The sequence below is a fragment of the Clavelina lepadiformis genome, chromosome 6 (genome assembly GCF_947623445.1).
Source record: "Clavelina lepadiformis chromosome 6, kaClaLepa1.1, whole genome shotgun sequence".
Classification (NCBI taxonomy): domain Eukaryota; kingdom Metazoa; phylum Chordata; class Ascidiacea; order Aplousobranchia; family Clavelinidae; genus Clavelina; species Clavelina lepadiformis.
Genome location: NC_135245.1, coordinates 12,121,066 through 12,193,154, shown reverse-complemented (window position 1 = coordinate 12,193,154; position 72,089 = coordinate 12,121,066).

Genomic DNA, 72,089 nt, shown 5'->3' with positions numbered 1-72,089 from the left:
GCATGTGTAGAATGACTTCAAACTAACTTGCTTTTGTTTTAAAGTCATCTTCAGTACTGACTTTGGCAAGTTTTACAGTTGACGACGGCACGGAGCTTAGAGGAAGGTATGGGAATTGATATCTAGGTGGCACGACACGAAAAGCAAAGCGCTGGCCGGAACAGTCAACGGCAGCAAAGCGACGAGCCGTCAAGGGGTCCATCGGACTGAAGGAGACATGCAGACGCGGATGATACTTACAATGGCATCGTTAACGACTGGGGTTCGATCCACGACGGGACTGCCGATGCATACGGGACGTAAATCGTTTCGCATTGATTTTTAGAAAAAAGAAGAGCAAAAGCTCAGATTGACTTACCTTATTCAAATAGAATACCGCCAAGGTGCTGCCGCAGTGTTTTATACCGCTCGTCCTTTTTTGCTCTTGTTTCATTCAGCATACCCGCTATAAAATGCTAGGTTTATTCAATAGCTCCGCCACTAAGGGGCAGCATTTTTGCTGGCTAATGGGTTTTAATAAGAATATTACCAACAAAGCTAATATTCCACATAAAGGTAAACCACGTATGAAAGGAAGAATCGTAAAATATTGTGCTCTTTTCCGACGTCTTGATAATTTTATTTATTGCGCTTTCCCAAGGGAACAAAACACTGCAGACTCCATCACTGTGTCAGCTACAGTTTAGTTACTGATTTTCGTTGAGAAAACATGAAGCCAGAGCCTCCTACTTTCAACTTACCTCGAGCATGTGTAGAATGACTTCAAACTAACTTGCTTTTGTTTTAAAGTCATCTTCAGTACTGACTTTGGCAAGTTTTACAGTTGACGACGGCACGGAGCTTAGAGGAAGGTATGGGAATTGATATCTAGGTGGCACGACACGAAAAGCAAAGCGCTGGCCGGAACAGTCAACGGCAGCAAAGCGACGAGCCGTCAAGGGGTCCATCGGACTGAAGGAGACATGCAGACGCGGATGATACTTACAATGGCATCGTTAACGACTGGGGTTCGATCCACGACGGGACTGCCGATGCATACGGGACGTAAATCGTTTCGCATTGATTTTTAGAAAAAAGAAGAGCAAATTGGTTTGTTTATTTGCACGCTAGTTCTTAACACGCAAATAATAAAAAAAAACAAACAAAAGGTACACGGAACAAAATATGAGAATACACGAAAAACAACTATTTACACAGTATAGTTTTTCGGTTCATGATTTTCAAATTGATACCAAAGGTGACCCACCTTCACTTCTAATAATCACACATAGCAACATAATCGCAATCAAATACGAAATACACCATTTGTTTATGTGCCATGCGGCAATGCTTGACAAGATATATACATAGTCGAAAAAACTTTAAAGGCACGAACATAGCGATGTAAAGACAATATACAATACAAATTACACTACGATTGAGTTTATACGATTACGGTGGCATTAAATCATTCAGTTTAAAAGCGGGGTCCAAACGCAATTCGAGCCTCCCACCTTCTACCATTTGATTGAATCTGTATTTAAATGCCCGGTCTATGCTTGTCACCAATTTGTCAAGGGTTGGAGGAGATTTGTTCTCATATATAGATTTGTTCCTAATTTTCCATATTTGGTGTTTAACCATGGTGATCAATGTGCTCAAAGTCTGGTCCATTATTTCGTTTTCGATCCGTTTAAAGTTAAAACTTTCCAAGTCCTCGATTTTTGTCATAGCCGGGTTGAGGTTGGCGAATTTTTGCGCAAACGTTTTTACTGTATCCCAAAGTCGCTTTATCTTGTCGCATTTTCGGAAAGTGTGGTAGTCGGTATCTGGACCAATGCCGCAAAATGCGCACGATGTATCTGAGTTTATTTGGAAAAAACCGCATTTTCCCCTAAAGGGTAGTAGATTCCACGCGCATCTGTAGTTGAAGGTTTTCAAATAATTTGGTAAAAACGGGTTATGAATCCTAGCCCATTTAACTCGGTTTTTTTCACTCGACTGCGTTTCTGGAGTGCTTTCTTTGATTATTCGTCTATACGTGTTTCCTAGTTTTGGACTGGCTAATTCAACTTTACTTAGTTTGTATTTTTCAACAATTTCCCGGATTTTCCAATAATAGGGACTTGGTTGTGCGATGTGCGGGATACTGTTTAGTTTCTGGACATCGAGTACATTAGCTAAAACGTGTCCTAATTGGTACTCCACATATCTATCGTGTGTTGACATTGGCTCGTTCATCACTCTGCCGAGGCAATACTTTTGTATCGATTTGACATAAGTCAGATCGGCGTAGACTTGGATGTTTGGCATTCGGTAGCCGCCTTCTAACTTATTGCGTTGTAAAATATCGATAGAAACAGTTGTTTCTTTGCCTTGCACGTACTGCAGAACATGATTATTTAATTTCCCAATTATGTCTTGGTCTGGGGGGTATGTTTTGGCAACCTGAGTAATTACTGGCAGGATTTTTGATTTTAATAAAACTGCTTTAGCTTCATAGGTGGCATAGTTTGTGCTCAAACTTTTTAGTTGCTCTTTTACCTTTGGAATTAAGTTTTCCCATTGTTGGCGTTCTATAACATTTCCGATTTCATATCCCAATAACTCTATACTTGTGTTTGTCCAGGATAGTTTGGGCAAGAGTGGGTTGTCTATCGGCTGATTCACAGCTAATCCTTTGGTTTTAGCTTCGTTTAAGGTTAAGCCAGATGCTTTTGAAAATCTGTCGACTAAATCGAGCGCGAGATGGATATCAGCAGGGTTTTTAAAACACAACGTTGTGTCATCAGCGTAATTTACGCATTTTACTTCTTTTCTGTCGCTTAACTGAGGACCTTTGATATGTGCAGTGTCATTGAGCTTAGACATTAAAGGCTCTACCGCTATTAAAAACAAGTGCAGGCTTAAGGGGTCTCCTTGTCTCACGCCTCGGTTCAATTTAAAATCTTTTGACAGGTGTCCGTTTAAAATTATTTTCGCGACGCTATCGCTATACAGATCTCTTATGCATGCACATAGTGTTTCTGGGAACCGCATTTCAGTCAACACTCTCATTAACCAATTATGTTCTATTGAATCGAAGGCTTTTTTAAAATCAAGGGATAAAAAATACAGGTTTTGCATTTTTCTTTTCGCATTATCATGTAAATCTCTTAAAAGGATCGTGGCTTCTGATAATTGTTTACCTTTTGTGGCGTACTGATGCTCATGTATCACTTCTTTGAGAGTTTCCCTTATTCTATTTGCCAGTATTTTTGTATATATTTTGTAGTCTAAGTTTAACAGGGTAATTGGTCGGTAGTTGTCTAGGTCTGCATCATCGCCTTTTTTATAAATTAGAGTTATGGCACCTTTCTTAATTTCTTTGGGGATTTTTTTCTCTTTAAACCAGTGTTTAAAGATTTCGCTCATTTTGTCACCTATTATATTCCAACAGGTTTTATAAAATTCACCGCTTAGTCCGTCCGGCCCAGGCGATTTCCCATTTGCAAGAGTCTTGACAACGTTTTGGATTTCGGCATTGCTTATTTCACAATCTAATTTTAGAGCACTTTCGTGCGAAATATGGCGCAGATTGCTCGAAATGAAAAAATCTTGTATTTCTACATCTGTTTTTCTTGACGAGTATAACTTGGTATAATAATTTTTTGTGGTTCGTAGCATTTCTCCCGGTACGCTGGTGGGCAAGCCGTTTTTGTCATATATTTCTTCGATATATGTTTGTGAACGTTTTTTATTAAAATGTGCAAAAAATTCCCGTGAGCCAATTTTTTCTTTACTTTCTCTGTTTTTTAAGATCGATTCATAAATTCGTTTCTTTCTATAATTTCTTAGTTCTCGTTTCGCTTCGACATATTTACAGTGGTTGGCCGGGTTGTCACCGAGTCGACTTTGTGCGGATTTCAAATTAGTCACTAAGTAATCTTCATACATTTTTCTTTCAGCGTGTCGGCCTTTTGTAAATTCCACAATTAATGCTTTTAACCTACGTTTGGTGTCCGTCCACCAATCACTGGGGGTTTTATATAAAAATTCTTGCAGCGTGCACCATTGTTTCCATTTGCATTCTAAAACTTCGAGAAATTCCTTATCTGCATAAGTTTGCGTATTATTCTTCCAGAGGCCGATACCTCTAGGAGGAGGGGCGGCGACATTTAAGTTTATTGTTATTTTTTCGTGGTCTGTCAAATGAGACGGTTGCTGGCTAATTTCTGTTGCGTGGAGATATTTTGACAGATAAAATCTGTCAAGGCGCGATTTGCTGATTCCGTTCTGCCACGTATAAATTTTCTTTTGGCCGTATATTTCCCGAAAATGATCTTTTAGATCATATGTTTCGCAGAGTTTCATTAGTTCGGTTTTTTTATATCGATTTCGAAGAGGGGGATGTTTGTCTAAAGTCAGGTCGTCGACAATATTAAAGTCGCCGGCTAGGACTGTGGGCAATTTTCCATCGACATACTGGTACATTTGTTTAAAAAATCTATCGTTTTCGCGAATATCTCCGGAATTTACGTTTGGTGCGTAAATATTTATTACTTTTAAAAGGTGACCATGTATTGATAAAACCGCACTGATTATTCTACCCTCTACGTCGTGATTTACTTCTTTGAATGTAATTGCAGGGTGATTGATTAGAATTGCGACTCCCTTGTCTTGGAATTTCTTTTTGGGTGCCGAATTAAAAAGCGCTTTTGACTCACCCCATTCCTTGCACCAATCATTTTCTTTATCAGGGGGACATTTGGTTTCTTGTAGTAGAAAAATGTGGGCCTTATCTTTCTTTAAGGTGCTAAAAAGCTCTGCACGTTTTGCCTTATCATTTAACCCGTGGCAGTTTAGGGTGCAAATTTTAAGGTAGCAAGTCATTGTTTTTGAAGTGATAAAAGTTGATTCCAGATAAAAAAACGTTCGTTCTACTGATATAAAAAATAACGGTGTAGGTTTTAACATAAAAAACAATGTCCAGATTACAAAAAAATTTACAAAAATACACATTTTTTAAATGGGCTATTGTTCTGATGTAGTTAAACATTAATAAATCGTCGTGTTTAGAAAAGTTGCGTCTGGTACGTATTGGTGATCGCAATTGTCACACTTTTTTTGTCTCAGGCTATTTGCGCATTTTTCGTTGTTTTCTATACAGTTACATCTGTAGTAGACCAACTTACACGAATGACAAAATGTTTTTTCACGTCCTACTGGTTTCGGTATTAAATTGTTACATTCGCAGAGTATTGTACCTTTTTCCTGTTCCTCTGGAATGCTGTATTCTGTCGGGTCTTCATCTGAGTTGTCGGTGGTGTCTTCATCGTCCTTGTGTTTCCTGCTGGGAGGTTTGTCCTTTGTCGAGTTTTGGGAGCTGCCAGAGTCCCTTTCCCTTCTTTTTAGACCTTTATTTGTTCTTTCAGCTGTGAGTTGGCTTCTGTTTTCTTTTGTTTCCCTGATTGAACCGTCAAAATGGTCAATTTCTTGGTTGATATTTTTGTTACCTGTTTTGGATTTGTCCTCGTTTGGCGTAGAGTGAATCATCGGGTTATCAAGTTTTGGAAATGTCTCTTCACATGGAATGTACGGTCGTTCGAGCATTGGCGAGCTTTCATCGGAAGACTGATCCGATGCTCTTGTGGTCTTTGAGTTTTCTGATTCCCACGCTTGCGAAGTCACAACTCTCCGTTGTTGCCTGTACGGGCAGTCTTTTGCGATGTGGTCGTCTTCGGCGCAGCGACTGCATGTTTTTTTTTGACCTTCATAATTCAGCATGAATCTGTAATGTCCGAAGTAAATGAAAGATGGTGGCTTGACTTCTCTTAATAGAACCTTCTTGACTGTAAAGATTCTCCTTCCGTCTTTTTTTTGTCTCGTTCTATCTCGACCGTAGGTGGCTGGTTTCGAGATTCCTAGGCTTGCAAGAGCTTCTCTAATACTTTCTTGGGGGAAGTTAGGCGGTACCCATGAGACAGTTAACTCCGCATGTTCGTCACCATGAGCTATTGCACTGTTGATCCCTTCTACTTGTTCTAGTGCATTTGCCAATTTTATTGCTCCTTTCTTGTTTTCAACAGTAAAATCGACGATGCTTCCAGGGCGTTGAACTATGCCTTCAATTGCGCTTAGTGGCATTTTAATAGAAGTGAGTAGCTGATATATCTCTCCTCGTTTCATTGGTTGGGCGAACTTTGCAGTCACTTCACATTCTCTGCTGTAGTTTTCTGGAACTTTGAAAACCCACTGACTTTTCTTTTTGACCTTGTCTGCGTAGGTCATATTGTCTTACTAGTCCTGAAAAGGACTTTTTGGTAAGTAAGACTGGTTCTTGTTTTAAAGTTTTCAAACAAAACACTAAATATTGCTGTCTATAGCTAGAATGATTCAACTTTCTAAAGATCCTATACAAGACCTTAACATGACATAATCGAACAACAAAACTAATAGCTCAGATTGAATTACCTTATTCAAATAGAATACCGCCAAGGTGCTGCCGCAGTGTTTTATACCGCTCGTCCTTTTTTGCTCTTGTTTCATTCAGCATACCCGCTATAAAATGCTAGGTTTATTCAATAGCTCCGCCACTAAGGGGCAGCATTTTTGCTGGCTAATGGGTTTTAATAAGAATATTACCAACAAAGCTAATATTCCACATAAAGGTAAACCACGTATGAAAGGAAGAATCGTAAAATATTGTGCTCTTTTCCGACGTCTTGATAATTTTATTTATTGCGCTTTCCCAAGGGAACAAAACACTGCAGACTCCATCACTGTGTCAGCTACAGTTTAGTTACTGATTTTCGTTGAGAAAACATGAAGCCAGAGCCTCCTACTTTCAACTTACCTCGAGCATGTGTAGAATGACTTCAAACTAACTTGCTTTTGTTTTAAAGTCATCTTCAGTACTGACTTTGGCAAGTTTTACAGTTGACGACGGCACGGAGCTTAGAGGAAGGTATGGGAATTGATATCTAGGTGGCACGACACGAAAAGCAAAGCGCTGGCCGGAACAGTCAACGGCAGCAAAGCGACGAGCCGTCAAGGGGTCCATCGGACTGAAGGAGACATGCAGACGCGGATGATACTTACAATGGCATCGTTAACGACTGGGGTTCGATCCACGACGGGACTGCCGATGCATACGGGACGTAAATCGTTTCGCATTGATTTTTAGAAAAAAGAAGAGCAAAAGCTCAGATTGACTTACCTTATTCAAATAGAATACCGCCAAGGTGCTGCCGCAGTGTTTTATACCGCTCGTCCTTTTTTGCTCTTGTTTCATTCAGCATACCCGCTATAAAATGCTAGGTTTATTCAATAGCTCCGCCACTAAGGGGCAGCATTTTTGCTGGCTAATGGGTTTTAATAAGAATATTACCAACAAAGCTAATATTCCACATAAAGGTAAACCACGTATGAAAGGAAGAATCGTAAAATATTGTGCTCTTTTCCGACGTCTTGATAATTTTATTTATTGCGCTTTCCCAAGGGAACAAAACACTGCAGACTCCATCACTGTGTCAGCTACAGTTTAGTTACTGATTTTCGTTGAGAAAACATGAAGCCAGAGCCTCCTACTTTCAACTTACCTCGAGCATGTGTAGAATGACTTCAAACTAACTTGCTTTTGTTTTAAAGTCATCTTCAGTACTGACTTTGGCAAGTTTTACAGTTGACGACGGCACGGAGCTTAGAGGAAGGTATGGGAATTGATATCTAGGTGGCACGACACGAAAAGCAAAGCGCTGGCCGGAACAGTCAACGGCAGCAAAGCGACGAGCCGTCAAGGGGTCCATCGGACTGAAGGAGACATGCAGACGCGGATGATACTTACAATGGCATCGTTAACGACTGGGGTTCGATCCACGACGGGACTGCCGATGCATACGGGACGTAAATCGTTTCGCATTGATTTTTAGAAAAAAGAAGAGCAAAAGCTCAGATTGACTTACCTTATTCAAATAGAATACCGCCAAGGTGCTGCCGCAGTGTTTTATACCGCTCGTCCTTTTTTGCTCTTGTTTCATTCAGCATACCAGCTATAAAATGCTAGGTTTATTCAATAGCTCCGCCACTAAGGGGCAGCATTTTTGCTGGCTAATGGGTTTTAATAAGAATATTACCAACAAAGCTAATATTCCACATAAAGGTAAACCACGTATGAAAGGAAGAATCGTAAAATATTGTGCTCTTTTCCGACGTCTTGATAATTTTATTTATTGCGCTTTCCCAAGGGAACAAAACACTGCAGACTCCATCACTGTGTCAGCTACAGTTTAGTTACTGATTTTCGTTGAGAAAACATGAAGCCAGAGCCTCCTACTTTCAACTTACCTCGAGCATGTGTAGAATGACTTCAAACTAACTTGCTTTTGTTTTAAAGTCATCTTCAGTACTGACTTTGGCAAGTTTTACAGTTGACGACGGCACGGAGCTTAGAGGAAGGTATGGGAATTGATATCTAGGTGGCACGACACGAAAAGCAAAGCGCTGGCCGGAACAGTCAACGGCAGCAAAGCGACGAGCCGTCAAGGGGTCCATCGGACTGAAGGAGACATGCAGACGCGGATGATACTTACAATGGCATCGTTAACGACTGGGGTTCGATCCACGACGGGACTGCCGATGCATACGGGACGTAAATCGTTTCGCATTGATTTTTAGAAAAAAGAAGAGCAAAAGCTCAGATTGACTTACCTTATTCAAATAGAATACCGCCAAGGTGCTGCCGCAGTGTTTTATACCGCTCGTCCTTTTTTGCTCTTGTTTCATTCAGCATACCCGCTATAAAATGCTAGGTTTATTCAATAGCTCCGCCACTAAGGGGCAGCATTTTTGCTGGCTAATGGGTTTTAATAAGAATATTACCAACAAAGCTAATATTCCACATAAAGGTAAACCACGTATGAAAGGAAGAATCGTAAAATATTGTGCTCTTTTCCGACGTCTTGATAATTTTATTTATTGCGCTTTCCCAAGGGAACAAAACACTGCAGACTCCATCACTGTGTCAGCTACAGTTTAGTTACTGATTTTCGTTGAGAAAACATGAAGCCAGAGCCTCCTACTTTCAACTTACCTCGAGCATGTGTAGAATGACTTCAAACTAACTTGCTTTTGTTTTAAAGTCATCTTCAGTACTGACTTTGGCAAGTTTTACAGTTGACGACGGCACGGAGCTTAGAGGAAGGTATGGGAATTGATATCTAGGTGGCACGACACGAAAAGCAAAGCGCTGGCCGGAACAGTCAACGGCAGCAAAGCGACGAGCCGTCAAGGGGTCCATCGGACTGAAGGAGACATGCAGACGCGGATGATACTTACAATGGCATCGTTAACGACTGGGGTTCGATCCACGACGGGACTGCCGATGCATACGGGACGTAAATCGTTTCGCATTGATTTTTAGAAAAAAGAAGAGCAAAAGCTCAGATTGACTTACCTTATTCAAATAGAATACCGCCAAGGTGCTGCCGCAGTGTTTTATACCGCTCGTCCTTTTTTGCTCTTGTTTCATTCAGCATACCCGCTATAAAATGCTAGGTTTATTCAATAGCTCCGCCACTAAGGGGCAGCATTTTTGCTGGCTAATGGGTTTTAATAAGAATATTACCAACAAAGCTAATATTCCACATAAAGGTAAACCACGTATGAAAGGAAGAATCGTAAAATATTGTGCTCTTTTCCGACGTCTTGATAATTTTATTTATTGCGCTTTCCCAAGGGAACAAAACACTGCAGACTCCATCACTGTGTCAGCTACAGTTTAGTTACTGATTTTCGTTGAGAAAACATGAAGCCAGAGCCTCCTACTTTCAACTTACCTCGAGCATGTGTAGAATGACTTCAAACTAACTTGCTTTTGTTTTAAAGTCATCTTCAGTACTGACTTTGGCAAGTTTTACAGTTGACGACGGCACGGAGCTTAGAGGAAGGTATGGGAATTGATATCTAGGTGGCACGACACGAAAAGCAAAGCGCTGGCCGGAACAGTCAACGGCAGCAAAGCGACGAGCCGTCAAGGGGTCCATCGGACTGAAGGAGACATGCAGACGCGGATGATACTTACAATGGCATCGTTAACGACTGGGGTTCGATCCACGACGGGACTGCCGATGCATACGGGACGTAAATCGTTTCGCATTGATTTTTAGAAAAAAGAAGAGCAAAAGCTCAGATTGACTTACCTTATTCAAATAGAATACCGCCAAGGTGCTGCCGCAGTGTTTTATACCGCTCGTCCTTTTTTGCTCTTGTTTCATTCAGCATACCCGCTATAAAATGCTAGGTTTATTCAATAGCTCCGCCACTAAGGGGCAGCATTTTTGCTGGCTAATGGGTTTTAATAAGAATATTACCAACAAAGCTAATATTCCACATAAAGGTAAACCACGTATGAAAGGAAGAATCGTAAAATATTGTGCTCTTTTCCGACGTCTTGATAATTTTATTTATTGCGCTTTCCCAAGGGAACAAAACACTGCAGACTCCATCACTGTGTCAGCTACAGTTCAGTTACTGATTTTCGTTGAGAAAACATGAAGCCAGAGCCTCCTACTTTCAACTTACCTCGAGCATGTGTAGAATGACTTCAAACTAACTTGCTTTTGTTTTAAAGTCATCTTCAGTACTGACTTTGGCAAGTTTTACAGTTGACGACGGCACGGAGCTTAGAGGAAGGTATGGGAATTGATATCTAGGTGGCACGACACGAAAAGCAAAGCGCTGGCCGGAACAGTCAACGGCAGCAAAGCGACGAGCCGTCAAGGGGTCCATCGGACTGAAGGAGACATGCAGACGCGGATGATACTTACAATGGCATCGTTAACGACTGGGGTTCGATCCACGACGGGACTGCCGATGCATACGGGACGTAAATCGTTTCGCATTGATTTTTAGAAAAAAGAAGAGCAAAAGCTCAGATTGACTTACCTTATTCAAATAGAATACCGCCAAGGTGCTGCCGCAGTGTTTTATACCGCTCGTCCTTTTTTGCTCTTGTTTCATTCAGCATACCCGCTATAAAATGCTAGGTTTATTCAATAGCTCCGCCACTAAGGGGCAGCATTTTTGCTGGCTAATGGGTTTTAATAAGAATATTACCAACAAAGCTAATATTCCACATAAAGGTAAACCACGTATGAAAGGAAGAATCGTAAAATATTGTGCTCTTTTCCGACGTCTTGATAATTTTATTTATTGCGCTTTCCCAAGGGAACAAAACACTGCAGACTCCATCACTGTGTCAGCTACAGTTTAGTTACTGATTTTCGTTGAGAAAACATGAAGCCAGAGCCTCCTACTTTCAACTTACCTCGAGCATGTGTAGAATGACTTCAAACTAACTTGCTTTTGTTTTAAAGTCATCTTCAGTACTGACTTTGGCAAGTTTTACAGTTGACGACGGCACGGAGCTTAGAGGAAGGTATGGGAATTGATATCTAGGTGGCACGACACGAAAAGCAAAGCGCTGGCCGGAACAGTCAACGGCAGCAAAGCGACGAGCCGTCAAGGGGTCCATCGGACTGAAGGAGACATGCAGACGCGGATGATACTTACAATGGCATCGTTAACGACTGGGGTTCGATCCACGACGGGACTGCCGATGCATACGGGACGTAAATCGTTTCGCATTGATTTTTAGAAAAAAGAAGAGCAAAAGCTCAGATTGACTTACCTTATTCAAATAGAATACCGCCAAGGTGCTGCCGCAGTGTTTTATACCGCTCGTCCTTTTTTGCTCTTGTTTCATTCAGCATACCCGCTATAAAATGCTAGGTTTATTCAATAGCTCCGCCACTAAGGGGCAGCATTTTTGCTGGCTAATGGGTTTTAATAAGAATATTACCAACAAAGCTAATATTCCACATAAAGGTAAACCACGTATGAAAGGAAGAATCGTAAAATATTGTGCTCTTTTCCGACGTCTTGATAATTTTATTTATTGCGCTTTCCCAAGGGAACAAAACACTGCAGACTCCATCACTGTGTCAGCTACAGTTTAGTTACTGATTTTCGTTGAGAAAACATGAAGCCAGAGCCTCCTACTTTCAACTTACCTCGAGCATGTGTAGAATGACTTCAAACTAACTTGCTTTTGTTTTAAAGTCATCTTCAGTACTGACTTTGGCAAGTTTTACAGTTGACGACGGCACGGAGCTTAGAGGAAGGTATGGGAATTGATATCTAGGTGGCACGACACGAAAAGCAAAGCGCTGGCCGGAACAGTCAACGGCAGCAAAGCGACGAGCCGTCAAGGGGTCCATCGGACTGAAGGAGACATGCAGACGCGGATGATACTTACAATGGCATCGTTAACGACTGGGGTTCGATCCACGACGGGACTGCCGATGCATACGGGACGTAAATCGTTTCGCATTGATTTTTAGAAAAAAGAAGAGCAAAAGCTCAGATTGACTTACCTTATTCAAATAGAATACCGCCAAGGTGCTGCCGCAGTGTTTTATACCGCTCGTCCTTTTTTGCTCTTGTTTCATTCAGCATACCCGCTATAAAATGCTAGGTTTATTCAATAGCTCCGCCACTAAGGGGCAGCATTTTTGCTGGCTAATGGGTTTTAATAAGAATATTACCAACAAAGCTAATATTCCACATAAAGGTAAACCACGTATGAAAGGAAGAATCGTAAAATATTGTGCTCTTTTCCGACGTCTTGATAATTTTATTTATTGCGCTTTCCCAAGGGAACAAAACACTGCAGACTCCATCACTGTGTCAGCTACAGTTTAGTTACTGATTTTCGTTGAGAAAACATGAAGCCAGAGCCTCCTACTTTCAACTTACCTCGAGCATGTGTAGAATGACTTCAAACTAACTTGCTTTTGTTTTAAAGTCATCTTCAGTACTGACTTTGGCAAGTTTTACAGTTGACGACGGCACGGAGCTTAGAGGAAGGTATGGGAATTGATATCTAGGTGGCACGACACGAAAAGCAAAGCGCTGGCCGGAACAGTCAACGGCAGCAAAGCGACGAGCCGTCAAGGGGTCCATCGGACTGAAGGAGACATGCAGACGCGGATGATACTTACAATGGCATCGTTAACGACTGGGGTTCGATCCACGACGGGACTGCCGATGCATACGGGACGTAAATCGTTTCGCATTGATTTTTAGAAAAAAGAAGAGCAAAAGCTCAGATTGACTTACCTTATTCAAATAGAATACCGCCAAGGTGCTGCCGCAGTGTTTTATACCGCTCGTCCTTTTTTGCTCTTGTTTCATTCAGCATACCCGCTATAAAATGCTAGGTTTATTCAATAGCTCCGCCACTAAGGGGCAGCATTTTTGCTGGCTAATGGGTTTTAATAAGAATATTACCAACAAAGCTAATATTCCACATAAAGGTAAACCACGTATGAAAGGAAGAATCGTAAAATATTGTGCTCTTTTCCGACGTCTTGATAATTTTATTTATTGCGCTTTCCCAAGGGAACAAAACACTGCAGACTCCATCACTGTGTCAGCTACAGTTTAGTTACTGATTTTCGTTGAGAAAACATGAAGCCAGAGCCTCCTACTTTCAACTTACCTCGAGCATGTGTAGAATGACTTCAAACTAACTTGCTTTTGTTTTAAAGTCATCTTCAGTACTGACTTTGGCAAGTTTTACAGTTGACGACGGCACGGAGCTTAGAGGAAGGTATGGGAATTGATATCTAGGTGGCACGACACGAAAAGCAAAGCGCTGGCCGGAACAGTCAACGGCAGCAAAGCGACGAGCCGTCAAGGGGTCCATCGGACTGAAGGAGACATGCAGACGCGGATGATACTTACAATGGCATCGTTAACGACTGGGGTTCGATCCACGACGGGACTGCCGATGCATACGGGACGTAAATCGTTTCGCATTGATTTTTAGAAAAAAGAAGAGCAAAAGCTCAGATTGACTTACCTTATTCAAATAGAATACCGCCAAGGTGCTGCCGCAGTGTTTTATACCGCTCGTCCTTTTTTGCTCTTGTTTCATTCAGCATACCCGCTATAAAATGCTAGGTTTATTCAATAGCTCCGCCACTAAGGGGCAGCATTTTTGCTGGCTAATGGGTTTTAATAAGAATATTACCAACAAAGCTAATATTCCACATAAAGGTAAACCACGTATGAAAGGAAGAATCGTAAAATATTGTGCTCTTTTCCGACGTCTTGATAATTTTATTTATTGCGCTTTCCCAAGGGAACAAAACACTGCAGACTCCATCACTGTGTCAGCTACAGTTTAGTTACTGATTTTCGTTGAGAAAACATGAAGCCAGAGCCTCCTACTTTCAACTTACCTCGAGCATGTGTAGAATGACTTCAAACTAACTTGCTTTTGTTTTAAAGTCATCTTCAGTACTGACTTTGGCAAGTTTTACAGTTGACGACGGCACGGAGCTTAGAGGAAGGTATGGGAATTGATATCTAGGTGGCACGACACGAAAAGCAAAGCGCTGGCCGGAACAGTCAACGGCAGCAAAGCGACGAGCCGTCAAGGGGTCCATCGGACTGAAGGAGACATGCAGACGCGGATGATACTTACAATGGCATCGTTAACGACTGGGGTTCGATCCACGACGGGACTGCCGATGCATACGGGACGTAAATCGTTTCGCATTGATTTTTAGAAAAAAGAAGAGCAAAAGCTCAGATTGACTTACCTTATTCAAATAGAATACCGCCAAGGTGCTGCCGCAGTGTTTTATACCGCTCGTCCTTTTTTGCTCTTGTTTCATTCAGCATACCCGCTATAAAATGCTAGGTTTATTCAATAGCTCCGCCACTAAGGGGCAGCATTTTTGCTGGCTAATGGGTTTTAATAAGAATATTACCAACAAAGCTAATATTCCACATAAAGGTAAACCACGTATGAAAGGAAGAATCGTAAAATATTGTGCTCTTTTCCGACGTCTTGATAATTTTATTTATTGCGCTTTCCCAAGGGAACAAAACACTGCAGACTCCATCACTGTGTCAGCTACAGTTTAGTTACTGATTTTCGTTGAGAAAACATGAAGCCAGAGCCTCCTACTTTCAACTTACCTCGAGCATGTGTAGAATGACTTCAAACTAACTTGCTTTTGTTTTAAAGTCATCTTCAGTACTGACTTTGGCAAGTTTTACAGTTGACGACGGCACGGAGCTTAGAGGAAGGTATGGGAATTGATATCTAGGTGGCACGACACGAAAAGCAAAGCGCTGGCCGGAACAGTCAACGGCAGCAAAGCGACGAGCCGTCAAGGGGTCCATCGGACTGAAGGAGACATGCAGACGCGGATGATACTTACAATGGCATCGTTAACGACTGGGGTTCGATCCACGACGGGACTGCCGATGCATACGGGACGTAAATCGTTTCGCATTGATTTTTAGAAAAAAGAAGAGCAAAAGCTCAGATTGACTTACCTTATTCAAATAGAATACCGCCAAGGTGCTGCCGCAGTGTTTTATACCGCTCGTCCTTTTTTGCTCTTGTTTCATTCAGCATACCCGCTATAAAATGCTAGGTTTATTCAATAGCTCCGCCACTAAGGGGCAGCATTTTTGCTGGCTAATGGGTTTTAATAAGAATATTACCAACAAAGCTAATATTCCACATAAAGGTAAACCACGTATGAAAGGAAGAATCGTAAAATATTGTGCTCTTTTCCGACGTCTTGATATTTTTATTTATTGCGCTTTCCCAAGGGAACAAAACACTGCAGACTCCATCACTGTGTCAGCTACAGTTTAGTTACTGATTTTCGTTGAGAAAACATGAAGCCAGAGCCTCCTACTTTCAACTTACCTCGAGCATGTGTAGAATGACTTCAAACTAACTTGCTTTTGTTTTAAAGTCATCTTCAGTACTGACTTTGGCAAGTTTTACAGTTGACGACGGCACGGAGCTTAGAGGAAGGTATGGGAATTGATATCTAGGTGGCACGACACGAAAAGCAAAGCGCTGGCCGGAACAGTCAACGGCAGCAAAGCGACGAGCCGTCAAGGGGTCCATCGGACTGAAGGAGACATGCAGACGCGGATGATACTTACAATGGCATCGTTAACGACTGGGGTTCGATCCACGACGGGACTGCCGATGCATACGGGACGTAAATCGTTTCGCATTGATTTTTAGAAAAAAGAAGAGCAAAAGCTCAGATTGACTTACCTTATTCAAATAGAATACCGCCAAGGTGCTGCCGCAGTGTTTTATACCGCTCGTCCTTTTTTGCTCTTGTTTCATTCAGCATACCCGCTATAAAATGCTAGGTTTATTCAATAGCTCCGCCACTAAGGGGCAGCATTTTTGCTGGCTAATGGGTTTTAATAAGAATATTACCAACAAAGCTAATATTCCACATAAAGGTAAACCACGTATGAAAGGAAGAATCGTAAAATATTGTGCTCTTTTCCGACGTCTTGATAATTTTATTTATTGCGCTTTCCCAAGGGAACAAAACACTGCAGACTCCATCACTGTGTCAGCTACAGTTTAGTTACTGATTTTCGTTGAGAAAACATGAAGCCAGAGCCTCCTACTTTCAACTTACCTCGAGCATGTGTAGAATGACTTCAAACTAACTTGCTTTTGTTTTAAAGTCATCTTCAGTACTGACTTTGGCAAGTTTTACAGTTGACGACGGCACGGAGCTTAGAGGAAGGTATGGGAATTGATATCTAGGTGGCACGACACGAAAAGCAAAGCGCTGGCCGGAACAGTCAACGGCAGCAAAGCGACGAGCCGTCAAGGGGTCCATCGGACTGAAGGAGACATGCAGACGCGGATGATACTTACAATGGCATCGTTAACGACTGGGGTTCGATCCACGACGGGACTGCCGATGCATACGGGACGTAAATCGTTTCGCATTGATTTTTAGAAAAAAGAAGAGCAAAAGCTCAGATTGACTTACCTTATTCAAATAGAATACCGCCAAGGTGCTGCCGCAGTGTTTTATACCGCTCGTCCTTTTTTGCTCTTGTTTCATTCAGCATACCCGCTATAAAATGCTAGGTTTATTCAATAGCTCCGCCACTAAGGGGCAGCATTTTTGCTGGCTAATGGGTTTTAATAAGAATATTACCAACAAAGCTAATATTCCACATAAAGGTAAACCACGTATGAAAGGAAGAATCGTAAAATATTGTGCTCTTTTCCGACGTCTTGATATTTTTATTTATTGCGCTTTCCCAAGGGAACAAAACACTGCAGACTCCATCACTGTGTCAGCTACAGTTTAGTTACTGATTTTCGTTGAGAAAACATGAAGCCAGAGCCTCCTACTTTCAACTTACCTCGAGCATGTGTAGAATGACTTCAAACTAACTTGCTTTTGTTTTAAAGTCATCTTCAGTACTGACTTTGGCAAGTTTTACAGTTGACGACGGCACGGAGCTTAGAGGAAGGTATGGGAATTGATATCTAGGTGGCACGACACGAAAAGCAAAGCGCTGGCCGGAACAGTCAACGGCAGCAAAGCGACGAGCCGTCAAGGGGTCCATCGGACTGAAGGAGACATGCAGACGCGGATGATACTTACAATGGCATCGTTAACGACTGGGGTTCGATCCACGACGGGACTGCCGATGCATACGGGACGTAAATCGTTTCGCATTGATTTTTAGAAAAAAGAAGAGCAAAAGCTCAGATTGACTTACCTTATTCAAATAGAATACCGCCAAGGTGCTGCCGCAGTGTTTTATACCGCTCGTCCTTTTTTGCTCTTGTTTCATTCAGCATACCCGCTATAAAATGCTAGGTTTATTCAATAGCTCCGCCACTAAGGGGCAGCATTTTTGCTGGCTAATGGGTTTTAATAAGAATATTACCAACAAAGCTAATATTCCACATAAAGGTAAACCACGTATGAAAGGAAGAATCGTAAAATATTGTGCTCTTTTCCGACGTCTTGATAATTTTATTTATTGCGCTTTCCCAAGGGAACAAAACACTGCAGACTCCATCACTGTGTCAGCTACAGTTTAGTTACTGATTTTCGTTGAGAAAACATGAAGCCAGAGCCTCCTACTTTCAACTTACCTCGAGCATGTGTAGAATGACTTCAAACTAACTTGCTTTTGTTTTAAAGTCATCTTCAGTACTGACTTTGGCAAGTTTTACAGTTGACGACGGCACGGAGCTTAGAGGAAGGTATGGGAATTGATATCTAGGTGGCACGACACGAAAAGCAAAGCGCTGGCCGGAACAGTCAACGGCAGCAAAGCGACGAGCCGTCAAGGGGTCCATCGGACTGAAGGAGACATGCAGACGCGGATGATACTTACAATGGCATCGTTAACGACTGGGGTTCGATCCACGACGGGACTGCCGATGCATACGGGACGTAAATCATTTCGCATTGATTTTTAGAAAAAAGAAGAGCAAAAGCTCAGATTGACTTACCTTATTCAAATAGAATACCGCCAAGGTGCTGCCGCAGTGTTTTATACCGCTCGTCCTTTTTTGCTCTTGTTTCATTCAGCATACCCGCTATAAAATGCTAGGTTTATTCAATAGCTCCGCCACTAAGGGGCAGCATTTTTGCTGGCTAATGGGTTTTAATAAGAATATTACCAACAAAGCTAATATTCCACATAAAGGTAAACCACGTATGAAAGGAAGAATCGTAAAATATTGTGCTCTTTTCCGACGTCTTGATAATTTTATTTATTGCGCTTTCCCAAGGGAACAAAACACTGCAGACTCCATCACTGTGTCAGCTACAGTTTAGTTACTGATTTTCGTTGAGAAAACATGAAGCCAGAGCCTCCTACTTTCAACTTACCTCGAGCATGTGTAGAATGACTTCAAACTAACTTGCTTTTGTTTTAAAGTCATCTTCAGTACTGACTTTGGCAAGTTTTACAGTTGACGACGGCACGGAGCTTAGAGGAAGGTATGGGAATTGATATCTAGGTGGCACGACACGAAAAGCAAAGCGCTGGCCGGAACAGTCAACGGCAGCAAAGCGACGAGCCGTCAAGGGGTCCATCGGACTGAAGGAGACATGCAGACGCGGATGATACTTACAATGGCATCGTTAACGACTGGGGTTCGATCCACGACGGGACTGCCGATGCATACGGGACGTAAATCGTTTCGCATTGATTTTTAGAAAAAAGAAGAGCAAAAGCTCAGATTGACTTACCTTATTCAAATAGAATACCGCCAAGGTGCTGCCGCAGTGTTTTATACCGCTCGTCCTTTTTTGCTCTTGTTTCATTCAGCATACCCGCTATAAAATGCTAGGTTTATTCAATAGCTCCGCCACTAAGGGGCAGCATTTTTGCTGGCTAATGGGTTTTAATAAGAATATTACCAACAAAGCTAATATTCCACATAAAGGTAAACCACGTATGAAAGGAAGAATCGTAAAATATTGTGCTCTTTTCCGACGTCTTGATAATTTTATTTATTGCGCTTTCCCAAGGGAACAAAACACTGCAGACTCCATCACTGTGTCAGCTACAGTTTAGTTACTGATTTTCGTTGAGAAAACATGAAGCCAGAGCCTCCTACTTTCAACTTACCTCGAGCATGTGTAGAATGACTTCAAACTAACTTGCTTTTGTTTTAAAGTCATCTTCAGTACTGACTTTGGCAAGTTTTACAGTTGACGACGGCACGGAGCTTAGAGGAAGGTATGGGAATTGATATCTAGGTGGCACGACACGAAAAGCAAAGCGCTGGCCGGAACAGTCAACGGCAGCAAAGCGACGAGCCGTCAAGGGGTCCATCGGACTGAAGGAGACATGCAGACGCGGATGATACTTACAATGGCATCGTTAACGACTGGGGTTCGATCCACGACGGGACTGCCGATGCATACGGGACGTAAATCGTTTCGCATTGATTTTTAGAAAAAAGAAGAGCAAAAGCTCAGATTGACTTACCTTATTCAAATAGAATACCGCCAAGGTGCTGCCGCAGTGTTTTATACCGCTCGTCCTTTTTTGCTCTTGTTTCATTCAGCATACCCGCTATAAAATGCTAGGTTTATTCAATAGCTCCGCCACTAAGGGGCAGCATTTTTGCTGGCTAATGGGTTTTAATAAGAATATTACCAACAAAGCTAATATTCCACATAAAGGTAAACCACGTATGAAAGGAAGAATCGTAAAATATTGTGCTCTTTTCCGACGTCTTGATAATTTTATTTATTGCGCTTTCCCAAGGGAACAAAACACTGCAGACTCCATCACTGTGTCAGCTACAGTTTAGTTACTGATTTTCGTTGAGAAAACATGAAGCCAGAGCCTCCTACTTTCAACTTACCTCGAGCATGTGTAGAATGACTTCAAACTAACTTGCTTTTGTTTTAAAGTCATCTTCAGTACTGACTTTGGCAAGTTTTACAGTTGACGACGGCACGGAGCTTAGAGGAAGGTATGGGAATTGATATCTAGGTGGCACGACACGAAAAGCAAAGCGCTGGCCGGAACAGTCAACGGCAGCAAAGCGACGAGCCGTCAAGGGGTCCATCGGACTGAAGGAGACATGCAGACGCGGATGATACTTACAATGGCATCGTTAACGACTGGGGTTCGATCCACGACGGGACTGCCGATGCATACGGGACGTAAATCGTTTCGCATTGATTTTTAGAAAAAAGAAGAGCAAAAGCTCAGATTGACTTACCTTATTCAAATAGAATACCGCCAAGGTGCTGCCGCAGTGTTTTATACCGCTCGTCCTTTTTTGCTCTTGTTTCATTCAGCATACCCGCTATAAAATGCTAGGTTTATTCAATAGCTCCGCCACTAAGGGGCAGCATTTTTGCTGGCTAATGGGTTTTAATAAGAATATTACCAACAAAGCTAATATTCCACATAAAGGTAAACCACGTATGAAAGGAAGAATCGTAAAATATTGTGCTCTTTTCCGACGTCTTGATAATTTTATTTATTGCGCTTTCCCAAGGGAACAAAACACTGCAGACTCCATCACTGTGTCAGCTACAGTTTAGTTACTGATTTTCGTTGAGAAAACATGAAGCCAGAGCCTCCTACTTTCAACTTACCTCGAGCATGTGTAGAATGACTTCAAACTAACTTGCTTTTGTTTTAAAGTCATCTTCAGTACTGACTTTGGCAAGTTTTACAGTTGACGACGGCACGGAGCTTAGAGGAAGGTATGGGAATTGATATCTAGGTGGCACGACACGAAAAGCAAAGCGCTGGCCGGAACAGTCAACGGCAGCAAAGCGACGAGCCGTCAAGGGGTCCATCGGACTGAAGGAGACATGCAGACGCGGATGATACTTACAATGGCATCGTTAACGACTGGGGTTCGATCCACGACGGGACTGCCGATGCATACGGGACGTAAATCGTTTCGCATTGATTTTTAGAAAAAAGAAGAGCAAAAGCTCAGATTGACTTACCTTATTCAAATAGAATACCGCCAAGGTGCTGCCGCAGTGTTTTATACCGCTCGTCCTTTTTTGCTCTTGTTTCATTCAGCATACCCGCTATAAAATGCTAGGTTTATTCAATAGCTCCGCCACTAAGGGGCAGCATTTTTGCTGGCTAATGGGTTTTAATAAGAATATTACCAACAAAGCTAATATTCCACATAAAGGTAAACCACGTATGAAAGGAAGAATCGTAAAATATTGTGCTCTTTTCCGACGTCTTGATAATTTTATTTATTGCGCTTTCCCAAGGGAACAAAACACTGCAGACTCCATCACTGTGTCAGCTACAGTTTAGTTACTGATTTTCGTTGAGAAAACATGAAGCCAGAGCCTCCTACTTTCAACTTACCTCGAGCATGTGTAGAATGACTTCAAACTAACTTGCTTTTGTTTTAAAGTCATCTTCAGTACTGACTTTGGCAAGTTTTACAGTTGACGACGGCACGGAGCTTAGAGGAAGGTATGGGAATTGATATCTAGGTGGCACGACACGAAAAGCAAAGCGCTGGCCGGAACAGTCAACGGCAGCAAAGCGACGAGCCGTCAAGGGGTCCATCGGACTGAAGGAGACATGCAGACGCGGATGATACTTACAATGGCATCGTTAACGACTGGGGTTCGATCCACGACGGGACTGCCGATGCATACGGGACGTAAATCGTTTCGCATTGATTTTTAGAAAAAAGAAGAGCAAAAGCTCAGATTGACTTACCTTATTCAAATAGAATACCGCCAAGGTGCTGCCGCAGTGTTTTATACCGCTCGTCCTTTTTTGCTCTTGTTTCATTCAGCATACCCGCTATAAAATGCTAGGTTTATTCAATAGCTCCGCCACTAAGGGGCAGCATTTTTGCTGGCTAATGGGTTTTAATAAGAATATTACCAACAAAGCTAATATTCCACATAAAGGTAAACCACGTATGAAAGGAAGAATCGTAAAATATTGTGCTCTTTTCCGACGTCTTGATAATTTTATTTATTGCGCTTTCCCAAGGGAACAAAACACTGCAGACTCCATCACTGTGTCAGCTACAGTTTAGTTACTGATTTTCGTTGAGAAAACATGAAGCCAGAGCCTCCTACTTTCAACTTACCTCGAGCATGTGTAGAATGACTTCAAACTAACTTGCTTTTGTTTTAAAGTCATCTTCAGTACTGACTTTGGCAAGTTTTACAGTTGACGACGGCACGGAGCTTAGAGGAAGGTATGGGAATTGATATCTAGGTGGCACGACACGAAAAGCAAAGCGCTGGCCGGAACAGTCAACGGCAGCAAAGCGACGAGCCGTCAAGGGGTCCATCGGACTGAAGGAGACATGCAGACGCGGATGATACTTACAATGGCATCGTTAACGACTGGGGTTCGATCCACGACGGGACTGCCGATGCATACGGGACGTAAATCGTTTCGCATTGATTTTTAGAAAAAAGAAGAGCAAAAGCTCAGATTGACTTACCTTATTCAAATAGAATACCGCCAAGGTGCTGCCGCAGTGTTTTATACCGCTCGTCCTTTTTTGCTCTTGTTTCATTCAGCATACCCGCTATAAAATGCTAGGTTTATTCAATAGCTCCGCCACTAAGGGGCAGCATTTTTGCTGGCTAATGGGTTTTAATAAGAATATTACCAACAAAGCTAATATTCCACATAAAGGTAAACCACGTATGAAAGGAAGAATCGTAAAATATTGTGCTCTTTTCCGACGTCTTGATAATTTTATTTATTGCGCTTTCCCAAGGGAACAAAACACTGCAGACTCCATCACTGTGTCAGCTACAGTTTAGTTACTGATTTTCGTTGAGAAAACATGAAGCCAGAGCCTCCTACTTTCAACTTACCTCGAGCATGTGTAGAATGACTTCAAACTAACTTGCTTTTGTTTTAAAGTCATCTTCAGTACTGACTTTGGCAAGTTTTACAGTTGACGACGGCATGGAGCTTAGAGGAAGGTATGGGAATTGATATCTAGGTGGCACGACACGAAAAGCAAAGCGCTGGCCGGAACAGTCAACGGCAGCAAAGCGACGAGCCGTCAAGGGGTCCATCGGACTGAAGGAGACATGCAGACGCGGATGATACTTACAATGGCATCGTTAACGACTGGGGTTCGATCCACGACGGGACTGCCGATGCATACGGGACGTAAATCGTTTCGCATTGATTTTTAGAAAAAAGAAGAGCAAAAGCTCAGATTGACTTACCTTATTCAAATAGAATACCGCCAAGGTGCTGCCGCAGTGTTTTATACCGCTCGTCCTTTTTTGCTCTTGTTTCATTCAGCATACCCGCTATAAAATGCTAGGTTTATTCAATAGCTCCGCCACTAAGGGGCAGCATTTTTGCTGGCTAATGGGTTTTAATAAGAATATTACCAACAAAGCTAATATTCCACATAAAGGTAAACCACGTATGAAAGGAAGAATCGTAAAATATTGTGCTCTTTTCCGACGTCTTGATAATTTTATTTATTGCGCTTTCCCAAGGGAACAAAACACTGCAGACTCCATCACTGTGTCAGCTACAGTTTAGTTACTGATTTTCGTTGAGAAAACATGAAGCCAGAGCCTCCTACTTTCAACTTACGTCGAGCATGTGTAGAATGACTTCAAACTAACTTGCTTTTGTTTTAAAGTCATCTTCAGTACTGACTTTGGCAAGTTTTACAGTTGACGACGGCATGGAGCTTAGAGGAAGGTATGGGAATTGATATCTAGGTGGCACGACACGAAAAGCAAAGCGCTGGCCGGAACAGTCAACGGCAGCAAAGCGACGAGCCGTCAAGGGGTCCATCGGACTGAAGGAGACATGCAGACGCGGATGATACTTACAATGGCATCGTTAACGACTGGGGTTCGATCCACGACGGGACTGCCGATGCATACGGGACGTAAATCGTTTCGCATTGATTTTTAGAAAAAAGAAGAGCAAAAGCTCAGATTGACTTACCTTATTCAAATAGAATACCGCCAAGGTGCTGCCGCAGTGTTTTATACCGCTCGTCCTTTTTTGCTCTTGTTTCATTCAGCATACCCGCTATAAAATGCTAGGTTTATTCAATAGCTCCGCCACTAAGGGGCAGCATTTTTGCTGGCTAATGGGTTTTAATAAGAATATTACCAACAAAGCTAATATTCCACATAAAGGTAAACCACGTATGAAAGGAAGAATCGTAAAATATTGTGCTCTTTTCCGACGTCTTGATAATTTTATTTATTGCGCTTTCCCAAGGGAACAAAACACTGCAGACTCCATCACTGTGTCAGCTACAGTTTAGTTACTGATTTTCGTTGAGAAAACATGAAGCCAGAGCCTCCTACTTTCAACTTACCTCGAGCATGTGTAGAATGACTTCAAACTAACTTGCTTTTGTTTTAAAGTCATCTTCAGTACTGACTTTGGCAAGTTTTACAGTTGACGACGGCACGGAGCTTAGAGGAAGGTATGGGAATTGATATCTAGGTGGCACGACACGAAAAGCAAAGCGCTGGCCGGAACAGTCAACGGCAGCAAAGCGACGAGCCGTCAAGGGGTCCATCGGACTGAAGGAGACATGCAGACGCGGATGATACTTACAATGGCATCGTTAACGACTGGGGTTCGATCCACGACGGGACTGCCGATGCATACGGGACGTAAATCGTTTCGCATTGATTTTTAGAAAAAAGAAGAGCAAAAGCTCAGATTGACTTACCTTATTCAAATAGAATACCGCCAAGGTGCTGCCGCAGTGTTTTATACCGCTCGTCCTTTTTTGCTCTTGTTTCATTCAGCATACCCGCTATAAAACGCTAGGTTTATTCAATAGCTCCGCCACTAAGGGGCAGCATTTTTGCTGGCTAATGGGTTTTAATAAGAATATTACCAACAAAGCTAATATTCCACATAAAGGTAAACCACGTATGAAAGGAAGAATCGTAAAATATTGTGCTCTTTTCCGACGTCTTGATAATTTTATTTATTGCGCTTTCCCAAGGGAACAAAACACTGCAGACTCCATCACTGTGTCAGCTACAGTTTAGTTACTGATTTTCGTTGAGAAAACATGAAGCCAGAGCCTCCTACTTTCAACTTACCTCGAGCATGTGTAGAATGACTTCAAACTAACTTGCTTTTGTTTTAAAGTCATCTTCAGTACTGACTTTGGCAAGTTTTACAGTTGACGACGGCACGGAGCTTAGAGGAAGGTATGGGAATTGATATCTAGGTGGCACGACACGAAAAGCAAAGCGCTGGCCGGAACAGTCAACGGCAGCAAAGCGACGAGCCGTCAAGGGGTCCATCGGACTGAAGGAGACATGCAGACGCGGATGATACTTACAATGGCATCGTTAACGACTGGGGTTCGATCCACGACGGGACTGCCGATGCATACGGGACGTAAATCGTTTCGCATTGATTTTTAGAAAAAAGAAGAGCAAAAGCTCAGATTGACTTACCTTATTCAAATAGAATACCGCCAAGGTGCTGCCGCAGTGTTTTATACCGCTCGTCCTTTTTTGCTCTTGTTTCATTCAGCATACCCGCTATAAAATGCTAGGTTTATTCAATAGCTCCGCCACTAAGGGGCAGCATTTTTGCTGGCTAATGGGTTTTAATAAGAATATTACCAACAAAGCTAATATTCCACATAAAGGTAAACCACGTATGAAAGGAAGAATCGTAAAATATTGTGCTCTTTTCCGACGTCTTGATAATTTTATTTATTGCGCTTTCCCAAGGGAACAAAACACTGCAGACTCCATCACTGTGTCAGCTACAGTTTAGTTACTGATTTTCGTTGAGAAAACATGAAGCCAGAGCCTCCTACTTTCAACTTACCTCGAGCATGTGTAGAATGACTTCAAACTAACTTGCTTTTGTTTTAAAGTCATCTTCAGTACTGACTTTGGCAAGTTTTACAGTTGACGACGGCACGGAGCTTAGAGGAAGGTATGGGAATTGATATCTAGGTGGCACGACACGAAAAGCAAAGCGCTGGCCGGAACAGTCAACGGCAGCAAAGCGACGAGCCGTCAAGGGGTCCATCGGACTGAAGGAGACATGCAGACGCGGATGATACTTACAATGGCATCGTTAACGACTGGGGTTCGATCCACGACGGGACTGCCGATGCATACGGGACGTAAATCGTTTCGCATTGATTTTTAGAAAAAAGAAGAGCAAAAGCTCAGATTGACTTACCTTATTCAAATAGAATACCGCCAAGGTGCTGCCGCAGTGTTTTATACCGCTCGTCCTTTTTTGCTCTTGTTTCATTCAGCATACCCGCTATAAAATGCTAGGTTTATTCAATAGCTCCGCCACTAAGGGGCAGCATTTTTGCTGGCTAATGGGTTTTAATAAGAATATTACCAACAAAGCTAATATTCAACATAAAGGTAAACCACGTATGAAAGGAAGAATCGTAAAATATTGTGCTCTTTTCCGACGTCTTGATAATTTTATTTATTGCGCTTTCCCAAGGGAACAAAACACTGCAGACTCCATCACTGTGTCAGCTACAGTTTAGTTACTGATTTTCGTTGAGAAAACATGAAGCCAGAGCCTCCTACTTTCAACTTACCTCGAGCATGTGTAGAATGACTTCAAACTAACTTGCTTTTGTTTTAAAGTCATCTTCAGTACTGACTTTGGCAAGTTTTGCAGTTGACGACGGCACGGAGCTTAGAGGAAGGTATGGGAATTGATATCTAGGTGGCACGACACGAAAAGCAAAGCGCTGGCCGGAACAGTCAACGGCAGCAAAGCGACGAGCCGTCAAGGGGTCCATCGGACTGAAGGAGACATGCAGACGCGGATGATACTTACAATGGCATCGTTAACGACTGGGGTTCGATCCACGACGGGACTGCCGATGCATACGGGACGTAAATCGTTTCGCATTGATTTTTAGAAAAAAGAAGAGCAAAAGCTCAGATTGACTTACCTTATTCAAATAGAATACCGCCAAGATGCTGCCGCAGTGTTTTATACCGCTCGTCCTTTTTTGCTCTTGTTTCATTCAGCATACCCGCTATAAAATGCTAGGTTTATTCAATAGCTCCGCCACTAAGGGGCAGCATTTTTGCTGGCTAATGGGTTTTAATAAGAATATTACCAACAAAGCTAATATTCCACATAAAGGTAAACCACGTATGAAAGGAAGAATCGTAAAATATTGTGCTCTTTTCCGACGTCTTGATAATTTTATTTATTGCGCTTTCCCAAGGGAACAAAACACTGCAGACTCCATCACTGTGTCAGCTACAGTTTAGTTACTGATTTTCGTTGAGAAAACATGAAGCCAGAGCCTCCTACTTTCAACTTACCTCGAGCATGTGTAGAATGACTTCAAACTAACTTGCTTTTGTTTTAAAGTCATCTTCAGTACTGACTTTGGCAAGTTTTACAGTTGACGACGGCACGGAGCTTAGAGGAAGGTATGGGAATTGATATCTAGGTGGCACGACACGAAAAGCAAAGCGCTGGCCGGAACAGTCAACGGCAGCAAAGCGACGAGCCGTCAAGGGGTCCATCGGACTGAAGGAGACATGCAGACGCGGATGATACTTACAATGGCATCGTTAACGACTGGGGTTCGATCCACGACGGGACTGCCGATGCATACGGGACGTAAATCGTTTCGCATTGATTTTTAGAAAAAAGAAGAGCAAAAGCTCAGATTGACTTACCTTATTCAAATAGAATACCGCCAAGGTGCTGCCGCAGTGTTTTATACCGCTCGTCCTTTTTTGCTCTTGTTTCATTCAGCATACCCGCTATAAAATGCTAGGTTTATTCAATAGCTCCGCCACTAAGGGGCAGCATTTTTGCTGGCTAATGGGTTTTAATAAGAATATTACCAACAAAGCTAATATTCCACATAAAGGTAAACCACGTATGAAAGGAAGAATCGTAAAATATTGTGCTCTTTTCCGACGTCTTGATAATTTTATTTATTGCGCTTTCCCAAGGGAACAAAACACTGCAGACTCCATCACTGTGTCAGCTACAGTTTAGTTACTGATTTTCGTTGAGAAAACATGAAGCCAGAGCCTCCTACTTTCAACTTACCTCGAGCATGTGTAGAATGACTTCAAACTAACTTGCTTTTGTTTTAAAGTCATCTTCAGTACTGACTTTGGCAAGTTTTACAGTTGACGACGGCACGGAGCTTAGAGGAAGGTATGGGAATTGATATCTAGGTGGCACGACACGAAAAGCAAAGCGCTGGCCGGAACAGTCAACGGCAGCAAAGCGACGAGCCGTCAAGGGGTCCATCGCACTGAAGGAGACATGCAGACGCGGATGATACTTACAATGGCATCGTTAACGACTGGGGTTCGATCCACGACGGGACTGCCGATGCATACGGGACGTAAATCGTTTCGCATTGATTTTTAGAAAAAAGAAGAGCAAAAGCTCAGATTGACTTACCTTATTCAAATAGAATACCGCCAAGGTGCTGCCGCAGTGTTTTATACCGCTCGTCCTTTTTTGCTCTTGTTTCATTCAGCATACCCGCTATAAAATGCTAGGTTTATTCAATAGCTCCGCCACTAAGGGGCAGCATTTTTGCTGGCTAATGGGTTTTAATAAGAATATTACCAACAAAGCTAATATTCCACATAAAGGTAAACCACGTATGAAAGGAAGAATCGTAAAATATTGTGCTCTTTTCCGACGTCTTGATAATTTTATTTATTGCGCTTTCCCAAGGGAACAAAACACTGCAGACTCCATCACTGTGTCAGCTACAGTTTAGTTACTGATTTTCGTTGAGAAAACATGAAGCCAGAGCCTCCTACTTTCAACTTACCTCGAGCATGTGTAGAATGACTTCAAACTAACTTGCTTTTGTTTTAAAGTCATCTTCAGTACTGACTTTGGCAAGTTTTACAGTTGACGACGGCACGGAGCTTAGAGGAAGGTATGGGAATTGATATCTAGGTGGCACGACACGAAAAGCAAAGCGCTGGCCGGAACAGTCAACGGCAGCAAAGCGACGAGCCGTCAAGGGGTCCATCGCACTGAAGGAGACATGCAGACGCGGATGATACTTACAATGGCATCGTTAACGACTGGGGTTCGATCCACGACGGGACTGCCGATGCATACGGGACGTAAATCGTTTCGCATTGATTTTTAGAAAAAAGAAGAGCAAAAGCTCAGATTGACTTACCTTATTCAAATAGAATACCGCCAAGGTGCTGCCGCAGTGTTTTATACCGCTCGTCCTTTTTTGCTCTTGTTTCATTCAGCATACCCGCTATAAAATGCTAGGTTTATTCAATAGCTCCGCCACTAAGGGGCAGCATTTTTGCTGGCTAATGGGTTTTAATAAGAATATTACCAACAAAGCTAATATTCCACATAAAGGTAAACCACGTATGAAAGGAAGAATCGTAAAATATTGTGCTCTTTTCCGACGTCTTGATAATTTTATTTATTGCGCTTTCCCAAGGGAACAAAACACTGCAGACTCCATCACTGTGTCAGCTACAGTTTAGTTACTGATTTTCGTTGAGAAAACATGAAGCCAGAGCCTCCTACTTTCAACTTACCTCGAGCATGTGTAGAATGACTTCAAACTAACTTGCTTTTGTTTTAAAGTCATCTTCAGTACTGACTTTGGCAAGTTTTACAGTTGACGACGGCACGGAGCTTAGAGGAAGGTATGGGAATTGATATCTAGGTGGCACGACACGAAAAGCAAAGCGCTGGCCGGAACAGTCAACGGCAGCAAAGCGACGAGCCGTCAAGGGGTCCATCGGACTGAAGGAGACATGCAGACGCGGATGATACTTACAATGGCATCGTTAACGACTGGGGTTCGATCCACGACGGGACTGCCGATGCATACGGGACGTAAATCGTTTCGCATTGATTTTTAGAAAAAAGAAGAGCAAAAGCTCAGATTGACTTACCTTATTCAAATAGAATACCGCCAAGGTGCTGCCGCAGTGTTTTATACCGCTCGTCCTTTTTTGCTCTTGTTTCATTCAGCATACCCGCTATAAAATGCTAGGTTTATTCAATAGCTCCGCCACTAAGGGGCAGCATTTTTGCTGGCTAATGGGTTTTAATAAGAATATTACCAACAAAGCTAATATTCCACATAAAGGTAAACCACGTATGAAAGGAAGAATCGTAAAATATTGTGCTCTTTTCCGACGTCTTGATAATTTTATTTATTGCGCTTTCCCAAGGGAACAAAACACTGCAGACTCCATCACTGTGTCAGCTACAGTTTAGTTACTGATTTTCGTTGAGAAAACATGAAGCCAGAGCCTCCTACTTTCAACTTACCTCGAGCATGTGTAGAATGACTTCAAACTAACTTGCTTTTGTTTTAAAGTCATCTTCAGTACTGACTTTGGCAAGTTTTACAGTTGACGACGGCACGGAGCTTAGAGGAAGGTATGGGAATTGATATCTAGGTGGCACGACACGAAAAGCAAAGCGCTGGCCGGAACAGTCAACGGCAGCAAAGCGACGAGCCGTCAAGGGGTCCATCGCACTGAAGGAGACATGCAGACGCGGATGATACTTACAATGGCATCGTTAACGACTGGGGTTCGATCCACGACGGGACTGCCGATGCATACGGGACGTAAATCGTTTCGCATTGATTTTTAGAAAAAAGAAGAGCAAAAGCTCAGATTGACTTACCTTATTCAAATAGAATACCGCCAAGGTGCTGCCGCAGTGTTTTATACCGCTCGTCCTTTTTTGCTCTTGTTTCATTCAGCATACCCGCTATAAAATGCTAGGTTTATTCAATAGCTCCGCCACTAAGGGGCAGCATTTTTGCTGGCTAATGGGTTTTAATAAGAATATTACCAACAAAGCTAATATTCCACATAAAGGTAAACCACGTATGAAAGGAAGAATCGTAAAATATTGTGCTCTTTTCCGACGTCTTGATAATTTTATTTATTGCGCTTTCCCAAGGGAACAAAACACTGCAGACTCCATCACTGTGTCAGCTACAGTTTAGTTACTGATTTTCGTTGAGAAAACATGAAGCCAGAGCCTCCTACTTTCAACTTACCTCGAGCATGTGTAGAATGACTTCAAACTAACTTGCTTTTGTTTTAAAGTCATCTTCAGTACTGACTTTGGCAAGTTTTACAGTTGACGACGGCACGGAGCTTAGAGGAAGGTATGGGAATTGATATCTAGGTGGCACGACACGAAAAGCAAAGCGCTGGCCGGAACAGTCAACGGCAGCAAAGCGACGAGCCGTCAAGGGGTCCATCGCACTGAAGGAGACATGCAGACGCGGATGATACTTACAATGGCATCGTTAACGACTGGGGTTCGATCCACGACGGGACTGCCGATGCATACGGGACGTAAATCGTTTCGCATTGATTTTTAGAAAAAAGAAGAGCAAAAGCTCAGATTGACTTACCTTATTCAAATAGAATACCGCCAAGGTGCTGCCGCAGTGTTTTATACCGCTCGTCCTTTTTTGCTCTTGTTTCATTCAGCATACCCGCTATAAAATGCTAGGTTTATTCAATAGCTCCGCCACTAAGGGGCAGCATTTTTGCTGGCTAATGGGTTTTAATAAGAATATTACCAACAAAGCTAATATTCCACATAAAGGTAAACCACGTATGAAAGGAAGAATCGTAAAATATTGTGCTCTTTTCCGACGTCTTGATAATTTTATTTATTGCGCTTTCCCAAGGGAACAAAACACTGCAGACTCCATCACTGTGTCAGCTACAGTTTAGTTACTGATTTTCGTTGAGAAAACATGAAGCCAGAGCCTCCTACTTTCAACTTACCTCGAGCATGTGTAGAATGACTTCAAACTAACTTGCTTTTGTTTTAAAGTCATCTTCAGTACTGACTTTGGCAAGTTTTACAGTTGACGACGGCACGGAGCTTAGAGGAAGGTATGGGAATTGATATCTAGGTGGCACGACACGAAAAGCAAAGCGCTGGCCGGAACAGTCAACGGCAGCAAAGCGACGAGCCGTCAAGGGGTCCATCGGACTGAAGGAGACATGCAGACGCGGATGATACTTACAATGGCATCGTTAACGACTGGGGTTCGATCCACGACGGGACTGCCGATGCATACGGGACGTAAATCGTTTCGCATTGATTTTTAGAAAAAAGAAGAGCAAAAGCTCAGATTGACTTACCTTATTCAAATAGAATACCGCCAAGGTGCTGCCGCAGTGTTTTATACCGCTCGTCCTTTTTTGCTCTTGTTTCATTCAGCATACCCGCTATAAAATGCTAGGTTTATTCAATAGCTCCGCCACTAAGGGGCAGCATTTTTGCTGGCTAATGGGTTTTAATAAGAATATTACCAACAAAGCTAATATTCCACATAAAGGTAAACCACGTATGAAAGGAAGAATCGTAAAATATTGTGCTCTTTTCCGACGTCTTGATAATTTTATTTATTGCGCTTTCCCAAGGGAACAAAACACTGCAGACTCCATCACTGTGTCAGCTACAGTTTAGTTACTGATTTTCGTTGAGAAAACATGAAGCCAGAGCCTCCTACTTTCAACTTACCTCGAGCATGTGTAAAATGACTTCAAACTAACTTGCTTTTGTTTTAAAGTCATCTTCAGTACTGACTTTGGCAAGTTTTACAGTTGACGACGGCACGGAGCTTAGAGGAAGGTATGGGAATTGATATTTAGGTGGCACGACACGAAAAGCAAAGCGCTGGCCGGAACAGTCAACGGCAGCAAAGCGACGAGCCGTCAAGGGGTCCATCGCACTGAAGGAGACATGCAGACGCGGATGATACTTACAATGGCATCGTTAACGACTGGGGTTCGATCCACGACGGGACTGCCGATGCATACGGGACGTAAATCGTTTCGCATTGATTTTTAGAAAAAAGAAGAGCAAAAGCTCAGATTGACTTACCTTATTCAAATAGAATACCGCCAAGGTGCTGCCGCAGTGTTTTATACCGCTCGTCCTTTTTTGCTCTTGTTTCATTCAGCATACCCGCTATAAAATGCTAGGTTTATTCAATAGCTCCGCCACTAAGGGGCAGCATTTTTGCTGGCTAATGGGTTTTAATAAGAATATTACCAACAAAGCTAATATTCCACATAAAGGTAAACCACGTATGAAAGGAAGAATCGTAAAATATTGTGCTCTTTTCCGACGTCTTGATAATTTTATTTATTGCGCTTTCCCAAGGGAACAAAACACTGCAGACTCCATCACTGTGTCAGCTACAGTTTAGTTACTGATTTTCGTTGAGAAAACATGAAGCCAGAGCCTCCTACTTTCAACTTACCTCGAGCATGTGTAGAATGACTTCAAACTAACTTGCTTTTGTTTTAAAGTCATCTTCAGTACTGACTTTGGCAAGTTTTACAGTTGACGACGGCACGGAGCTTAGAGGAAGGTATGGGAATTGATATCTAGGTGGCACGACACGAAAAGCAAAGCGCTGGCCGGAACAGTCAACGGCAGCAAAGCGACGAGCCGTCAAGGGGTCCATCGGACTGAAGGAGACATGCAGACGCGGATGATACTTACAATGGCATCGTTAACGACTGGGGTTCGATCCACGACGGGACTGCCGATGCATACGGGACGTAAATCGTTTCGCATTGATTTTTAGAAAAAAGAAGAGCAAAAGCTCAGATTGACTTACCTTATTCAAATAGAATATCGCCAAGGTGCTGCCGCAGTGTTTTATACCGCTCGTCCTTTTTTGCTCTTGTTTCATTTAGCATACCCGCTATAAAATGCTAGGTTTATTCAATAGCTCCGCCACTAAGGGGCAGCATTTTTGCTGGCTAATGGGTTTTAATAAGAATATTACCAACAAAGCTAATATTCCACATAAAGGTAAACCACGTATGAAAGGAAGAATCGTAAAATATTGTGCTCTTTTCCGACGTCTTGATAATTTTATTTATTGCGCTTTCCCAAGGGAACAAAACACTGCAGACTCCATCACTGTGTCAGCTACAGTTTAGTTACTGATTTTCGTTGAGAAAACATGAAGCCAGAGCCTCCTACTTTCAACTTACCTCGAGCATGTGTAAAATGACTTCAAACTAACTTGCTTTTGTTTTAAAGTCATCTTCAGTACTGACTTTGGCAAGTTTTACAGTTGACGACGGCACGGAGCTTAGAGGAAGGTATGGGAATTGATATTTAGGTGGCACGACACGAAAAGCAAAGCGCTGGCCGGAACAGTCAACGGCAGCAAAGCGACGAGCCGTCAAGGGGTCCATCGCACTGAAGGAGACATGCAGACGCGGATGATACTTACAATGGCATCGTTAACGACTGGGGTTCGATCCACGACGGGACTGCCGATGCATACGGGACGTAAATCGTTTCGCATTGATTTTTAGAAAAAAGAAGAGCAAAAGCTCAGATTGACTTACCTTATTCAAATAGAATACCGCCAAGGTGCTGCCGCAGTGTTTTATACCGCTCGTCCTTTTTTGCTCTTGTTTCATTCAGCATACCCGCTATAAAATGCTAGGTTTATTCAATAGCTCCGCCACTAAGGGGCAGCATTTTTGCTGGCTAATGGGTTTTAATAAGAATATTACCAACAAAGCTAATATTCCACATAAAGGTAAACCACGTATGAAAGGAAGAATCGTAAAATATTGTGCTCTTTTCCGACGTCTTGATAATTTTATTTATTGCGCTTTCCCAAGGGAACAAAACACTGCAGACTCCATCACTGTGTCAGCTACAGTTTAGTTACTGATTTTCGTTGAGAAAACATGAAGCCAGAGCCTCCTACTTTCAACTTACCTCGAGCATGTGTAGAATGACTTCAAACTAACTTGCTTTTGTTTTAAAGTCATCTTCAGTACTGACTTTGGCAAGTTTTACAGTTGACGACGGCACGGAGCTTAGAGGAAGGTATGGGAATTGATATCTAGGTGGCACGACACGAAAAGCAAAGCGCTGGCCGGAACAGTCAACGGCAGCAAAGCGACGAGCCGTCAAGGGGTCCATCGGACTGAAGGAGACATGCAGACGCGGATGATACTTACAATGGCATCGTTAACGACTGGGGTTCGATCCACGACGGGACTGCCGATGCATACGGGACGTAAATCGTTTCGCATTGATTTTTAGAAAAAAGAAGAACAAATGGTTTGTTTATTTGCACGCTAATTCTTAACACGCAAATAATAAAAAAAACAAACAAAAAATACACGGAACAAAATATGAAAACACACGAAAAACAACTATTTAAACAGTATAGTTTTTCGGTTCATGATTTTCAAATTGATACCAAAGGTGACCCACTTTCACTTCTAATAATCACACATAGCAACATGATCGCAATCAATTACGAAAAACACCATTTGTTTATGTGCCATGCGGCAATGCTTGACAAAATATATACATAGTCGAAAAAACTTTAAAGGCACGAACATAGCGATGTAAAGACAATATACAACACAAATTAAACTACGATTGAGTTTATAAGATTACGGTGGCATTAAATCATTCAATTTAAAAGCGGGGTCCAAACGCAATTCGAGCCTCCCACCTTCTACCATTTGATTGAATCTGTATTTAAATGCCCGGTCTATGCTTGTCACCAATTTGTCAAGGGTTGGAGGAGATTTGTTCTCATATATAAATTTGTTCCTAATTTTCCATATTTGGTGTTTAACCATGGTGATTAATGTGCTCAAAGTCTGGTCCATTATTTCGTTTTCGATCCGTTTAAAGTTAAAACTTTCTAAGTCTTCGATTTTTGTCATAGCCGGGTTGAGGTTGGCGAATTTTTGCGCAAACGTTTTTACTGTAACCCAAAGTCGCTTTATCTTGTCGCATTTTCGGAAAGTGTGGTAGTCGGTATCTGGACCAATGCCGCAAAATGCGCACGTTGTATCCGAGTTTATTTGGAAAAAACCGCATTTTCCCCTAAAGGGTAGTAGATTCCACGCGCATCTGTAGTTGAAGGTTTTCAGGTAATTTGGTAAAATTGGGTTATGAATCCTAGCCCATTTAACTCGGTTTTTTTCACTTGATTGCGTTTCTGGAGTGCTTTCTTTGATTATTCGGTTGTACGTGTTTCCTAGTTTTGGACTGGCTAAATCAATTTTACTTAGTTTGTATTTTTCAACAATTTCCCGGATTTTCCAATAGTAGGGACTTGGTTGTGCGATGTGCGGGATACTGTTTAGTTTCTGGACATCGAGTACATTAGCTAAAACGTGTCCTAATTGGTACTCCACATATCTATCGTGTGTTGACATTGGTTCGTTCATTACTCTGCCGAGGCAATACTTTTGTATCGATTTGACATAAGTCAGATCGGCGTAGACTTGGATGTTTGGCATTCGGTAGCCGCCTTCTAACTTATTGCGTTGTAAAATATCGATAGAAACAGTTGTTTCTTTGCCTTGCACGTATTGCAGAACATGATTATTTAATTTCCCAATTATGTCTTGGTCTGGGGGGTATGTTTTGGCAACCTGAGTAATTACTGGCAGGATTTTTGATTTTAATAAAACTGCTTTAGCTTCATAGGTGGCATAGTTTGTGCTCAAACTTTTTAGTTGCTCTTTTACCTTTGGAATTAAGTTTTCCCATTGTTGGCGTTCTATAACATTTCCGATTTCATATCCCAATAACTCTATACTTGTGTTTGTCCAGGATAGTTTGGGCAAGAGTGGGTTGTCTACCGGCTGATTCACAGCTAATCCTTTGGTTTTAGCTTCGTTTAAGGTTAAGCCAGATGCTTTTGAAAATCTGTCGACTAAATCGAGCGCGAGATGGATATCAGCAGGGTTTTTAAAACACAACGTTGTGTCATCAGCGTAATTTACGCATTTTACTTCTTTTCTGTCGCTTAACTGAGGACCTTTGATATGTGCAGTCTCATTGAGCTTAGACATTAAAGGCTCTACCGCTATTAAAAACAAGTGCAGGCTTAAGGGGTCTCCTTGTCTCACGCCTCGGTTCAATTTAAAATCTTTTGACAGGTGTCCGTTTAAAATTATTTTCGCGACGCTATCGCTATACAGATCTCTTATGCATGCACATAGTGTTTCTGGGAACCGCATTTCAGTCAACACTCTCATTAACCAATTATGTTCTATTGAATCGAAGGCTTTTTTAAAATCAAGGGATAAAAAATACAGGTTTTGCATTTTTCTTTTCGCATTATCATGTAAATCTCTTAAAAGGATCGTGGCTTCTGATAATTGTTTACCTTTTGTGGCGTACTGATGCTCATGTATCACTTCTTTGAGAGTTTCCCTTATTCTATTTGCCAGTATTTTTGTATATATTTTGTAGTCTAAATTTAACAGGGTAATTGGTCGGTAGTTGTCTAGGTCTGCATCATCGCCTTTTTTATAAATTAGGGTGATGGCACCTTTCTTAATTTCTTTGGGGATTTTTTTCTCTTTAAACCAGTGTTTAAAGATTTCGCTCATTTTGTCACCTATTATATTCCAACAGGATTTATAAAATTCACCGCTCAGTCCGTCCGGGCCAGGCGATTTCCCATTTGCAAGAGTCTTCACAACGTTTTGGATTTCGGCGTTGCTTATTTCACAATCTAATTTTAGGACACTTTCGTGCGAAATATGGCGCAGATTGCTCGAAATGAACAAATCTTGTATTTCTACATCTGTTTTTCTTGACGAGTATAACTTGGTATAATAATTTTTTGTGGTTCGTAGCATTTCTCCCGGTGCGCTGGTGGGCAAGCCGTTTTTGTCATATATTTCTTCGATATATGTTTGTGAACGTTTTTTATTAAAATGTGCAAAAAATTCCCGTGAGCCAATTTTTTCTTTACTTTCTCTGTTTTTTAAGATCGATTCATAAATTCGTTTCTTTCTATAATTTCTTAGTTCTCGTTTCGCTTCGACATATTTACAGTGGTTGGCCGGGTTGTCACCGAGTCGACTTTGTGCGGATTTCAAATTAGTCACTAAGTAATCTTCATACATTTTTCTTTCAGCGTGTCGGCCTTTTGTAAATTCCACAATTAATGCTTTTAACCTACGTTTGGTGTCCGTCCACCAATCACTGGGGGTTTTATATAAAAATTCTTGCAGCGTGCACCATTGTTTCCATTTGCATTCTAAAACTTCGAGAAATTCCTTATCTGCATAAGTTTGCGTATTATTCTTCCAGAGGCCGATACCTCTAGGAGGAGGGGCGGCGACATTTAAGTTTATTGTTATTTTATCGTGGTCTGTCAAATGAGACGGTTGCTGGCTAATTTCTGTTGCGTGGAGATATTTTGACAGATAAAATTTGTCAATGCGCGATTTGCTGATTCCGTTCTGCCACGTATAAATTTTCTTTTGGCCGTATATTTCCCGAAAATGATCTTTTAGATCATATGTTTCGCAGAGTTTCATTAGTTCGGTTTTTTTATATCGATTTCGAAGAGGGGGATGTTTGTCTAAAGTCAGGTCGTCGACAATATTAAAGTCGCCGGCTAGGACTGTGGGCAATTTTCCATCGACATACTGGTACATTTGTTTAAAAAATCTATCGTTTTCGCGAATATCTCCGGAATTTACGTTTGGTGCGTAAATATTTATTACTTTTAAAAGGTGACCATGTATTGATAAAACCGCACTGATTATTCTACCCTCTACGTCGTGATTTACTTCTTTGAATGTGATTGCAGGGTGATTGATTAGAATTGCGACTCCCTTATCTTGGAATTTCTTTTTGGGTGCCGAATTGAAAAGCGCTTTTGATTCGCCCCATTCCTTGCACCAATCATTTTCTTTATCAGGGGGACATTTGGTTTCTTGTAGTAGAAAAATGTGGGCCTTATCTTTCTTTAAGGTGCTAAAAAGCTCTGCACGTTTTGCCTTATCATTTAACCCGTGGCAGTTTAGGGTGCAAATTTTAAGGTAGCAAGTCATTGTTTTTGAAGTGATAAAAGTTGATTCCAGATAAAAAAACGTTCGTTCTACTGATATAAAAAATAACGGTGTAGGTTTTAACATAAAAAACAATGTCCAGATTACAAAAAACTTTACAAAAATACACATTTTTTGAATGGGCTATTGTTCTGATGTAGTTAAACATTAATAAATCGTCGTGTTTAGAAAAGTTGCGTCTGGCACGTATTGGTGATTGCAATTGTTACACTTTTTTTGTCTTAGGCTATTTGCGCATTTTTCGTTGTTTTCTATACAGTTACATCTGTAGTAGACCAACTTACACGAATGAAAAAATGTTTTTTCACATCCTACTGGTTTCGGTATTAAATTGTTACATTCGCAGAGTATTGTACCTTTTTCCTGTTCCTCTGGAATGCTGTATTCTGTCGGGTCTTCATCTGAGTTGTCGGTGGTGTCTTCATCGTCCTTGTGTTTCCTGCTGGGAGGTTTGTCCTTTGTCGAGTTTTGGGAGCTGCCAGAGTCCCTTTCCCTTCTTTTTAGACCTTTATTTGTTCTTTCAGCTGTGAGTTGGCTTCTGTTTTCTTTTGTTTCCCTGATTGAACCGTCAAAATGGTCAATTTCTTGGTTGATATTTTTGTTACCTGTTTTGGATTTGTCCTCGTTTGGCGTAGAGTGAATCATCGGGTTATCAAGTTTTGGAAATGTCTCTTCACATGGAATGTACGGTCGTTCGAGCATTGGCGAGCTTTCATCGGAAGACTGATCCGATGCTCTTGTGGTCTTTGAGTTTTCTGATTCCCACGCTTGCGAAGTCACAACTCTCCGTTGTTGCCTGTACGGGCAGTCTTTTGCGATGTGGTCGTCTTCGGCGCAGCGACTGCATGTTTTTTTTTGACCTTCATAATTCAGCATGAATCTGTAATGTCCGAAGTAAATGAAAGATGGTGGCTTGACTTCTCTTAATAGAGCCTTCTTGACTGTAAAGATTCTCCTTCCGTCTTTTTTTTGTCTCGTTCTATCTCGACCGTAGGTGGCTGGTTTAGAGATTCCTAGGCTTGCAAGAGCTTCTCTAATACTTTCTTGGGGGAAGTTAGGCGGTACCCATGAGACAGTTAACTCCGCATGTTCGTCACCATGAGCTATTGCACTGTTGATCCCTTCTACTTGTTCTAGTGCATTTGCCAATTTTATTGCTCCTTTCTTGTTTTCAACAGTGAAATCGACGATGCTTCCAGGGCGTTGAACTATGCCTTCAATTGCGCTTAGTGGCATTTTAATCGAGGTGAGTAGCTGATATATCTCTCCTCGTTTCATTGGTTGGGCGAACTTTGCAGTCACTTCACATTCTCTGCTGTAGTTTTCTGGAACTTTGAAAACCCACTGACTTTTCTTTTTGACCTGGTCTGCGTAGGTCATATTGTCTTACTAGTCCTGAAAAGGACTTTTTGGTAAGTAAGACTGGTTCTTGTTTTAAAGTTTTCAAATAAAACACTAAATATTGCTGTCTTTAGCTAGAATGATTCAACTTTCTAAAGATCCTATACAAGACCTTAACATGACATAATCGAACAACAAAACTAATAGCTCAGATTGAATTACCTTATTCAAATAGAATACCGCCAAGGTGCTGCCGCAGTGTTTTATACCGCTCGTCCTTTTTTGCTCTTGTTTCATTCAGCATACCCGCTATAAAATGCTGGGTTTATTCAATAGCTCCGCCACTAAGGGGCAGCATTTTTGCTGGCTAATGGGTTTTAATAAGAATATTACCAACAAAGCTAATATTCCACATAAAGGTAAACCACGTATGAAAGGAAGAATCGTAAAATATTGTGCTCTTTTCCGACGTCTTGATAATTTTATTTATTGCGCTTTCCCAAGGGAACAAAACACTGCAGACTCCATCACTGTGTCAGCTACAGTTTAGTTACTGATTTTCGATGAGAAAACATGAAGCCAGAGCCTCCTACTTTCAACTTACCTCGAGCATGTGTAGAATGACTTCAAACTAACTTGCTTTTGTTTTAAAGTCATCTTCAGTACTGACTTTGGCAAGTTTTACAGTTGACGACGGCACGGAGCTTAGAGGAAGGTATGGGAATTGATATCTAGGTGGCACGACACGAAAAGCAAAGCGCTGGCCGGAACAGTCAACGGCAGCAAAGCGACGAGCCGTCAAGGGGTCCATCGGACTGAAGGAGACATGCAGACGCGGATGATACTTACAATGGCATCGTTAACGACTGGGGTTCGATCCACGACGGGACTGCCGATGCATACGGGACGTAAATCGTTTCGCATTGATTTTTAGAAAAAAGAAGAGCAAAAGCTCAGATTGACTTACCTTATTCAAATAGAATACCGCCAAGGTGCTGCCGCAGTGTTTTATACCGCTCGTCCTTTTTTGCTCTTGTTTCATTCAGCATACCCGCTATAAAATGCTAGGTTTATTCAATAGCTCCGCCACTAAGGGGCAGCATTTTTGCTGGCTAATGGGTTTTAATAAGAATATTACCAACAAAGCTAATATTCCACATAAAGGTAAACCACGTATGAAAGGAAGAATCGTAAAATATTGTGCTCTTTTCCGACGTCTTGATAATTTTATTTATTGCGCTTTCCCAAGGGAACAAAACACTGCAGACTCCATCACTGTGTCATCTACAGTTTAGTTACTGATTTTCGTTGAGAAAACATGAAGCCAGAGCCTCCTACTTTCAACTTACCTCGAGCATGTGTAGAATGACTTCAAACTAACTTGCTTTTGTTTTAAAGTCATCTTCAGTACTGACTTTGGCAAGTTTTACAGTTGACGACGGCACGGAGCTTAGAGGAAGGTATGGGAATTGATATCTAGGTGGCACGACACGAAAAGCAAAGCGCTGGCCGGAACAGTCAACGGCAGCAAAGCGACGAGCCGTCAAGGGGTCCATCGGACTGAAGGAGACATGCAGACGCGGATGATACTTACAATGGCATCGTTAACGACTGGGGTTCGATCCACGACGGGACTGCCGATGCATACGGGACGTAAATCGTTTCGCATTGATTTTTAGAAAAAAGAAGAGCCAAGGTTTGTTTATTTGCACGCTAATTCTTAACACGCAAATAATGAAAAAAACAAACAAAAAATACACGGAACAAAATATGAAAACACACGAAAAACAACTATTTAAACAGTATAGCTTTTCGGTTCATGATTTTCAAATTGATACCAAAGGTGACCCACCTTCACTTCTAATAATCACACATAGCAACATAATTGCAATCAATTACGAAAAACACCATTTGTTTATGTGCCATGCGGCAATGCTTGACAAAATATATAGATAGTCGTAAAAACTTTAAAGGCACGAACATATCGATGTAAAGACAATATACAACACAAATTAAACTACGATTGAGTTTATCAAATTACGGTGGCATCAAATCATTCAATTTAAAAGCGGGGTCCAAACGCAATTCGAGCCTCCCACCTTCTACCATTTGATTTAGTCTGTATTTAAAGGCCCGGTCTATGCTTGTCACCAATTTGTCAAGGGTTGGAGGAGACTTGTTCTCATATATAAATTTGTTCCTAGTTTTCCATATTTGGTGTTTAACCATGGTGATTAATGTGCTCAAAGTCTGGTCCATTATTTCGTTTTCGATCCGTTTAAAGTTAAAACTTTCTAAGTCTTCGATTTTTGTCATAGCCGGGTTGAGGTTGGCGAATTTTTGCGCAAACATTTTTACTGTAACCCAAAGTCGCTTTATCTTGTCGCATTTTCGGAAAGTGTGGTAGTCGGTATCTGGACCAATGCCGCAAAATACGCACGATGTATCAGAGTTAATTTGGAAAATACCGCATTTTCCCCTAAAGGGTAGTAGATTCCACGCGCATCTGTAGTTGAAGGTTTTCAAGTAATTTGGTAAAATCGGGTTATGAATCCTAGCCCATTTAACTCGGTTTTTTTCACTTGACTGCGTTTCTGCAGTGCTTTCTTTGATTATTCGGCTGTACGTGTTTCCTAATTTTGGACTGGCTAATTCAACTTTACTTAGTTTGTATTTTTCAACAATTTCCCGGATTTTCCAATAGTAGGGACTTGGTTGTGCGATGTGCGGGATATTGTTTAGTTTCTGAACATCAAGTACATTAGCTAAAACGTGTCCTAATTGGTACTCCACATATCGATCGTGTGTTGACAATGGTTCGTTCATTACTCTGCCGAGGCAATACTTTTGTATCGATTTGACATAAGTCAGATCGGCGTAGACTTGGATGTTTGGCATTCGGTAGCCGCCTTCTAACTTATTGCGTTGTAAAATATCGATAGAAACAGCTGTTTCTTTGCCTTGCACGTATTGCAGAACATGATTATTTAATTTCCCAATTATATCTTGGTCTGGGGGGTATGTTTTGGCAACCTGAGTAATTACTGGCAGGATTTTTGATTTTAATAAAACTGCTTTAGCTTCATAGGTGGCGTAGTTTGTGCTCAAACTTTTTAGTTGCTCTTTTACCTTTGGAATTAAGTTTTCCCATTGTTGGCGTTCTATAACATTTCCGATTTCATATCCCAATAACTCTATACTTGTGTTTGTCCAGGATAGTTTGGGCAAGAGTGGGTTGTCTACCGGCTGATTCACAGCTAATTCTTTGGTTTTAGCTTCGTTTAAGGTTAAGCCCGATGCCTTTGAAAATCTGTCGACTAAATCGAGCGCGAGATGGATATCAGCAGGGTTTTTAAGACACAACGTTGTGTCGTCAGCGTAATTTACGCATTTTACTTCTTTTCTGTCGCTTAACTGAGGACCTTTGATATGTGCAGTCTCATTGAACTTAGACATTAAAGGCTCTACCACTATTAAAAACAAGTGCAGGCTTAAGGGGTCTCCTTGTCTCACGCCTCGGTTCAATTTAAAATCTTTTGACAGGTGTCCGTTTAAAATTATTTTCGCGACGCTATCGCTATACAGATCTCTTATGCATGCACATAGTGTTTCTGGGAACCGCATTTCAGTCAAAACTCTCATTAACCAATTATGTTCTATTGAATCGAAGGCTTTTTTAAAATCAAGGGATAAAAAATACAGGTTTTGCATTTTTCTTTTCGCATTTTCATGTAAATCTCTTAAAAGGATCGTGGCTTCTGATAATTGTTTACCTTTTGTGGCGTACTGATGCTCATGTATCACTTCTTTGAGAGTTTCCCTTATTCTATTTGCCAGTATTTTTGTATATATTTTGTAGTCTAAATTTAACAGGGTAATTGGTCGGTAGTTGTCTAGGTCCGCATCATCGCCTTTTTTATAAATTAGAGTGATGGCGCCTTTCTTAATTTCTTTGGGGATTTTTTTCTCTTTAAACCAGTGTTTAAAGATTTCGCTCATTTTGTCACCTATTATATTCCAACAGGATTTATAAAATTCACCGCTCAGTCCGTCCGGGCCAGGCGATTTCCCATTTGCAAGAGTCTTCACAACGTTTTGGATTTCGGCGTTGCTTATTTCACAATCTAATTTTAGGACACTTTCGTGCGAAATATGGCGCAGATTGCTCGAAATGAACAAATCTTGTATTTCTACATCTGTTTTTCTTGACGAGTATAACTTGGTATAATAATTTTTAGTGGTTTGTAGCATTTCTCCCGGTACGCTGGTGGGCAAGCCGTTTTTGTCATATATTTCTTCGATATATGTTTGTGAACGTTTTTTATTAAAATGTGCAAAAAATTCCTGTGAGCCAATTTTTTCTTTACTTTCTCTGTTTTTTAAGATCGATTCATAAATTCGTTTCTTTCTATAATTTCTTAGTTCTCGTTTTGCTTCAATGTATTTACAGTGGTTGGCCGGGTTGTCACCGAGTCGATTTTGTGCGGATTTCAAATTAGTCACTAAGTAATCTTCATACATTTTTCTTTCAGCGTGTCGGCCTTTTGTAAATTCCACAATTAATGCTTTTAACCTACGTTTGGTGTCCGTCCACCAATCACTGGGGGTTTTATATAAAAATTCTTGCAGCGTGCACCATTGTTTCCATTTGCATTCTAAAACTTCGAGAAATTCCTTATCTGCATAAGTTTGCGTATTATTCTTCCAGAGGCCGATACCTCTAGGAGGAGGGGCGGCGACATTTAAGTTTATTGTTATTTTTTCGTGGTCTGTCAAATGAGACGGTTGCTGGCTAATTTCTGTTGCGTGGAGATATTTTGACAGATAAAATCGGTCAAGGCGCGATTTACTGATTCCGTTCTGCCACGTATAAATTTTCTTTTGGCCGTATATTTCCCTAAAATGATCTTTTAGATCATATGTTTCGCAAAGTTTTATCAGTTCAGTTTTCCTATATCGGTTTCGAAAAGGAGGCTGTCTGTCTAAAGTCAGGTCGTCGACAATATTAAAGTCACCGGCTAGGACTGTGGGCAATTTTCCATCGACATACTGGTACATTTGTTTAAAAAATCTATCGTTTTCACGAGTATCCCCGGAAGTTACGTTTGGTGCGTAAATATTTATTACTTTTAAAAGGTGGCCATGTATTGATAAAACCGCACTGATTATTCTACCCTCTACGTCGTGATCTACTTCTTTGAATGTAATTGCAGGGTGATTGATTAGAATTGCGACTCCCTTATCTTGGAATTTCTTTTTGGGCGCAGAATTGAAAAGCGCTTTTGACTCACCCCATTCCTTGCACCAATCATTTTCTTTATCAGGGGGACATTTGGTTTCTTGAAGTAAAATTAATTGCACTTTATCTCGTTTCAAACCCTCAAACAAATCGCGGCGCTTCAGGGGATCATTCAAGCCTCTACAATTAAGCGAGGTGATACTGAGGTATGCAGTCATGGGAAATTGCAACGTTGAAAATAAATACACTAGCGTACAAAAAAGAATCAAACTCGTAATATTATTCAAATTTATGACTTTACTTAGACCATCGCGGTGGCATTCATGTCTAAGACATCCGGTACATATCTACAATTACATTTATCACACATACCTTGTCTTAGCTTGTGTACAAACTTTATGTTGTTCGTGATGCAATCACATCTGTCATATACCAGTGGGCACATGTGGCAGAAAACGTACATGTTTGCTGTCGGTTTTAGAACTTTTTCGCCGCATTGGCATTCCAACCCTGTCGATTCAATGTCGTCAAACACCTCACTTTCGTCGGGTTCAGCAGATCGTTCGCTCTCCGCGTCTTCTTTAACCTTTTGTCCTGGAGGAATATCGATAGTAACAGAAGAATCATCACTTCTTTCTCTTTTGTACCTTTCGTTTTCTTGTGATAGTGCATCAATGTCATCGAATTGTTCTCCTTTTGTGCTGTTTATTTCATCTAAGCTGTCGTTGTTATCATAGTAGCTATGCTCATGTTGACTATTTTCCATTGTTTTCTTGACATGCGATTTGTTTCCATTCTTGGGTGTTGAATGGCGATGTTTGTTTGTTTCGTCGGTCGAGATCGGCAAGCTTGGAAAAATTTCTTTAGAAGGAGAGTATGGTCTTTCTTCTTCGGCGCTATTTAGTTGTCGGAAAGTTACTTTGCCTGTACTGCGCTTATTTCCAGAGACCTTCTCCCACGACTCGTTGACTACTTCCTGGTTTCGGGTTTTGTAGGGGCAATCTTTCACCAAATGTGTTGATTCTGCACAGTAGTGACAAGTTTTTGCTTGACCTTCATATTCAACGATGCATTTGTAATGCCCAAAATAGACGAAAGATGGCGGTTTGGCTTTCAGAAGATCTTCTTTCAAAACTCTGAAAATTCTGCGGCCGTCTTTTACACCTCGTATTCTGTCGCGGCCATGAGCTTCGGATAGCACAATACCGACTGATTTCATTGCTTCTTCGATGCTAGTTCGTGGGAAATCTATCGGTACCCATCCGATTGTTAAATTGGTGTATGCGTCTCCTTGTGCAATAACGTTGACGACGCCTTCAAAATTTCTTAATTTACCAGCTAATTTTATGGCTATATCCTTGCTTCTGCAAGTCACTTCGACGTTTCTGCCGGGCCTTTGTACAATTCCTTCAACGTATTGTAGAGGTATGCCGGTTTTCTCTAACAGTTCATAGATGCTGCCTCTTCGCACATTTTCTTTCAATTTGATTGAAACCTCTCTGTCTCGGTTGTAGTTCGTTGGGGCTGGAAACCGCCACTGTTTTGCAACTCTTTCAGCATAAGTCATATTAGAAGACGTCGGGTCTTCCATTACTTCAAAGTAGGCCGGACACTGAAGTCTACTTTGTAACTGACGAAAAGGTAGACCTAAAAAGGACTCTTTGCAGGGTACCTTTGTCTTGTCTGAAGATTAACTATAGCTCGCTGATCCAACTGAAACTAACTGCTTAAAAAAGAGCCAATGGTTTGTTTATTTGCACGCTAGTTCTTAACACGCAAATAATAAAAAAAACAAACAAAAAATACACGGAACAAAATATGAAAACACACGAAAAACAACTATTTAAACAGTATAGTTTTTCGGTTCATGATTTTCAAATTGATACCAAAGGTGACCCACCTTCACTTCTAATAATCACACATAGCAACATGATCGCAATCAATTACGAAAAACACCATTTGTTTATGTGCCATGCGGCAATGCTTGACAAAATATATACATAGTCGAAAAAACTTTAAAGGCACGAACATAGCGATGTAAAGACAATATACAACACAAATTAAACTACGATTGAGTTTATAAGATTACGGTGGCATTAAATCATTCAATTTAAAAGCGGGGTCCAAACGCAATTCGAGCCTCCCACCTTCTACCATTTGATTGAATCTGTATTTAAATGCCCGGTCTATGCTTGTCACCAATTTGTCAAGGGTTGGAGGAGATTTGTTCTCATATATAAATTTGTTCCTAATTTTCCATATTTGGTGTTTAACCATGGTGATTAATGTGCTCAAAGTCTGGTCCATTATTTCGTTTTCGATCCGTTTAAAGTTAAAACTTTCTAAGTCTTCGATTTTTGTCATAGCCGGGTTGAGGTTGGCGAATTTTTGCGCAAACGTTTTTACTGTAACCCAAAGTCGCTTTATCTTGTCGCATTTTCGGAAAGTGTGGTAGTCGGTATCTGGACCAATGCCGCAAAATGCGCACGATGTATCCGAGTTTATTTGGAAAAAACCGCATTTTCCCCTAAAGGGTAGTAGATTCCACGCGCATCTGTAGTTGAAGGTTTTCAGGTAATTTGGTAAAATCGGGTTATGAATCCTAGCCCATTTAACTCGGTTTTTTTCACTTGACTGCGTTTCTGGAGTGCTTTCTTTGATTATTCGGTTGTACGTGTTTCCTAGTTTTGGACTGGCTAAATCAATTTTACTTAGTTTGTATTTTTCAACAATTTCCCGGATTTTCCAATAGTAGGGACTTGGTTGTGCGATGTGCGGGATACTGTTTAGTTTCTGGACATCGAGTACATTAGCTAAAACGTGTCCTAATTGGTACTCCACATATCTATCGTGTGTTGACATTGGCTCGTTCATCACTCTGCCGAGGCAATACTTTTGTATCGATTTGACATAAGTCAGATCGGCGTAGACTTGGATGTTTGGCATTCGGTAGCCGCCTTCTAAATTATTGCGTTGTAAAATATCGATAGAAACAGTTGTTTCTTTGCCTTGCACGTACTGCAGAACATGATTATTTAATTTCCCAATTATGTCTTGGTCTGGGGGGTATGTTTTGGCAACCTGAGTAATTACTGGCAGGATTTTTGATTTTAATAAAACTGCTTTAGCTTCATAGGTGGCATAGTTTGTGCTCAAACTTTTTAGTTGCTCTTTTACCTTTGGAATTAAGTTTTCCCATTGTTGGCGTTCTATAACATTTCCGATTTCATATCCCAATAACTCTATACTTGTGTTTGTCCAGGATAGTTTGGGCAAGAGTGGGTTGTCTACCGGCTGATTCACAGCTAATCCTTTGGTTTTAGCTTCGTTTAAGGTTAAGCCAGATGCTTTTGAAAATCTGTCGACTAAATCGAGCGCGAGATGGATATCAGCAGGGTTTTTAAAACACAACGTTGTGTCATCAGCGTAATTTACGCATTTTACTTCTTTTCTGTCGCTTAACTGAGGACCTTTGATATGTGCAGTGTCATTGAGCTTAGACATTAAAGGCTCTACCGCTATTAAAAACAAGTGCAGGCTTAAGGGGTCTCCTTGTCTCACGCCTCGGTTCAATTTAAAATCTTTTGACAGGTGTCCGTTTAAAGTTATTTTCGCGACGCTATCGCTATACAGATCTCTTATGCATGCACATAGTGTTTCTGGGAACCGCATTTCAGTCAACACTCTCATTAACCAATTATGTTCTATTGAATCGAAGGCTTTTTTAAAATCAAGGGATAAAAAATACAGGTTTTGCATTTTTCTTTTCGCATTATCATGTAAATCTCTTAAAAGGATCGTGGCTTCTGATAATTGTTTACCTTTTGTGGCGTACTGATGCTCATGTATCACTTCTTTGAGAGTTTCCCTTATTCTATTTGCCAGTATTTTTGTATATATTTTGTAGTCTAAGTTTAACAGGGTAATTGGTCGGTAGTTGTCTAGGTCTGCATCATCGCCTTTTTTATAAATTAGAGTTATGGCACCTTTCTTAATTTCTTTGGGGATTTTTTTCTCTTTAAACCAGTGTTTAAAGATTTCGCTCATTTTGTCACCTATTATATTCCAACAGGTTTTATAAAATTCACCGCTTAGTCCGTCCGGCCCAGGCGATTTCCCATTTGCAAGAGTCTTGACAACGTTTTGGATTTCGGCATTGCTTATTTCACAATCTAATTTTAGAGCACTTTCGTGCGAAATATGGTGCAGATTGCTCGAAATGAAAAAATCTTGTATTTCTACATCTGTTTTTCTTGACGAGTATAACTTGGTATAATAATTTTTTGTGGTTCGTAGCATTTCTCCCGGTACGCTGGTGGGCAAGCCGTTTTTGTCATATATCTCTTCGATATATGTTTGTGAACGTTTTTTATTAAAATGTGCAAAAAATTCCCGTGAGCCAATTTTTTCTTTACTTTCTCTGTTTTTTAAGATCGATTCATAAATTCGTTTCTTTCTATAATTTCTTAGTTCTCGTTTCGCTTCAACATATTTACAGTGGTTGGCCGGGTTGTCACCGAGTCGACTTTGTGCGGATTTCAAATTAGTCACTAAGTAATCTTCATACATTTTTCTTTCAGCGTGTCGGCCTTTTGTAAATTCCACAATTAATGCTTTTAACCTACGTTTGGTGTCCGTCCACCAATCACTGGGGGTTTTATATAAAAATTCTTGCAGCGTGCACCATTGTTTCCATTTGCATTCTAAAACTTCGAGAAATTCCTTATCTGCATAAGTTTGCGTATTATTCTTCCAGAGGCCGATACCTCTAGGAGGAGGGGCGGCGACATTTAAGTTTATTGTTATTTTTTCGTGGTCTGTCAAATGAGACGGTTGCTGGCTAATTTCTGTTGCGTGGAGATATTTTGACAGATAAAATCTGTCAAGGCGCGATTTGCTGATTCCGTTCTGCCACGTATAAATTTTCTTTTGGCCGTATATTTCCCGAAAATGATCTTTTAGATCATATGTTTCGCAGAGTTTCATTAGTTCGGTTTTTTTATATCGATTTCGAAGAGGGGGATGTTTGTCTAAAGTCAGGTCGTCGACAATATTAAAGTCGCCGGCTAGGACTGTGGGCAATTTTCCATCGACATACTGGTACATTTGTTTAAAAAATCTATCGTTTTCGCGAATATCTCCGGAATTTACGTTTGGTGCGTAAATATTTATTACTTTTAAAAGGTGGCCATGTATTGATAAAACCGCACTGATTATTCTACCCTCTACGTCGTGATTTACTTCTTTGAATGTAATTGCAGGGTGATTGATTAGAATTGCGACTCCCTTGTCTTGGAATTTCTTTTTGGGTGCCGAATTAAAAAGCGTTTTTGACTCACCCCATTCCTTGCACCAATCATTTTCTTTATCAGGGGGACATTTGGTTTCTTGTAGTAGAAAAATGTGGGCCTTATCTTTCTTTAAGGTGCTAAAAAGCTCTGCACGTTTTGCCTTATCATTTAACCCATGGCAGTTTAGGGTGCAAATTTTAAGGTAGCAAGTCATTGTTTTTGAAGTGATAAAAGTTGATTCCAGATAAAAAAACGTTCGTTCTACTGATATAAAAAATAACGGTGTAGGTTTTAACATAAAAAACAATGTCCAGATTACAAAACACTTTACAAAAATACACATTTTTTAAATGGGCTATTGTTTTGATGTAGTTAAACATTAATAAATCGTCGTGTTTAGAAAAGTTGCGTCTGGCACGTATTGGTGATCGCAATTGTCACACTTTTTTTGTCTCAGGCTATTTGCGCATTTTTCGTTGTTTTCTATACAGTTACATCTGTAGTAGACCAACTTACACGAATGACAAAATGTTTTTTCACATCCTACTGGTTTCGGTATTAAATTGTTACATTCGCAGAGTATTGTACCTTTTTCCTGTTCCTCTGGAATGCTGTATTCTGTCGGGTCTTCATCTGAGTTGTCGGTGGTGTCTTCATCGTCCTTGTGTTTCCTGCTGGGAGGTTTGTCCTTTGTCGAGTTTTGGGAGCTGCCAGAGTCCCTTTCCCTTCTTTTTAGACCTTTAGTTGTTCTTTCAGCTGTGAGTTGGCTTCTGTTTTCTTTTGTTTCCCTGATTGAACCGTCAAAATGGTCAATTTCTTGGTTGATATTTTTGTTACCTGTTTTGGATTTGTCCTCGTTTGGCGTAGAGTGAATCATCGGGTTATCAAGTTTTGGAAATGTCTCTTCACATGGAATGTACGGTCGTTCGAGCATTGGCGAGCTTTCATCGGAAGACTGATCCGATGCTCTTGTGGTCTTTGAGTTTTCTGATTCCCACGCTTGCGAAGTCACAACTCTCCGTTGTTGCCTGTACGGGCAGTCTTTTGCGATGTGGTCGTCTTCGGCGCAGCGACTGCATGTTTTTTTTTGACCTTCATAATTCAGCATGAATCTGTAATGTCCGAAGTAAATGAAAGATGGTGGCTTGACTTCTCTTAATAGAGCCTTCTTGACTGTAAAGATTCTCCTTCCGTCTTTTTTTTGTCTCGTTCTATCTCGACCGTAGGTGGCTGGTTTCGAGATTCCTAGGCTTGCAAGAGCTTCTTTAATACTTTCTTGGGGGAAGTTAGGCGGTACCCATGAGACAGTTAACTCCGCATGTTCGTCACCATGAGCTATTGCACTGTTGATCCCTTCTACTTGTTCTAGTGCATTTGCCAATTTTATTGCTCCTTTCTTGTTTTCAACAGTGAAATCGACGATGCTTCCAGGGCGTTGAACTATGCCTTCAATTGCGCTTAGTGGCATTTTAATCGAAGTGAGTAGCTGATATATCTCTCCTCGTTTCATTGGTTGGGCGAACTTTGCAGTCACTTCACATTCTCTGCTGTAGTTTTCTGGAACTTTGAAAACCCACTGACTTTTCTTTTTGACCTTGTCTGCGTAGGTCATATTGTCTTACTAGTCCTGAAAAGGACTTTTTGGTAAGTAAGACTGGTTCTTGTTTTAAAGTTTTTAAACAAAACACTAAATATTGCTGTCTTTAGCTAGAATGATTCAACTTTCTAAAGATCCTATACAAGACCTTAACATGACATAATCGAACAACAAAACTAATAGCTCAGATTGACTTACCTTATTCAAATAGAATACCGCCAAGGTGCTGCCGCAGTCTTTTATACCGTTTGTCATTTTTTACTCTTGTTTCATTCAGCATACCTGCTATAACATGCTAGGTTTATTTAATGGGTCCGCCACTAGGGGGCAGCACTTTTGCTGGCTAATGGGCTTTAATAACAATATTACCAACAAAGCTAATATTCCACATAAAGGTAAACCACGTACGAAAGGAAGAATCGTAAGATATTGTGCTCTTTTCCGACGTCTTGATAACTTTCTTTATTGCGCTTTCCTATGGGAGCAAAACACTGCAGACTCCATAACTGTGTCAGTTGCAATTTAGTTGTTGTTTTTCGTTGAGAAAACATGAAGCCAGAGCCTCCTATATTCAACTTACCTCGAGCATGTGTAGAATGTCATCAAACTAACTTGCTTTTGTTTTAAAGTCATCTTCAGTACTGACTTTGGCAAGCTTTACAGTTGACGACGGCACGGAGCTTAGAGGAAGGTATGGGAAATAATATCTAGGTGGCACGACACGAAAAGCAAAGCGCTGGCCGGATCAGTCACCGGCAGCAAAGTGACGAGCCGTCAGGGTGTCCTTCGGACTGAACGAGACATGCGAACGTGGATGACACTTACAGTGACATACTTAATGACTGGGGTTCGATCCACGACGGCACTGCTGGTGCATACGGGACGTAAAGCGTTTCGCACTGCTTTAGATTGATTTGTAGAAAAATGAAATGCCAAAGCTCAGATTGACTTACCTTATTCAAATAGAATACCGATAAGGTGCTGCCGCAGTCTTTTATACCGTTTGTAATTTTTTGCTCTTGTTTCTTTCAGCATACCCGCTATAACATGCTAGGTTTATTTAATGGGTCCGCCACTATGGGACAGAAATTTTGATGGCTAATGGGTTTTAATAACAATATTACCAACAAAGCTAATATTCCACATAAAGGTAAACCACGTATGAAAGGAAGAATCGTAAGATATTGTGCTCTTTTCCGACGTCTTGATAATTTTTTTTATTGCGTTTTCCTAAGGGAGCAAAACACTGCAGACTCCATAACAGTGTGAGCTGCAATTTAGTTGCTGTTTTTCGTTGAGAAAACATGAAGCCAGAGCCTCCTACTTTGAACTTAACTTGAGCATGTGTAGAATGACATCAAACTAACTTGCTTTTGTTTTAAAGTCATCTTCAGTACTGACTTTGGCAAGCTTAACAGTTGACGACGGCACGGAGCTTAGAGGAAGATATGGGAATTAATATCTAGGTGGCATGACACGAAAAGCAAAGCGGTGGCCGGAACAGTCACCGGCAGCAAAGCGACGAGCAGTCAAGGGGTCCATCGGACTGAACGAGACATGCGGACGCGGATGAGACTTACAATGGCACCTTATACGACTGGGGTTCGATCCACGACGGGACTGCTGATGCATACGGGACGTAAATCGTTTCGCACTGCTTTAGATTTGATTTTTTATTGCATGAAGCTAATCATACAAATAAGAAAAACAACAAAACAAAAAACCAAAAAAAACGCAAATGCCAAAAAAATACACACTTTGTTAATACGAAAATTCCAAAGTTTACTTCGATGAACACGATGAAAAGAGTATTTCTCAATAAGAAAATCACTGCATCATTCAAACAAAAAATTGGAGGACAACAACATGTAAACTTAATACATTGGACAACTCAATCCAAAAATGTGAAAGCGGTCTTTTGCGTTGAGATAGAGATTTACAATACGTCCAAGTCATTTTCAAGTTTCCAGAGAACAAGATAACAAACACTGCGAGGTGGAAAAGGTTATAATAATAATAACATATTGCGAAACATGCTCAAAAACAAATTGCACGACGTGTCTCAACTGGAAGTATGCGCAGGGGTGGGCCTGGGGTTTGTTTGAGTTGATAGTCTAATGCTCTTTTTATGTTTTTAGTCAAGGTGTCTGGGGAAAATATCTTTTTTTTCATATAAGCAGCTGTTTCTAAATTTCCATATTTGGTGTCTAGTTGTTATTATAATTTCTGTTAGAGTTTTGTCCTGTATTTCGTTAAGGTTTGCATTTATTCTCAGGTTTGCTATGTTAATTATCGGATACGGCGATAAGTCGCAATTTAAGACAGTTTTAACAAAATTTTGGACCTGACGCCATTGATGCGTGATGTGTTTACATTTGTAGAAAAAGGGATCTGGTACATTGGGACCAATTTTGCAAAAAGGGCAACTGGTATCTGTGTTAGGTGCGTAGGTTCCCACGTTTACGTGGCAGGGTAAGATGTTCTGAACGCACCGATAATTAAAGGTTCTTAAATAGCTGGGCAAAGAACGCGAGTGTACTCTTTTCCATTGATTAATCATGTTGTTCTTAACTGACTTCTTTTCTGCTATTATGCGGTTTTTTTTCTTTTCTTATTTTACCACCAGCCAACTCGTTTGGCTTTAAGTGGTATTTCTTTATAATTTCTATTATGCTATTATAAAACGGAGAACGTTTTTGCGCGTGTGGCAGATTGTTTAATCTTATTACTCCCAGAATGTCTGACATCGCAAGGCCAATTTGATATTCTACATAGCAGTCATGTGTAGAGAGAGGTTCGTTAAATATTCTTGCGCGGCAGTAATTCTTTATTGCTCTTACATACATAAGATCAGCCTATATTTCAAAATTGGGGATTCTATGTTCTCCCTCAAGCTTCGGTTGCTGAAGTTCGTTAATCGTTAGATGAGTGTTGTTGCCAACAACATATCTTGTTATTTGGTCGTTGATTATTTTTATTTCACATCGTGAGGCGGGGTAGGTTTGGGCCGCGAAATTGGTTATTGGTAAAAGCTTAGCTTTTATGAGGGTCTCCTTGGCGTCGTAGGAGGCATACGCTTGATTAATGGTTTTTATTTCATCTTTAATTCTGTTAACGGTATTTTTCCAGTATTGTGTTACATTTATGTTGCCTATTTTTGCGCCCAGTAGGTCAAGTGATTTATCATTCCATTCTATTTCCGTAAGGGGGTGGGGTGGGATGGGGCTGTTTATCGTTAAGCCACGCGTTTTTTGCTTGTTAAGATGTAGGCCTGATGCCTCAGCAAAATTTTGTATAAACGCCAGGGCCGCATCGACTGAGTAATGGTCATGAAGTGTCAACGTGATGTCGTCGGCGTAACAGACGGTTTTTATTTCTCGTCTTCCCCTTAATTATAACCCTTTAATTTCGTTTTTAAACTTGATTTTAGCAATTAGGGGCTCGGTTGCGATTAAAAAAAGATATAGGCTCAGAGTGTCCCCTTGTCTGATCCCACTTTTTAGTTCGAAAGCCGGCGATTGGAATCCATTTACCATTACATTGATGGAAACATTGGTATACATGTTTTTCACTATTTGTAAGAAACTACTTGGGAAACACATTCGGTCTAATACTTTTAAAAGCCATCTGTGATCGATGGAATCAAAAGCCTTCTTAAAATCTAGTGAAACTAGGTAGCCTTTTTTTCCTTTATCTAGGTTGTGGTCATAGATATCTCTTAACAGCACCGTTGCGTCACCAATGTTCTTTCCTGCGGTGGCGAATTGGGTTTTGTCTATTAAGAACGGTATAAGCTCCTTTATTCTATTTGCCAGAATTTTGGTGTATATTTTGTAGTCTAAATTAAGAAGTGTTATGGGGCGGTAGTTATTTAAGTCAGCGTCGTCGCCTTTTTTATGTATTAAGGTTATAACTCCTTTCTTGATTTCGCCTGGGATATTTTCCTTTTCAAACCAATACTGGAAAACTTCGCGAAGTTCTGTTTTAATAATTGGTAAGCATCGTTTGTAAAACTCTGCACTGATACCGTCAGGTCCTGGCGATTTCCCATTGGCAAGAGATTTTACAACGTTATCTATTTCTTCGTCGTTTGGCGTGCGCCTTAGGATTTCTACATGTTCCGCGCTTACAGCACAATCCACCTCTCTGAGAAAGGTGGTTTGTGGATGTGTGTTGGTTTCTTTCTTTTCATACAGGTTCGAGTAAAAAGATCTCACAGTCTCGAGCATTTCATTGGGATTTGAGGTTGGCAAATGATACTTGCCATATAATTCGTTTATGAAGGTTTTCCTCTGTTGTTTTTTATAGTTCGCAAAAAATTCCCACGATCCTATCTTACCGCAATATTTTCTATTTTTGAACATTTTGCTTAAAATGTCCTGTTTCTTGTAGTTACGCAGGTTACGTTTTGCTGTCAAATAATCTTCGTAAGTGCATTGGTTTGCATTCAAAAGGAGGACTGTTTTTTTATATTCATTGATTAAAACTAATTCGGTTCGTTTTAGTTTTGAATTTCGTTGCCTAGACCATTTTGAAATTAAATTCTTTAGTCTACTTTTTATTGCTATCCACCATGTGTTGGTGTCCCGATAAATAGTGGTTTTTAACGTTTTCCACTGAAGCCATTTAAGGGCTAGTTCATTCAAAAACAGGTCGTCGCTGTAAATTTGGACATTGTTTTTCCATACTCCCCTCCCTCTTGGTATTGGGGCAGTAATATTTAAGGAAATGGTTACTTTCTGGTGGTCTGATAGGTGAGTCATTTCTTGCTCAAACTCTGTGGCTCTGATATTGCTAGATAAATAAAACCTATCCAGGCGCGATTTTGTTTTACCATCTTGCCACGTGAAGTTTTTTGCGTTGCCATTTAAGATTCTGAAATGGTCAGAGAGGCCGTGGATATTGCATAGATTTTCCAATTCGGTTGGTTTTCTACGTGGCCTACTTGGGGGTTCTCTATCAATTACTGGATCATCTACTACATTAAAATTACCTGCCAAAATGGTGGCTTCTTTTCCTACGATATAGGCCTATTGATGGACTGTCTCGAAAAAACGGTCGTTCTCTTTTGTGTCATGTGACCTTACGTTGGGCGCATATACATTTACTATTTTAAAATCTTGATCATACATTGTTACAATTGCAGTGATTAGGCGGCCTTCAAGGTCTCTTTCGACAGTTTTAAAACTTATGGCGTAATGATTAACTTAATCAAAATCGCTACGCCTTTAGAAGGTGGTTTCTTTTTTGGTGCGGAATTAAAAACAGCTCGATCTGTATGTCATTCGTTTTGCCATTTGGCTTCGTTATGGGGTTCGCATTTAGTCTCTTATAACGGAAATATGTGGGCCTTATCTTTCTTCAACGTGCTAAAAAGCTCTGCGCGTTTTGTCTTGTCATTTAACCCATGGCAATTAAGAGTGCAAATTTTAAGGTAGCAAGTCATTGTTTTACAAGAGATAAGGACTGGTTTGATAAAAAACAACGTAGGGGAGACCGGGGCTAGTTGGAAAACGGGGTTAGTTGAAAAATCGCTGTTTTAGTATTCCCCAAACATCTTTGTAAATCTTTACTGCCCCTTAGTGATTGAAAACAATGTTATCTATTCGCCATGTTAATTTTATTGGTCTAAGATCAGAAGCATAAGAATGGTACAAGTTTTTCTGTTTTTTATACTTTGAACTAAAATTCGAGCTTGTTGGTAAATATAGTGTAACATTGTGCTCTAGAGAGATAAGTGAAAGTTCATTGGTCTATATTGACCGTAGGTGCCATGGTACCAGAAAAGGTAGAGGCAATTAAATTATCTGGTTTAGTGGCTACAAAAAAAGTAATTTTTCTCTCCCATGTGTATATGGGGTTAGTTGGAAAAACTTGAATGGGGTTAGTTGGAAAGTAAGACAATGCCAAAGAGCATGGCATTGTCTTACTCTCATTTCCACCCCACTGCTCTCATAACCGGCAGCTGCTAGATAGGGCTGTTTATGGGCCTTTCAAGCGTTATTGCAACAGCGCTTGTGACTGCTGGATGAAAGAAAATCGAGGAACAACAATGACTATTTATGACATCCCTGATATGGTAGGGAGAGGTTTCCCCAGAGCATTCACACCAGTAAACATACAATCAGGGTTCAAGGTTGCTGGGATCTATCCATTCGACAGTGACATTTTTACAGATGCAGAATTTCTGCCTTCCGAGGTGACTGACATGCCTATCCCGATGGATGTTGCTGACAGTGCCAGCACACAACCAACAGACCAGCAAGCAACCAGCCAACAACACCAAATATCAGATAGGTCTTCATCATCAACAATTGATTGCCCTATGAATGTCACAGCTGAAAGCATAAGGCCATTTACAATAGCTGCTCCCAGAAAGAGGAAATCCAACATAAATCGTGGAAGAACCAGAATTTTAACTGATACCCCTGAAAAACAGGAACTTATGGCACAGGTTGAAAAAAAGAAAAAGACAAGTAAGAAAATTTGTAAATGCTTGATAAATGCTTCAAAGTCTGACTCTGACAAAGCACCGCCGCCACTGTTATCAGATGAAGAGGACTGCTCAGTCGGGAGTACAACAGACGATGAAGAAATGACAGAGGTTAATCAACCAAGTGACATTAAAGAAGGTGAATTTGCACTGGTCAAATTTTCTGCAAGAAAAAGTGTGCAGTGCTACGTTGGAGATGTAAGTGATGTTTTTGAAGATGGGGACGTAACCTTCAAATTTTTGAAGCGCTCCAGTCTTTTAAATTAGCGAGTGAACGCCCCTGGTTTATTTTTTCTATGGACACTGACGAATCGGAATTCACTCAAAATTTAAAAGACATTGTGTTCAAATTTCCTGTTCCTTTCAACAGAAGAGGAACGAAACGCTGTCAGCAGAAATTTGTCTTCCCTGTTGACTTGTCGGGCTACAATCCACGATTGATTGATTGACATTCAAAGAACAGACACTTTTGAATACTGTATATAACAAATCGTTGTATGTTCCAACTAACCCCGTGTGGTTTTCCAACAAGCCCCGGCGTCGGGGTTAGTTGGAACACGTGACTGATGTCTGAAAAATTAAAGTTTGTGCGTAAACCTGTAGCAATTTCTGGTCAGTCTTTTGTAATAAGTTGTAGATCATCGTAGTCATTATGCCAGACTAGATAAAGGTTTCGAAGATCATTCTGAATTTTGGTGGTTTAAATTTTCCTAAAATTTGTTCCAACTAACCCCGGTCTCCCCTACGTCCTACTGATAAGGTAAATACCAGCATAGGTATTAACATAATAAAAAATATCTAGATTACAGTACACTTTACAAAAATACACATTTTTTGAAAGGGCTATTCTTATGATACAGATAAGCATACAGTTACATCTGTAACAGACCGTTTTGCAGGTGTGGCAAAAACGATAATCACTTATCTTACGTTTTTGCAAGCAATTAATTACAGTAATTAAGAAACGGCGGCAGATTGCGAGTTTCAACATGTAAAAACCCATCTCCTTATCAGTGAATGCAGGCCTTGGCAATTTGGAGCAATTAAGTCTTTTAACTTTACACACTAACATTGGAAAAGGAGGATCAAGAAATTGTTCAAACATTTGCGGTTTCGTTTAATTTCAAATTATCTGGTACATATGTGTAACCACAGGTGTCACAGGTTTGCTGTTTAAATCTGTGCGTGCCTCTTAAATTGTTATCCGAACAATGACATAAGTAGTATACTTTACTACAGTTTGTACACTGAATAATCTCATTGCGGCCTGGTTGTTGTAAAGTTTCATTACAAGAACACATGATTTCACCTTCGTAAATGTGTTCACTGTAGTTATTGGTGTCTTCATTGTAGGTCTTTTCTTCTTCCAATCCATCTTCTTTTGGTCTTTGTGTCAGAGGGTATTCGTCAGTGCTGGATGGGTCTCTATTTCGTTTTCTTTCTTCTTTTTCCAGGTCGGCTTCGTTGATTTCAATGATTGTTCCGTCGAAATGATCCACAATCTTTTGGAGCTTAGGTGATTTAGACTCTGGTAATAGCGACGAATGTCCGTTTTTCTCTACGTTTTTATACAACTTAAAATTACTTGAAAGTTCTGGATATTCATCTTTTGAAAGAGAGTGGTCGTCTCGCTCGGTTGTATTAGTTATCTTTACAGGTGTTCCGCCCGAAGTACGCTGACTTTCCTCAGTTGTTTTCCATGAGTCGTTGACCTCTTCTTGTTTGCTGCCCCTGTGTGGACATTCTTTTACGAGATGTCCAGTCTCTGCACAAAAATAACAAGATTTAACTTGTCCTTCGTATTGTAAAGTGAATCGATAAGGACCGAAGTGAATGAAGGGGGGGGGCGGTTTGGATGCTACTAAGTCATTTTTTAAAACATTAAAAATTCTCCGACCATCTTTGAGACCTTTGATATACTGTCTCGGCCTTGAGACGAGGAATTAGGTAGACCCATTTGCTTTAGTGCATTTTCAAGGCTATCGTGAAAAAAATCTATTGGGACCCAGCGGACAACCAAATTTGTGTGTGCGTCCCCTTGCGCTGTTGCGTGCAAAATACCATAATTTTCGATTAGCTTTTCAGCAAGTTTTATGGCGACCGACTTGCTCACACAGGTAATTTCGACGTTTCTACCTGGTCTCTGAACTATTGCCTCAATGAAGTGGAATGTTCATTCGTTTCCTTTAGAATATCATAAATTTCACCCCATCGTTTCTATTGCGTTAGTTTTAAAGAAACTTCTCTCTCTCTGCAGTTATGTTGTAGTTAAGTTCTTCTAACGATAACAGACAAACCTTTTAATAGTTAACCGTTATACTTTTAATATTTACTTAATAAACTCTAATAAAACATTTTGAGACGCGTTGGAACTTTTGGGAATGTGAATTAAACATTTTGCACCAAATAGTTCAAAAGGCACTTTTTAGGACCTATATAACTAATGTAAAGTGCATATGTTGTAGTTAAGTTCTTTTAACGATAACAGACAAACCTTTTATTGGTTAACTGTTATACTTTTATTATTTACTTATTAGACTCTAATAAACATTTAGAGACCCGTTAGAAACTTTGGGAATGTGAATTAAACATTTTGCACAATATAGTTCACAAGGCACATTTTAAGTCCTATATAACCAATGTATAGTACATATGTTGTAGTTAAGTTCTTTTAACGATTACAGACAAACCTTTTATTGGTTAACTGTTATACTTTTATTATTTACTTATTAGACTGTAATAAAACATTTTGAAACGCGTTAGAACTTTTGGGAATGTGAATTAAACATTTTGCACCAAATAGTTCACAAGGCACTTTTTAGGACCTATATAACTAATGTAAAGTGCACATGTTTTAGTTAAGTTCTTTTAACGATAACAGACAAACCTTTTATTGGTTAAGTGTTATACTTTTAATATTTACTTATTAGACTCTAATAAACATTTTGAGACGCGTTAGAACTTTTGGGAATGTGAATTAAACATTTTGCAACAAATAGTTCACAAGGCACTTTTTAGGACCTATATAACTAATGTATAGTGCAAATGTTGTAGTTAAGTTCTTTTAACGATAACAGACAAACTTTTTATTGGTTAACTGTTATACTTTTATTATTTACTTATTAGACTCTAATGAACATTTTGTGACGCGTTAGAACTTTTGGGAATGTAAATTAAGCATTTTGCATTGAATAGATCACAAGGCACTTTTTAGGTCCCTATATAACTAATGTATAGTGCAAATGTTTTAGTTAAGGTCTTTTAACGATAACAGACAAACCTTTTATTGGTTAACTGTTATACTTTTATTATTTACTTATTAGACTCTAATAAACATTTTGAGACCCGTTAGAACTTTTTGCAATGTGAATTAAACATTTTGCACCATATAGTTCACAAGGCACTTTCTAGGACCTATATAACTAAAGTATATTGCATATGTTGTAGTTAAGTTCTTTTAACGATAACAGACAAACCTTTTATTGGTTAACTGTTATACTTTTATTATTTACTTATTAGACTCTAATAAACATTTAGAGACCCGTTAGAAACTTTGGGAATGTGAATTAAACATTTTGCACAATATAGTTCACAAGGAACATTTTAAGTCCTATATAACCAATGTATAGTACATATGTTGTAGTTAAGTTCTTTTAACGATTACAGACAAACATTTTATTGGTTAACTGTTATACTTTTATTATTTACTTATTAGACTGTAATAAAACATTTTGTGACGCGTTAGAACTTTTTGCAATGTGAATTAAACATTTTGCACCATATAGTTCACAAGGCACTTTCTAGGACCTATATAACTAATGTATTTTGCATAAGTTGTAGTTAAGTTCTTTTAACGATAACAGACAAACCTTTTATTAGTTAACTGTTATACTTTTATTATTTACTTATTAGACTCTAATAAACATTTTGAGACCCGTTAGAACTTTTGGGAATGTGAATTAAATATTTTGCACCATATAGTTCACAAAGCACTTTTTAGAGCCTATATAACTAATGTATAGTGCATATGTTGTAGTTAAGTTCTTTTAACGATAAGAGACAAACCTTTTAATAGTTAACTGTAATACTTTTATTATTTACTTATTAGACTCTAATAAACATTTTTAGACCCGTTAGAACTTGTGGGAATGTGAATTAAACATTTTGCACCAAATAGTGTAGTTCACAAGGCACTTTTTAGGTCCTACATAACTAATCTATAGTGCATATGTTGTAGTTAAGTTCTTTCAACGATAACAGACAAACCTTTTATTAGTTAACTGTTATACTTTTATTATTTACTTATTAGACTCTAATAAACATTTTGAGACCCGTTAGAACTTTTTGAAATGTGAATTAAATATTTTGCACCATATAGTTCACAAGGCACTTTTTAGGACCTATATAACTAATGTATAGTGCAAATGTTTTAGTTAAGTTCTTTATAACGATAACAGACAAACCTTTTTATGGTTAACTGTTATACTTTTATTATTTACTTATTAGACTCTAATAAACATTTTGAGACGTGTTAGAACTTTTTGCAATGTGAATTAAACATTTGGCACCATATAGTTCACAAGGCACTTTTTAGGACCTATATAACTAATGTATAGTGCAAATGTTTTAGTTAAGTTCTTTTAACGATAACAGACAAACCTTTTATTGGTTAACTGTTATACTTTTATTATTTACTTATCAGACTCTAATAAACATTTTTAGACCCGTTAGAACTTTTTTGCAATGTGAATTGCACATTTGGCACCATATAGTTCACAAGGCACTTTTTAGGACCTATATAACTAATGTAAAGTGCAAATGTTTTAGTTAAGTTCTTTTAACGATAACAGACAAACCTTTTATTGGTTAACTGTTATACTTTTATTATTTACTTATTAGACTCTAATAAACATTTTGAGACCCGTTAGAACTTTTTGCAATGTGAATTAAACATTTGGCACCATATAGTTCACAAGGCACTTTTTAGGACCTATATTACTAATGTATAGTGCAAATGTCTTAGTAAAGTTCTTTTAACGATATCAGACAAACGCTTTATTGGTTAACTGTTATACTTTTATTATTTACTTATTAGACTCTAATAAACATTTTGAGACCCGTTAGAACTTTTTGCAATGTGAATTAAACATTTGGCACCATATAGTTCACAAGGCACTTTTAAGGACCTATATAACTAATGTATAGTGCAAATGTTTTAGTTAAGTTCTTTTAACGATAACACACAAACCTTTTATTGGTTAACTGTTATACTTTTATTATTTACTTATTAGACTCTAATAAACATTTTGAGACCCGTTAGAACTTTTTGCAATGTGAATTAAACATTTGGCACCATATAGTTCACAAGGCACTTTTTAGGACCTATATAACTAATGTATAGTGCAAATGTTTTAGTTAAGTTCTTTTAACGATAACAAACAAACCTTTTATTGGTTAACTGTTATACTTTTATTATTTACTTATTAGACTCTAATAAACATTTTGAGACCCGTTAGAACTTTTTGCAATGTGAATTAAACATTTGGCACCATATAGTTCACAAGGCACTTTTTAGGACCTATATTACTAATGTATAGTGCAAATGTTTTAGTTAAGTGCTTTTAACAATAACAGACAAATCTTTTATTGGTTAACTATTATACTTTTATTATTTACTTATCAGACTCTAATAAACATTTTTAGACCCGTTAGAACTTTTTGCAATGTGAATTGCACATTTGGCACCATATAGTTCACAAGGCACTTTTTAGGACCTATATAACTAATGTAAAGTGCAAATGTTTTAGTTAAGTTCTTTTAACGATAACAGACAAACCTTTTATTGGTTAACTGTTATACTTTTATTATTTACTTATTATACTCTAATAAACATTTTGAGACGTGTTAGAACTTTTTGCAATGTGAATTAAACATTTGGCACCATATAGTTCACAAGGCACTTTTTAGGACCTATATAACTAATGTATAGTGCAAATGTTTTAGTTAAGTTCTTTTAACGATAACAGACAAACCTTTTATTGGTTAACTGTTATACTTTTATTATTTACTTATTAGACTCTAATAAACATTTTGAGACCCGTTAGAACTTTTTGCAATGTGAATTAAACATTTGGCACCATATAGTTCACAAGGCACTTTTTAGGACCTATATAACTAATGTATAGTGCAAATGTCTTAGTAAAGTTCTTTTAACGATAACAGACAAACCTTTTATTGGTTAACTGTTATACTTTTATTATTTACTTATTAGACTCTAATAAACATTTTTAGACCCGTTAGAACTTTTTGCAATGTGAATTAAACATTTGGCACCATATAGTTCACAAGGCACTTTTTAGGACCTATATAACTAATGTATAGTGCAAATTTTTTAGTTAAGGTCTTTTAAAGATAACAGACAAACCTTTTATTGGTTAACTGTTATACTTTTATTATTTACTTATTAGACTCTAATAAACATTTTGAGACCCGTTATAAATTTTTGCAATGTGAATTAAACATTTGGCACCATATAGTTCACAAGGCACTTTTTAGGACCTATATAACTAATGTATAGTGCAAATGTCTTAGTAAAGTTCTTTTAACGATAACAGACAAACGCTTTATTGGTTAACTGTTATACTTTTTTTATTTACCTATTAGACTCTAATAAACATTTTGAGACCCGTTAGAACTTTTTGCAATGTGAATTAAACATTTGGCACCATATAGTTCACAAGGCACTTTTTAGGACCTATATTACTAATGTATAGTGCAAATGTTTTAGTTAAGTTCTTTTAACAATAACAGACAAATCTTTTATTGGTTAACTATTATACTTTTATTATTTACTTATCAGACTCTAATAAACATTTTGAGACGTGTTAGAACTTTTTGCAATGTGAATTAAACATTTGGCACCATATAGTTCACAAGGCACTTTTTAGGACCTATATAACTAATGTATAGTGCAAATGTCTTAGTAAAGTTCTTTTAACGATAACAGACAAACCTTTTATTGGTTAACTGTTATACTTTTATTATTTACTTATTAGACTCTAATAAACATTTTGAGACCCGTTAGAACTTTTTGCAATGTGAATTAAACATTTGGCACCATATAGTTCACAAGGCACTTTTTAGGACCTATATTACTATTGTATAGTTCAAATGTTTTAGTTAAGTTCTTTTAACAATAACAGACAAATCTTTTATTGGTTAACTATTATACTTTTATTATTTACTTATCAGACTCTAATAAACATTTTGAGACCCGTTAGAACTTTTTGCAATGTGAATTGCACATTTGGCACCATATAGTTCACAAGGCACTTTTTAGGACCTATATAACTAATGTAAAGTGCAAATGTTTTAGTTAAGTACTTTTAACGATCACAGACAAACCTTTTATTGGTTAACTGTTATACTTTTATTATTTACTTATTAGACTCTAATAAACATTTTGAGACCCGTTAGAACTTTTTGCAATGTGAATTAAACATTTGGCACCATATAGTTCACAAGACACTTTTAAGGACCTATATAACTAATGTATAGTGCAACTGTCTTAGTAAAGTTCTTTTAACGATAACAGACAAACCTTTTATTGGTTAACTGTTATACTTTTATTATTTACTTATGAGACTCTAATAAACATTTTGAGACCCGTTAGAACTTTTTGCAATGTGAATTAAACATTTGGCACCATATAGTTCACAAGGCACTTTTAAGGACCTTTATAACTAATGTATAGTGCAAATGTTTTAGTTAAGTTCTTTTAACGATAACACACAAACCTTTTATTGGTTAACTGTTATACTTTTATTATTTACTTATTAGACTCTAATAAACATTTTGAGACCCGTTAGAACTTTTTGCAATGTGAATTAAACATTTGGCACCATATAGTTCACAAGGCACTTTTTAGGACCTATATAACTAATGTATAGTGCAAATGTCTTATTAAAGTTCTTTTAACGATAACAGACAAACCTTTTATTGGTTAACTGTTATACTTTTATTATTTACTTATTAGACTCTAATAAACATTTTGAGACCCGTTAGAACTTTTTGCAATGTGAATTAAACATTTGGCACCATATAGTTCACAAGGCACTTTTTAGGACCTATATAACTAATGTATAGTGCAAATGTTTTAGTTAAGTTCTTTTAACGATAACAGACAAACCTTTTATTGGTTAACTGTTATACTTTTATTATTTACTTATTAGACTCAATTAAACATTTTGAGACCCGTTAGAACTTTTTGCAATGTGAATTAAACATTTGGCACCATATAGTTCACAAGGCACTTTTTAGGACCTATATTACTAATGTATAGTGAAAATGTTTTAGTTAAGTGCTTTTAACAATAACAGACAAATCTTTTATTGGTTAACTATTATACTTTTATTATTTACTTATCAGACTCTAATAAACATTTTTAGACCCGTTAGAACTTTTTGCAATGTGAATTGCACATTTGGCACCATATAGTTCACAAGGCACTTTTTAGGACCTATATAACTAATGTAAAGTGCAAATGTTTTAGTTAAGTTCTTTTAACGATAACAGACAAACCTTTTATTGGTTAACTGTTATACTTTTATTATTTACTTATTATACTCTAATAAACATTTTGAGACGTGTTAGAACTTTTTGCAATGTGAATTAAACATTTGGCACCATATAGTTCACAAGGCACTTTTTAGGACCTATATAACTAATGTATAGTGCAAATGTTTTAGTTAAGTTCTTTTAACGATAACAGACAAACCTTTTATTGGTTAACTGTTATACTTTTATTATTTACTTATTAGACTCTAATAAACATTTTGAGACGGGTTAGAACTTTTTGCAATGTGAATTAAACATTTGGCACCATATAGTTCACAAGGCACTTTTTAGGACCTATATAACTAATGTATAGTGCAAATTTTTTAGTTAAGGTCTTTTAAAGATAACAGACAAACCTTTTATTGGTTAACTGTTATACTTTTATTATTTACTTATTAGACTCTAATAAACATTTTGAGACCCATTAGAACTTTTTGAAATGTGAATTAAACAATTGGCACCATATAGTTCACAAGGCACTTTTTAGGACCTATATAACTAATGTATAGTGCAAATGTCTTAGTAAAGTTCTTTTAACGATAACAGACAAACGCTTTATTGGTTAACTGTTATACTTTTTTTATTTACCTATTAGACTCTAATAAACATTTTGAGACCCGTTAGAACTTTTTGCAATGTGAATTAAACATTTGGCACCATATAGTTCACAAGGCACTTTTTAGGACCTATATTACTAATGTATAGTGCAAATGTTTTAGTTAAGTTCTTTTAACAATAACAGACAAATCTTTTATTGGTTAAGTATTATACTTTTATTATTTACTTATCAGACTCTAATAAACATTTTTAGACCCGTTAGAACTTTTTGCAATGTGAATTGCACATTTGGCACCATATAGTTCACAAGGCACTTTTTAGGACCTATATAACTAATGTAAAGTGCAAATGTTTTAGTTAAGTTCTTTTAACGATAACAGACAAACCTTTTATTGGTTAACTGTTATACTTTTATTATTTACTTATTAGACTCTAATAAACATTTTGAGACGTGTTAGAACTTTTTGCAATGTGAATTAAACATTTGGCACCATATAGTTCACAAGGCACTTTTTAGGACCTATATAACTAATGTATAGTGCAAATGTTTCAGTTAAGTTCTTTTAACGATAACAGACAAACCTTTTATTGGTTAACTGTTATACTTTTATTATTTACTTATTAGACTCTAATAAACATTTTGAGACCCGTTAGAACTTTTTGCAATGTGAATTAAACATTTGGCACCATATAGTTCACAAGGCACTTTTTAGGACCTATATAACTAATGTATTGTTCAACTGTTTTAGTTAAGTTCTTTTAACGATAACAGACAAACCTTTTATTGGTTAACTGTTATACTTTTATTATTTACTTATTAGACTCTAATAAACATTTTGAGACCCGTTAGAACTTTTTGCAATGTGAATTAAACATTTGGCACCATATAGTTCACAAGGCACTTTTTAGGACCTATATAACTAATGTATAGTGCAAATGTTTTAGTTAAGGTCTTTTAACGATAACAGACAAACCTTTTATTGGTTAACTGTTATACTTTTATTATTTACTTATTAGACTCTAATAAACATTTTGAGACCCGTTAGAACTTTTTGCAATGTGAATTAAACATTTGGCACCATATAGTTCACAAGGCACTTTTTAGGACCTATATAACTAATGTATAGTGCAAATGTTTTAGTTAAGTTCTTTTAACGATAACAGACAAACCTTTTATTGGTTAACTGTTATACTTTTATTATTTACTTATTAGACTCTAATAAACATTTTGAGACGGGTTAGAACTTTTTGCAATGTGAATTAAACATTTGGCACCATATAGTTCACAAGGCACTTTTTAGGACCTATATAACTAATGTATAGTGCAAATTTTTTAGTTAAGTTCTTTTAAAGATAACAGACAAACCTTTTATTGGTTAACTGTTATACTTTTATTATTTACTTATTAGACTCTAATAAACATTTTGAGACCCGTTAGAACTTTTTGCAATGTGAATTAAACATTTGGCACCATATAGTTCACAAGGCACTTTTAAGGACCTATATAACTAATGTATAGTGCAACTGTCTTAGTAAAGTTCTTTTAACGATAACAGACAAACCTTTTATTGGTTAACTGTTATACTTTTATTATTTACTTATGAGACTCTAATAAACATTTTGAGACCCTTTAGAACTTTTTGCAATGTGAATTAAACATTTGGCACCATATAGTTCACAAGGCACTTTTAAGGACCTTTATAACTAATGTATAGTGCAAATGTTTTAGTTAAGTTCTTTTAACGATAACACACAAACCTTTTATTGGTTAACTGTTATACTTTTATTATTTACTTATTAGACTCTAATAAACATTTTGAGACCCGTTAGAACTTTTTGCAATGTGAATTAAACATTTGGCACCATATAGTTCACAAGGCACTTTTTAGGACCTATATAACTAATGTATAGTGCAAATGTCTTATTAAAGTTCTTTTAACGATAACAGACAAACCTTTTATTGGTTAACTGTTATACTTTTATTATTTACTTATTAGACTCTAATAAACATTTTGAGACCCGTTAGAACTTTTTGCAATGTGAATTAAACATTTGGCACCATATAGTTCACAAGGCACTTTTTAGGACCTATATAACTAATGTATAGTGCAAATGTTTTAGTTAAGTTCTTTTAACGATAACAGACAAACCTTTTATTGGTTAACTGTTATACTTTTATTATTTACTTATTAGACTCAATTAAACATTTTGAGACCCGTTAGAACTTTTTGCAATGTGAATTAAACATTTGGCACCATATAGTTCACAAGGCACTTTTTAGGACCTATATTACTAATGTATAGTGAAAATGTTTTAGTTAAGTGCTTTTAACAATAACAGACAAATCTTTTATTGGTTAACTATTATACTTTTATTATTTACTTATCAGACTCTAATAAACATTTTTAGACCCGTTAGAACTTTTTGCAATGTGAATTGCACATTTGGCACCATATAGTTCACAAGGCACTTTTTAGGACCTATATAACTAATGTAAAGTGCAAATGTTTTAGTTAAGTTCTTTTAACGATAACAGACAAACCTTTTATTGGTTAACTGTTATACTTTTATTATTTACTTATTATACTCTAATAAACCTTTTGAGACGTGTTAGAACTTTTTGCAATGTGAATTAAACATTTGGCACCATATAGTTCACAAGGCACTTTTTAGGACCTATATAACTAATGTATAGTGCAAATGTTTTAGTTAAGTTCTTTTAACGATAACAGACAAACCTTTTATTGGTTAACTGTTATACTTTTATTATTTACTTATTAGACTCTAATAAACATTTTGAGACGGGTTAGAACTTTTTGCAATGTGAATTAAACATTTGGCACCATATAGTTCACAAGGCACTTTTTAGGACCTATATAACTAATGTATAGTGCAAATTTTTTAGTTAAGGTCTTTTAAAGATAACAGACAAACCTTTTATTGGTTAACTGTTATACTTTTATTATTTACTTATTAGACTCTAATAAACATTTTGAGACCCGTTAGAACTTTTTGAAATGTGAATTAAACAATTGGCACCATATAGTTCACAAGGCACTTTTTAGGACCTATATAACTAATGTATAGTGCAAATGTCTTAGTAAAGTTCTTTTAACGATAACAGACAAACGCTTTATTGGTTAACTGTTATACTTTTTTTATTTACCTATTAGACTCTAATAAACATTTTGAGACCCGTTAGAACTTTTTGCAATGTGAATTAAACATTTGGCACCATATAGTTCACAAGGCACTTTTTAGGACCTATATTACTAATGTATAGTGCAAATGTTTTAGTTAAGTTCTTTTAACAATAACAGACAAATCTTTTATTGGTTAAGTATTATACTTTTATTATTTACTTATCAGACTCTAATAAACATTTTTAGACCCGTTAGAACTTTTTGCAATGTGAATTGCACATTTGGCACCATATAGTTCACAAGGCACTTTTTAGGACCTATATAACTAATGTAAAGTGCAAATGTTTTAGTTAAGTTCTTTTAACGATAACAGACAAACCTTTTATTGGTTAACTGTTATACTTTTATTATTTACTTATTAGACTCTAATAAACATTTTGAGACGTGTTAGAACTTTTTGCAATGTGAATTAAACATTTGGCACCATATAGTTCACAAGGCACTTTTTAGGACCTATATAACTAATGTATAGTGCAAATGTTTTAGTTAAGGTCTTTTAA